Genomic DNA, 72089 nt, shown 5'->3' with positions numbered 1-72089 from the left:
AGTTGTTTACATATATAAAATTGGGATTAATTGCATGAGAATTGCAACTTTTATTTTATATTTAACTTTAGTGAAGGTTTAATTCACATGGTCGTAAATTGAATGAAATAAACTTGTAATGTGATATTTCATTAGTCCTTGGCATGTTCTCTAAAATATGTTAAATTGAGAGCATTTGGTTAAGTTTGAAAATCTAGGGATTTTAATTAAAAGAATTAATTAAAATCTATTTAATGGTCCCCTTAGCTTAATTAAGTTTTTAACTTGATAATTGTATTGATTTTGACTTGTTACTAGCATATATTAATTTGGAACTATTAGAAGTTGTTTTAGAACCTTGGGATTTAAATTAGCATAATTTAATTAAAGTTATACTTTATTGTTCCAACAACCTAATTGAGTTTTAGAATGGATATAGGTGATGACCATGCCATGTCCTTTAACATGTATTAAATTGAGGTTATTTGGAATTGAATCGGAATCTAGAGAATTTAATTGTGTTTATCTATTTAAATTCTATCAATTTGCTCCATGATCTAGTTGTGTTTTAGAAGTGGTTTCTATATTCAAATCATGGACTTGGACTTGTTGTATATTCATTTGGTTATGTTTTGAACATTGGATAACATAGTTGCTATGTTTGTATTCATGAGAATATGTTTTCCTTATTAAATATATTGTTGCCTTGTGTAATGATTTACACACTTCGTGTTTAACATCTTTCATACATAGCGTGTAACGAATCGCACACTGAAGATTCGACATTCATCATATCATATTAGTTGTGGATTTAGAGCATGTATTGTATAGGTTTCCAAATTTGGTTGTGCTTAGTAGATAGTTGATTATCTTGCATATTCCTATTGATATATGCGTTGTTGCACAACTTGTTGATTTTGGAAACTTGGGGATGTCGTTCTTTGACTATGGCTAGGACGTGGTTCTAGTACGGGGGATAGTCCCTCTATATGGTCTAGTGTGTATATAGGGAGGTTACCCATGGGCTAGTAACCATAAAGTAACTATGTTGTCTGTCTGATCCGGCGTAACGTCCGAGTATCCACTTTGTTTGATTTCGCATTTCATTTTCAAGTTGATAACTAGATGATGTTGTAACTTGTTATTTCTTATTTGTCGTTCCATTTTAAGTTACAGGTGTTAACTTTGCGAAATTGTGCTTTATGCGTTGTATTGGAAGTTTCAATGTTGGTTAAATTGAATCGATATTGAAAATCGTGTTTTGACGTTCTAATAAAGCTTAGGATTGATCCTATTGATTCATTTATAACATAGACGTTAGGTGGCATGAACCACTACTGTTATTTTGTGCTTTAGATTCTAAGTTGATGGCTTTGAGAACTTAAACCTTGTAGCATTGTATAACATGCTCTTTCGTTATTGAATTGCATGGATAATGTGATTCTTGTTAACTTGTATTCAAATATGCTTTTGTTATGTTGTATGGATTACTCTAGACCTAGTTCAACTGTATTGAAAATGCAATTCATGTTAATATATGCTCAAGCATTCTTCTTGTCGTGTTCTTTAGATTATCCCAACGATGATTCATTTCATACACGTATGTATATCATGATTCTTGTTGCTTAGACTCTAAGGTAGCTTAGGATGCTCCCCGAGTCTCACTTGGACATAGACGTTAGGTGGCATGAGCCCCTTTAACATGTTTCACCTTAAGGTGATAAATTTGTAAAATGTTAGGTCGATGCATGCTCATCTCCTACGAGTAGCTTTATGTTACTCACCCCTATGATACTGGGGCATATTTCAGGTACGAAGACTTGGTTCGTGAAGCCTAGCATTCCTTGGATGTCGTGTAACTTTCAAGTTTCCATTTCATGCAAATGTTAGCATGAAATGTCCTTTTGTAGACTTATATGTCAAAATATGTATATTTGATTCCATGTATGTAATGTGTACATAAGTGCACTCCTTTCAATGTATTTGATATGTATGAGATGAGGCCGGAGGCCAATGACATGTGTATTGTATTCTATACAACTTTTTAACTTCATGAAATATTATGAAAACCTTGAAAAATCGCAAGTCATTGCTTCACCATGGTTGCATCGGGTTTGGGAATTCCATTTTCATTCTTTCATAGGGTCTTATTAATCATGTTTGAAGTGTGGCCAAGGGCCAAATAGTCATTTGATCCCGTTTTGTATTTTTGGATTCCGAGTTTTAATTCCAAGTTCCATTTTTGCCTTTTTGCCCGTTGGGGGGTTGGATTTTGTATCGGTGGTATTTTTAAGTCGTGGACCATTGTAGCACGTCCAAATAGGTAAGTTATGTTTGAGTGCATGGTCGTTTCCGGGCAAAACCTTATCGTTTGTGTTTTGAGCCTCTTGTGAATTCATTTCGCATTTTTTTTGCATATTCTGATCTAGGGGCATTATGGACCTTTCACATCAGTTTTATTTTCTTCTTTTAACATGGTTGAATAGAAAACATGATTTTAGGGGGGGTTTTTTCTTCGTGTTTTTCCAGAAAATGTCGTCTTAGTACCGGAAATCCCTCGTGAAGTTTCAGCTTCCAGTTTTCATTTAGCAGCTTTATGACCCTCTTGATCAGTTCTGATCTAGGGGCATTTTGGGGATTTCACAATGTGTTTTTTTCGATTCCGTCCGTGATGTCTGGTAGAAAACTCGATTTTAGGGTGGGGTTTCTTCTTCGTGTTTTTTCAGAAAAGCTCGTCTTGACCTTCGTTTCAAGCCTCAGTTCTGGGCAGATCAAGAAAAATGTAGCAGCAGCCAAGGGCTGCCACCAGCCATGTCTTTGGGCGCCGGCATGCACGCCGGTGGGCTCGCGCATGGGCTTCGTGTGCGCTTTGGCCCCTCGTCGGGCCGCCGCGACGTCAATTCTTCTTTTGGGCTTTTCTCCTTTGTCCGGACTCCGATTCAAGTGAATTTTTTTTTTTAAACTTGATTAATTTTTCGCTGTCTTTCCAACGATGTGCTCGGTTGCACCCAGTTCTTCCTGGGATAATTGCCAGTTTACCCTTTTTGCTTTAGGTGCTCGTTTTTCTTCATCATGCCGTTTCTCCTTCGTTCGGACTCCGAATCATGCGATTCTTGAGTCCATCTTGATTAGTTTTTCGTTGTCCTTCCAGCGGTGTGCTCGGTGGTACCCGAATCTATAATTTTTAGAAATGACTATTTTGCCCCTGGGGGCTTATTTGTTATATTTTCGATCTTTTGCTTCCGCATTGGTTTTTGTTGAGTTCCACGACCTCATAGAAGGTCACTTTGACTTCTTAGAGTCTTATTTTCTGCTTTTGCTTCCGCATTCGGATCCGTTATCGGATCATCCCTACGGTTCATCACAGGACACGCTGGCCTAAAAACCAGGGTCGTCACATAACATGCTTTTCTAAGAAAGTAAAAATATACATGGCATGGAATTTAAATATCATGGATGCATGCAAAAGCGGAATCAAATCCGAACACAAAAAGTGAGGTTATGTCAACAAAGTGATAAACGGGAAAAAGACAAAAAGTGAATAGTGTCCAAAAAAATAAAAAATGTGGAAATGACACAATCCTCAAAGGAAGTTGTCAATCCAAGGAAAAGAGTCTCGGAAATCATTTCAGAACACTCGTGACGACATCAAGCAAAGAAAAACCGAACATATAAAAGAAAAGACAACGGAAAAAAAATATCCGTAAAAATCTGAAAAAAGGGAAAAGAAGAAAAAGACCGGGTCATTACAAAAATACTGTTGATCGATGTATATACTAGAAGGTTAGTGGGAGTAAGTTTAAATTTCTGATTCTATATGTTGATGATATTTTGCTTGCTAGTAGTGATCTTGGTTTATTGCATGAAACTAAAAATTATCTCTCTAAGACTTTTGAGATGAAAGATATGGGTGGCCATCCTACGTGATAGGAATAGAAATATTTCGTGACAGGTCACGTGGATTGTTGGATTGTTTTAGAAAACATATATTGAGAGAATTTTAGAGAGATTTGGTATGGAACATTGTTTAGCTAGTATTGTTCTAATACAGAAAGGGGATAAATTTAGTTTGATGCAATGCCCAAAGAATGAATTAGAACATAAAGAAATGCAAAATATTCCTTATGCATTTATTGTGGGAAGTTTGATATATGCACAGGTTTGCACTCGTCCAGATATTAGTTTTGCAGTTAGAATGCTAGGCAAATACCAAAGCAATCCAGGAATGCATCACTGGAAAGCTGCAAAGAAAGTCATGAGATACTTACAAGGAACAAAGAATTATATACTCACATTTAGAAGGACTAGTGATTTAGAGGTTATTAGTTACTCAGACTCAGATTTTGCTGGATGTGTGGATAGTAAAAGATCCACTTTTGGTTATTTGTTTATTTTAGCTGGAGGGGCAATATCATGGAAAAACGTAAAATAGTCTATTATTGCTTCATCTACTATGGAGGCTGAGTTTGTAGCATGCTTTGAGGTTACAAATCATGGTTTGTGGTTGCGGAACTTTATTTCGGAATTTGGTATTATGGATTCAATTTTTAGACCGCGAAAAATTTATTGTGATAACACTGCAACTGTCTTCTTTACTAAAATGATAGGTATTCCAATGGCGTTAAGCATATGTATCTGAAATATGTTACCGTTAAAGAAGAAGTTCAGAAACAACTATTGTCTTTTGAAAATATGAGCACACAACTTATGGTTGCAGATCTATTAACAAAAGGATTACCACCCAAGACATTCATATGGCATGTTGAAAGAATGGGTCTTGAATGTAATTAAAGTTAGTTATTATTTTTGTTGTCGATTGCTTAACAATGATTATATATATTTGACATTTTGAGCTCATTAAAATGTGTTTATGATATTTCCTGTTAATTTATGTATGTACATGCATGTATTACTTTAAATGATGAAAATAGGAATAGTCTTAGAATAGACATTATTGCTAGACCTTTATTAATGCTTCTCACTTGTAGACTATGTTAAATGGGTTACTAGTATTGTGGTACATGGAAGGGACTGGATCATTTAGTGACATACAACCGCCATGACTCACATTGGTAGTTTGTTTACCATGGTATTTATGATGACCAACTCAATACCTTAATTTAATTTATGGTGCACACTAATGACTATTTTACTAAACTACTACAGAAGTTGTCATATGTGCCAAGTGGGAGAATGTAAGATTATTTATTTAATTGTAGCCCACATGATTTGGACATGTGACATATTACTTGGTGGCTAAGTAAATAGATATCAATTAATATTATTTATTCTTGGTTAACTTAAATTACCTTTTTAATAATTACTTATTGGAGAAGTGTTTTCCTTTCTTGTTCCTTACTTTGATAGAAAGTGGAATTAGGTTACTAATAAGGAAAACTGGTCATCTCTCTGCCTTTATAAAAGTGTATATACTCCATCAATTATGTACAATTAATGATACAACACGTAAAAGTTTTATGTGTGCAAAAGGTCAAGAGAGAGAAACCAGTTTCCACCTTTGCCTGTTGATCAGAGTTGCAGCTTCGTTCGTGGTTAAAGAATCTGGACATTGGACTTAATCTCAACAAGGTTTGATATCATGAATCGAGGTATGCATATCTAACTATATATATTTATGCGTTATAAGGATGTGAAATTAATTGAAGTTCTAAGATCTAGGAATTTATGATTATTTGTGATTAATGTCTAATACAAATTAATTAGAGTTTACAATATTCTTATGATTAATGCATATTGGCATTCAGAACATTGGGTTCGCATTCCATGTGTTCATGAATTTGGGTAATGCATATTCCTGGTTCGCTAATGCATATGTGGGTTGCTAATTTTAGCATTAGCTTTGATGATGTATGCATGAAATGTCTTTGGTTCACTGATGCATATGTGGATTGATAATGTGAGCATTAGTTTTTATAATGTATGCATGCATGGAAATATCTTGGTTTGCTAATTAAGTTACTAATATAGCATTGGGCATTACATACATGTCTGGGATTATTCCTAAATAATAGTGTTTTGGTGGTCAAATGCTAAAATGGTGGAGTCAAACTTAAGTTTTCTAAATTAATGAAGTTTTATCAAATGCTGACTTGGACATGGAAATTTACTGTAGATTTTCTTTTGATTTCCAAATTGCCCATCCTATTGTTGTTGTGAAATTATACTACTCCTCCTTACCAACTTTACTAATTGAATTCACAATTATGCATCTGTATCTCGCCATTACATATCACCCTGTCTCTTTGATTTTCATTACTTTTGTTTATATTTTTTTCCCTAAATGTGTGGTTTTTATTCAACAAATAAAACAAATAAAATACGTGAAAAAAACCTTAGAAATAGGACCAAATGAACATAAATAGGAAGAATAAAAAAAGGCAATAAAATTAGTAATACAAACTATAATGAAATGATCAAATAATCAGCACATAGACACACAATAGTAATGGGTTTTCATAATAAAATAGGACTACTGACAATTAAAATTAATAGGGCAGTTTCAAACAAGCAATTAGGCATCCCCAAAATTCTAATTATACAAACAGCTCACCAATGTTGAATCAGCTCATGAATGGTGTGTCAATGAATATTTGTTCCCCTACCAAATTCATACTTTTAGTCAATTTTCACTTATAATATATATATATATATATATATATATATATATATATATATATACTCCTGTCAATTTCTCATTGATATTTAAACCCCTTTTTAGTATATAGTTGCAGTTACTCCATTTTTTTTTTTTTTTTTTCTTCTTCTTCTTTTTCTTATAATATTGTCATACTTTTACCTATTGTTCTGATATATTTGTGATATGTAGAACTTTTCTCCAAAGATTCCTCCTGGGACTCAAGAACCATTTGTAGATGATTCTGCCAATCTAAGAGAGATGGAAGAGAGAGAGAGAGGTCAATCAATTGAATGGGTAGTTGGGTCATTTCACAACAGGCAGTTTAGGAATTAAAAGAAGATCTACATAAATTTTCATGTTCGTGTCAGCATTTCATAAATCTCCATTAATTTGAAAAACTTGATTTTAAATCTACATTTTTGGCATTTGACCACCAAAATACCATTTTTTTAGAATTATCCCTACATGTATTGGCTCTTTGATGTGTCCATGGAGAACTTGGATATCGAACATGTTCCTATGGTGGGTAATGTGTATGGATCCAAGTCCCCACTTTTATTCCTTCACGGACTTGGATCCTCTAAGTTAAAGATTATCTAAGTTATTATAAGTTGAATTCCCTAGAGAATGACAAGTAACATTAAAAACTTATCTACTGCTGGTGTTAAATCACGTCAACTAATTTTAAAAAACTTTGAAAACTGTACTATTTTGAAATAAGAAAAATTTACCAAAATTTAAAAATTGTACCGTTTTGAATTAAGAAAAATTCACCATACTTTAACAACGTTTAACATCGTTATCTCTCCCTCATCTTTTTCAAAAAAAATCTTTCCTCTCTCTCCTCTTTATTCATATCTAAAATAAGTCGCGTCTCTATTTCTCTTTTAAATAGTAACAAATTTTAGATTTTTTTTTCCTAGTTGGTACTCACACAACCCCAGTTCCAAAGGATTTTTTGCATGAAATTTTTAGATTTTAGATTTTTTTTATCATTTTATTTTTTTGATTTTTGTAATACAATAAAAAGGTAATGGATCCGTTAAAACAAAATTTAACTCAACTATATGCATGGTTAATATCACTATAAACAGTATTTTGGAGCATTAACATAGATCAAGATATCATGCATTTGTATTGTTATCATTCTACATATTGTATTAAGATTTTTTTTTTGCTGAAAAAAGATTTAAATCATGTAATGTCCATTTTTTAAAAAAAATTGAGGATTTTTTTGACGTAACAGTCCCTTTTTTTCTTGGATGCCATTTAAATAGAGGAATTTTCTAATTTATATTTCAAAAAAAGAGAGTGAACCAGAGCTTCCAGGTGTCAAAAAAACGTGGCAAAAAACATTCATTTTTGGCGTGAAATATTTCCAGAGCTTCTAAGCGCCAAAAAACGTGGCAAAGAATAAAGAGGAAAGAGAGGGAGGATCTTTTTTTTTTTTGGGAAAAGTAAGGGAGAAATAACGATGTTAAATGTCGCTAGAGTATGGTGAATTTTCCTTAATTCAAAATGGTGCAATTTTTAAACTCTAGTAAATCAGTTTTCAAAGTTTCTTTAAATTAGTTGATGTAGTTTAACACCAGCAGTAGATAGGTTTTTAATATTACGTGTCATGCTGTAACTAATTCAACTTACGATAACTCAGAAAATCTTTAACTTAGAGGATCTAAGCCCTAAAAGTAGTATTCTACACCCAAAATAAAAGTGATACCTGATGCACAAAAAGTAATACCTCGTACACAAAAAGTGGTATTAATGTGCCTAAATATGGTACCTCAATGAGGGTAAACAGTGTTTTTCTATGTTCACATCAGTATTTTGGTCAATTTCATTTTTTCAAAACTCCGAGACTTTGACTTCATTAAATAGTAAATATGAATTATTAGCACTATTTATATGTCCCACCAAATGATGTCAACAATTTAAGTAGAGACTGAAGTGTGTCAAACAAAAAAAAAACGAAAAAAAAAAAAAATATGAGAGGTCTAATTAAAATTACATAAATACGGAGTCTCATTGAAGTATTAACAAATTATAGGAGGTCTAAATGAATCAAAGGTAACATTTTAACATGTCACCCTTGTCGTCGAAAAGCACTCTGACACTTCAGTTTTAAATTGTTAGTTGTGGAATTTCATTTATAAACCAAGTGGTGCCTTGCTTTTGAAGAATGGGAGTAACCCTTCATCAAATAAAAAATACAGTAAATTACTGGTCCTCTTCAAAATGATTTCAAATCCGTATGTCATCAATTATAATATAATTTGAATTTTTTTTATTTTTTTATTTTATTTTATTTTTTTTAAAAGACTTTCAAATCAATTCAACGGAACAATAAAAAAAAAAACAGAAATAGAAAAGGATGAAGTTTCCTGCGGTATTTATGTACTGTGGATGTGGTCCACAAATTGAGAAGGGACAAAACAACGTTGAAAACATGCTACAGATGGACACATATGCTTTTTAGCCCTTTAATAATTCATTCGGTACTAGTAGATGACAGGACATTGAAGTCAATGCCCAACTTTCTAAAAAAATAATAATAATTATTAATAATTAATTAAAAATTCTACAAACATTAAAGTCAAAACAGAGTTGTCAAGGATCAGAATTAAATTTTACCCATACCAACTAGGTGGATTAATTGGGACCTTTGATCTTTCATACCGGACGGTCCGGACCAAAATGTGGGTCTGGCGGCGGAAGCATAAGAATTTTAAGGAGTATTTAACATGTTTTATTTATTTATTGAATTAAAAATATATATATTAATTTAACGTGTCCCACTAAGATCGTCTCGTCAATATATATGTTTAGGATTAGCGAATTTTAAAAAAGAATTTAAAACCTAGAACCTATCCTGATTAATTATTAATATATAAATAAATATTCATTTATTAGCTATAATTTTTCTTTCTCCCTTATTTCTTCTTATAATTTTAAATTATAGTAACATTTTGTTATTAGGATTATTAAATATTTGACTATACTACAAAAAAATTACAAATTTTATTCAAGTTTAAATTATTATTATTTTTAAATGTGTATATTGGGACGCCCCAAACCCGCCCAACTCCGTTGCGGGACACCTGGAACAAGGTTTGAGAAAAGATTTTCATTGATGGGACGGGTTTAGGAAAGGGGTGCCCTGTCCTGAACCCACCTCATTGACATATGTAACGATTCATTCCACCACATAAAAATGATATTGTCCGCTTTAGGATTGAACCCGCACGATTTTGCTCTTACATTTTATCTCAAAAGGTTTCATACCAATTGTGGTAGTCTGCCAGTGCCTCTTTCACCCGCCCACGGCACACCAGTCCATAAGGTCACCACAATCATTTATAACAACCCGTTCCACTACATGATATGATATTGTTCGTTTTGGGGCCTGAGCCCATACGATTTTGCTATTGTGTTTTACCCCCAAAAGGCCTCATACCAATTGGAGATCGCACTACCACATATAAGCACTTCACATTTTCCTTATTTAGGAAATGTGTGATTGTGCACATATAACTCGCCAGTGTAGTAGCCGGCCAATGCCTCTTGCACCTGCCCACGGCACACCCTCACGTCCTTGTTGGCTACACTTCCGGCTTGGGTTAGGCTCTAATACCATTTGTAATGACCAACTCCACCATATGGTATGATATTGTCCGTTTTGGGCCCGAGCCCGCACGGTTTTGCTCTTAAATTTTACCCCCAAAAGGCTTCATACCAATTGGAGTGACACACTACATACATAGCACTAAATAGAAAGTTAGGTAAATGCCTCTAAGAAACAACTTAGATAAGTCCACAACAACTCTCGCCAACATCCAACATTCCCTAGATAAATTATTTTCTCGAATCTCAAGTGTTTCAAATTTTATAAATTTTCTTGTATCTTTTTGGCCAACTGCCATAGAAATTAGATGAGCGAGTAGATCATGAAGAAGAATCCAGAAGGCACACTGATCAAAGATATAATCCTTATCATGTAGTTCTGAAGTCCACGGATTAAGAAGTATAAGATATCCTTCAAATAACCAAGGACCATAATAGATGGTGCCCTTCAAAGTTAAAGCATCAGAAAAGCAAAATTGGAACACATTATCACCAACTCTTGCCACCTGCAAAGGTTTACCACAAGCCCAAGCTTTCTCCATAGCATTCTTTAAACTATGTAAATTGGTATGTTTGTCAATCCAAATTTTTCCCAAGAGATTAGACTTGCAACGAACGATAGCTTCCTTGGAGTATTCTTCATTTCCACTATATTGTTTACATATGCCATAAAAGTGAAATTTAGAAACACGACCACCACTTGTCTTCCGAGATTTTAGTAGCTAGGCCCCAAATGATTGGATAAGCGGTGATCTCATGCTAGGGATAGCTAGCCAGTGTTCCAAATGGTAGACAAGCGGTATACTTATGCTATTTGGAGTTAGAGGCCTCTAGTGTGGATTTGTTTAGTGATATGGATTGGTTGGGAAAGTGCTATTGTGTGTAGGATGAGATCATTAGATTGGTTCGGGATGGATTGATTGCATTATTAGTCTTGTTATGGACTTGTGTGTGTGTATAATGTGATTACGTTGATGTATATACGTTGTTGCTAATGCCATGTATTGTTGACTCCGTTATTTTCCCCCTAATAGCATGGTCCCCTTACCTTGTTCTTCCTTTTCTTTATGTATTTATTTAGAATTTTCAGAATTTTCATTTTTTTGTAAAATAACACCTTGTATCTACACAAATGCACTCAAATACTCCAAAACAAGTCAAAAACAGAACATATACAAAACCCTAAACTAAGAATTAAATTGAATTTAATCTTTAACTTTTGATCACAAAGCCATTTGCAATCCTCGGCAACGGTGCCAAAAATTGAATGTTCAGCCACAGGCGTATCAATAATAAACCACTGACTGTAGCACAAAATTTATGTAGAAAAATGGCTAAGTAAGGGTATTGATCCACGAAGATTACTAGCTTATGACAATTAAAATTCAAAGATTAATTTCGAATTTGTTAAGTGTCACAGATTGGTTTGAAGATTGGTTTGTTTGTCACTTAGTATATAATGAACTTAAAACAGAATTGAAAAACGAATTCAAATGGTTGAACTAACAAAGAAGGGAGACTAGGGAATTGAGCTCACTGAGACCTCATAAACATGCTTCTATGCATTCAACTTGGGGAAAACAATTATATATAACTATAATGTGTAAAAGTATACAACAACTATAACAATTTTTAAAAATTGATACAATTCAAAACTAAGCATAACCCATCTTTGGTTGGCATGTCTCATCCACCTAAACTAGATTGTGGTATGAGCCATCTTCCTTAGGCATGGCCTATCAAGGTTCCAAATTTGTAAGTTTTAACATATGAAAGTAAAACATCTAGCATTAACTATCTTCAATAGGTGTGGACCATCTACCTTACTAAGTTAATTTAAAGGTGTAGCATGGTCATTTTTCCCTTAGCATAATTTATCCAAACTCCTACATGACATGTCTATAAAACCATTTCATGAAATCAATCCTTATTGTCACTATGAGAACATCAAGAGTATAATTATGTAAATATGGTTATAAGACAAGAATTTCATACAAACATATCTCATATTTATGAATTCAACTCAGATAATACACCATTTCAATGTAAATCCTCTTCTTATTCAAGAAATCTGTTACATACAACATAATTTCCCAAATTGAAATACACAAACTACATGATTACTTGGTCAAGGCTACCTCAATCCCCTAGGAGGGGATTTAGCTCATTCTGGTGGTGGTGGAAGCCCCAAGGATTGAAGAGAAAGCCTTCATCTTCAGCTTCATAGCAACCCCCCTCAAGAACAATCTAGAACCCTAACTATTTCTTCACTTTCTCTCTCTAAAATTGATACAAATTTGAATAATGATATGAATATACAATATAGAGATATAGATACAGCCCTCATAGTCAGAATCAGTCAAAATTCCCCTCAAAATTCGTGCATTCAAGTTGGAGAAGAGAGAAAAAAATAACTAAAAATTTAAATCTCCTTATTTACTCGCAGGTTGGCATCCAGATGCCAGGATGGGAGTGTGGACGCAACTTGTCATGCTGTGCCTTGCGCGCACTGGGGTGCATGAGCTACAACTTCTTGGCATGTGGCATCCAGACGTAGAGATAGGCATCCAGACACAAATTCCTTTGGCTACTAGAATTTTTCTTCGTTTGAAATTGCAATTGATTGGCTATGTTTACACAGAGCATCTGGATGCCAAGAATGCTCTTGGAGGCTACATCCGGATGCCAGCCTTGTTCTTCAATGGTGCACTTCATCTTCTTTTCCTAGCTTCTCGGGTCGACTTCCTTCCTCAGGCTGAGCTTGCTCAGGGACTTAGGATCACTTTGGTTGATTCTGTAGCTCGATATGAACCATGTTCATTTAAATCCCGTAAAACCTCGCTTTTATTCCTTTCTAGAGATAAGCCCTGAAAATAGACAAAACACCCAAAAGCCTATAATATACACTTTATTAATAAACTAAATAGACTAAAACATGCAATTAAGGGCGCTTGAATATGAAATATTCGACGCTTATCTCCGGGGATAGACTACTCCATTCTGGAGAGACCCACAGATGCCGATATGATTTTGGGTCTGAGCGGAGATGCAACCATATCTACCACTTATGCTAACCGTCGGGATTTGCCCCTTCGAATGTGGTGCATTGATCATATTCTTCACCGTAATGTCCACATAGTTGGGTATAGGGTGCAAAGGCGAGGAGATTACTTAGCAGCTCTTTATGCCATCCACACGAGCCATTGGTTCTCAGTGCCCATTGTTATTTGGGGGGTCATGTTCAAGCTATATGAGGACTACATCTCTGAGGCCAACCCTAAGCGGTCCACGTATCTGCCATTCTCCTATCTGATCACACAGATCCTTAGATATCAGTGCTACCTCTCAATCTAGATAAGGAGATGGAGGAGGGATCCTGTCACTACAAGTGGAAGGACTGGAACAAGAGCTTCAATATTGTAAAGAAGACAGCCCTAGCTGAGGCTGGTCTAACACATCCAGCTGCTGCCCCAATACATGATCCTGCCCAGCCTGCTGCAACAACACCTCCACCTCTACTTCCAGATGCCCAGCACGAGCAACAGTTTCATGCTGGCTCGCCGATGCTTCCACAGGATGAGCCTGTTATTTTAGACCCAGAGGCTTTATTCATCTTGACACAAGCTCATTATCATTCCCTCCAGGCTGACATAGCTAGCTTGCGGGAGGATATGATTAGTCTTAGGGGAGAGGTATGAGACGTTGCAGCTTTAGGTGCGAAGATATGATCGATGATATTAGATTTGATCCGTCAGTTTTAGAGTTCTCACTCTTCTCAGCCATCATCTTCTTCCCTATAACTAGGACCCCATCATTCTATTTTTGTATCTCTTTATACATCTCTATAGTTGATACATTACTTTATTTATTTTTGTGGCCAATTTGTTGGCCTTATATTTTGTGATGTATCTATGACTGCTATCTTTTTGGTACTTTGGATATTTTTGGGTGTATATATATAAATATTGTTGTTGATCCCAGTACCAGGTACATTGCAGTTGTGACCTATTTAAGAGATCTCTTTCTTTCTTACTCAGGACCTTCTCTATCTCTATCTCATATGCCATTTGTATGCACATTGCACACCTATCCTATACCATTTGTGATTTTACTGAGGCTTGTACCAGTGTGATCTTTTCAGGACTATAGTTGATTCCAAGTTTGGGGGTACTTCTACCCATTTTGGATCCTTGCGTTCTTGTTTCTTCTTCATCATTACTACACTGGTATACTCATTCCCTCTTTTCCATTATTCTCATTGCACATTCAGGATAATGTGCGATTTAACACTACAAGAAAATCATTTTTTACTACTCGTAATTAATGACATGCATAAAAAATAAGTCTTGTTAGACTATCTCCAATCCAATGCCATTTAGGCTGCTATTTTTAAAATATAGCAGGTGTGTGATGGCTCAAGTTTTTTAACCCGGTGCGTCAGTGATGAACCGAAAGATGACCCGATAACGGATCCGAAATGCGAAAGCAAAAGACAAAACAACGGTCTCTAGAGATACAACATGGCTCTAAGACACCATTATGAACCTCAACGAGGTCACAGAACCCAAAGGAATTAAATGCGGAAGCAACGTTTTAAAAAACGAACAAGAATGAACCGAGGGACAAAAATGTCATTTCCACCTTTAAAGTGGGTGCCACTGAGCACACCATTGGAAAGACAACGAAAAATTAATGAATTTAGACTCAAGAATCACTTGATTCGGAGTCTGGATGAAGAAGATATGGCTAATGGAAGAAGAAGGGGCAAAATGGTCAAAAATTGCCAACCCAATAACATCTAACTGGTTAGGAGATATTTCTAACCGGTTAGAAGGCCAAAAACAGTGACAAAAATGCTGCCCACACTCATCTAAATGTTTAAATAACCCCTTTTAACCGGTTGGATGTGAAGAGGGCAGTAAGGTGCAACCCAAAAACTTGGCAGCAGGGGTTTTTTCGGAAAAAATTTGAGGCCCTAGATGATATTTTCTGGAAAAATACAAAGGAGAAACCCCCCTCAAAATTGAGTTTTCTACGTGATACGTGAGAAAAATCGAAAAATACACAATTTGAAATGTCCAAAATGCCCTCCCAAGAAAACTAGTCCAGAGGGTCCAAAAAGCTGCTAAATGGAAAACAGAAAGCTGAACTTCGCGAACGATTTCCAGTACCAAGACGACATTTTCCGGAAAAACACGAAGAAGAAACCCCCCCTAAAATCTCTATTCAACAATGTGAAGGATGGAATTTATTTCTCAAAGAAAATTTCCAAAATACCCTTAGGTCAGATTATGTAACAAAAGTGTAAAATGAGTCCGTAGGAGGCTCATTTCACCAAAGAAGAATCTTTGCCCGGAAACGACCATGCACGCAAACGTAACTTACCTAATAAGATGTGCTACAATGATCCATGGCTCAAAAATATGGTCGATACAAAATATGACCCCCCAACGGCCAAAATGCCAAAAATGAAATTTGGAATGAAAACTTGAAATCCAAAATTTTGAAATGACTTCAAAATACCATTTGGCCTTTGGCCACACCTCATACATGTTAAATGAATTCTAGATAACGAATTTCATACACAATACACTCTCCGATACAAAATAGCATACTAAAACACATAAATTTTCATATAATCTCATTAAAGGTAAAAATTAACATCCAAGACATGAAATGAGAATCAAAAGTGTGCTTAGACACACATTACAAGTTTAGAATTAAATATACACATTTGACAAATAAGACTATAATTGGCATTCCGAGCCAACCTTCACAAAAATGGAAGTCTTCAAGTCTACAAGTCATCCAAGCATAATGGGAGTCTCAACTTTAATTCTTGTACCTGAAATATGCCCTAGTATCGTAGGGGTGAGTAACATAAAGCTACTCGTAGGAAATGAGCATACATCGACCTACGTTTTACAAGTTTGCATGATTTAATTATTGTGGTTCATTCCACCTAACGTCTATGTCAAATGTGAGACTCAAGGAGCATCCTAGCTACCTAAGATCATTTCTAGCATCAATCACCTCATTTATGCAATTTTAGCAACATAGGGTCATGTTTACACAAAGCAACAACATAGGACCATGCTTACACAAAGCAACAACGTATAGATTCTCAAGTTTATCAACTTGAAGTCTAAAATGCAATATCAACTAAATATAACAATTTAGCATAATTAGAATATCTAATACCACACATCAAGACATAGATTCTCTAGGTTATAAACTAGAGTCTAAATGTGTGAAATCAACTAAATATAACAATTTAGTATGGATGTACTTAACAACATCAAATCGCTAATAACCAAAACCACAAGTCACAATTAAACATGATTATCAACTTGGAATTGAATGCGAAAACAATTAGTGGAAGACTTAGACATCACGTCTCGGATTTCCGCCGAGAACAAAATGGTTGTTCTGGGTACTAACTCGCAGGGAAAACCACCCGAAGTGCGCACTATCTCAATTGGGGAGAACTCATACCTCCCGCACTAAAACCGAACTTTAGCCACATCACATATAACAACAATGTCCCAAGACTCCAAAATAAACCAAATAAGTTCATAACTTATACATATTACTACTACATAGTTAAAAGTTAGCAATATAACTCTCAATTGTGTATAATAAGCATTTCATATCCATAATGCTATGAAATCACAAGTCAATAATATATTCATATTAGAAACATACTCTCATGAATATAAATTTAACAACTATGCTCTTCAATGCATATAACACAATCAAGTGAATACATCACAAGTCTAAATTCATGCTTTTACAATAGAACAACTTGTAAAACATGATTAGATCCATGGATAAACAAGATAGAATTTAATTATATCAAAATAATTAAACTCTCTAGATTTCAAATCATTTCCAAATGGCCTCAATTTAATATATGATAAAAGACATATCATGGTCATTACATATATTCACACAAAAGCTTAATTAGGCTCATGAAACCACAAAATAGATTTTAATTAATTCTCTTAATTAAAGTTTCTAAATTTTCAAACTCAACCAAATGCTCTCAAATTAAAGTATGTTAACAAACATGCCAAAACTTAATTTAGAAGCATAATACGACTCAATTTCATACAAAGTACGGCCATGAACTTTAATCTTTCACAAAAGATAAATATTAATTAAAAAATGCAATTCTTATTTAATTAATCCAAATTTCATATATGTTAACCAACACATTAAAACAAGATTTTCTAGCATGCCACAATTCAAATCCAAATTACACATCATCATGAATTTTAGATCTTATACAAAGAAATAAAAATTACTAACTTTCTAAATTTGATACAAGGTATACATATATGTTATATAATCATAGCAAACACACAATACAACACACAAATAATCCTAAAACATTCCCTACCTCCATTTGAGATGAAATCTCAAATCCCCACCAAAATAAATCGGCTCCGAATCCGACGAAACTTCTAGGTTTTGTCAGGGACAACACCACGAACATGAATCTCAAGGAAGCCCCATCAAAAACACAACTTGACTTCAAACCCGAACTAAAGAAATGGCCAAAATGAGATTCCAATCAGTTGGAATCGAATGTCTCGCCAAGGGGAACAATAAACATAAAGGTATTACCACTTTTTAGTGAGGGGAGGAAGCTCAAAAGAAGAGAGAGAAGATAGCAGCCATGGCTGCCACGAGATCCGGCTAAGAGAGGGGAGAGAGAGAGTGAAATCTGATTTTTCACTTAAAGACCTCCTATTTATAGAAAAACTCAAAAAGTGCCCCGAACGGGCCTCGCCGGATCCAAAAAAGTGAAATTCAAACAAACGCGCTCAAACGGCAAAACTCTGTTAACAAAAAAGATTTCAAATGAGAAAATATGAATAACGAAAGAAACGGCGTAAAAAACTGAGTCTTGAGCAGAAAGTTATGCTCAAAACAAGTTTGATGCAAACTAGGGCCAGAAACCCTAAAACTAGAAAACATCGTCTAGGAAGAAATTTTAAGAGTCCACGACTCGTCAAAATGTGAAAATGAATCCCATATGAGAATTCAGGCTCAAAATAAGGCATTGAGCAATAACTTTCATTAATTGCACAATGACCCCTCAAAAAAGTAAAAACTGCGAAACTGCCCCAGAATGAAAATATCTTCCAAAAGATATTTTCTTAGATACCCCTGAAATAAAATATCTTCAAAAGATATTTATGAAAAACACCCCAAGAAAAGAAAAAATTTTCAAAAAACTTTGCATTCATGCCCCTATGGGCACCGGAAGCAACCAGAGTACTTTCTCACGAAAGTAAAGATACGTATCTCATAGAAATCATTGAGAATGAAGATACGTGAAGTCAGAAATCAACTCTGAACACAAGAAGTATGGTTACACAAATAGAGTGACAAACGAGGAAAAGACGAAATAGGAAAAAAGACAAAATGTGAATAGTGTCGAAAAACGAAAAATACGGAATTGACTCGGTACTCAAAAGAAGTTGTTAATCCATAGAAAAGAGTCTTAGAAGTCACTCTAGAGCACTCAAAACGACACTAAATGATGAGGAACTGAACTTAGAAAGGAAAAGATAACGGAAAAAAATTTATCCGAAAAATCCGGGTCATTACAAGGTGGGCTTCAAAATGTGCTCTCCAATGCAATGTCAGTTGGGCTGTCAATTTTTGTCTTTGCCAATTCTTAAGCCAATTTTGGTAGAAGAAATAGCAATTGCTATTTCTCTAGGGCTAGACAAATAGAAGGGGTCGGCTCCTCTTTCGCTAAGGCAACAGAGAGAGAGAAGATAACGGTGGCAAGGGGCAACCAGCAAACTAGAGAAACTACGGTGCCATCTCCCATCTCCCACCTCTATCTCTCTCTCATTTTCTTTTTCCCTTTTCCCACTCTCTCTTCGTTTCTGCCATTCCTCGATTCTAGCTTTCTCCATCTTTCTCCTTCTTTTTCTCTTTGATTTCACATTTCTCCACATATAAGCCTTAATCTTCTCTGGCCTACTCTGCTATTTGTGGGCATGTTTTTAAATTTTTGAGGGTATTTTCTTGTTTGTGCTCAATGATTTTGGTTACTTGAATTTCTTCTTGAAATTTAATTATTACTGTGTTTGCAACTTTTCTACTGGTTTAGGCCTCTGAATACTGTAGTCAAGCAACATAAACCCATTTACTATTTTCTAATTTCTCTTTCATCTCTGCCTTCCCCTATAAAATTGTAGAGTCTCTCTGTAAATGTTACTATGTGGTGATAATTTCAATCAATTAAGTTGTTATTAGTTTATTAATCTATAAAATTGTAATTTGATGGAATTAAATCAATTGTTCTTCTAGCATTCTTATATTAATCTAATTTTTGAATTTTTTGTTTAGATTATGTTATGATTATTAGTATTATTCTTAAAAAAAGAAGAAGGGATTTTTACTTTTGGATATTTTTAACAATCTCTGTTGGCAGAATTCATGTACTCCGTATTGGAATTTTCTAGAATTGGATTTTTCTAGTTGAATTTCATGTACTCCATATTGGAATTTTCTAGAATTCCTTTAATAGATTTTGAATTTTTGATCTGTTGGAAGTTTTGTAGACCAAGGATTGCTGTTCTGGTTGTTATTGTATTGCATAATAGAAATCTGTTATATGTTAATTTACAGATGAGAGGGTTTGCAGGGCCGGCCATATGTTATAACTGTTTTAAAGAGGAAGACAATAATGATCATTTATTTTGCTGTTGCCCATATGCTTATGAGGTATGGCAATTAGTATTAGACAGTTTGAATATTTAGGTTGTGCATTTTCAAGGGTTAAATCAGATGGTGGATTGGGTTTTACAGTTGGTTCAGAATGTGTGTCTTCAATCCAAAATTTTAAAAGGGGTTTTCTGTGTATTTCTTTGGAAGATATGGAGGGTAAGGAACTCTGTGTTGCATGGAGAAGGTCAGGAGTTGGTGTCAGTGGCAGTAAATGGCATTATTTGGGAGGCGCTGAGTTTTTTCTCAATTGGTTTAGATGCTTTCAAGGATGCTTTTTCGGGATGAAGTAAGCTAAAGTTCAATTGCAGGGTGCACTGTGGTTTGACATTCCATTTACAAGATTGCATTGCAGGATTAGAGATTGTTTTACATTGTGCTGTGGTTTGACAGATAAGATTTTTTCACTTTACATCTTCGACACCAATGACTTGTTGTTGGTATACCTTGATTGGTTGCTTGCATCTTCGACATGGTTGCTTGCATCTTCGACACCAATGACTTCTTGTTGGTTTTTCTTGATTGGTTGCTTGCTCAGAGAGCTGCTGCAACTGGAATTTTTTGATGGGTTTCTTGGTTTTTTTTTTTAATGTATCCTAGTTTCAGATTAGGATGGTTGGAAATGGGTTTATTCCATTTTCTTTTATGTATTGGAGAATTTCTCCTGTTGTAATTGAACTACTATTTTGATTTCTTTTATAAAATACCCCATTCAGGGGAAAAAAAAAAAAAAAAAAAATTTAACACATTAATTTTATTTTCTTTTATATCATTTTGTTTTATCTCTCTTGTTTTTTTTTTTTTTTTTTTTTTTTTTTTTTTTTTTTTGTCATGCTTCATTTTAGATTTTTGCTTCTTTTTAATTAGGTTTAATTATAGTTTCCTTCTAATGTCTACAACTTGACTTGGAATGTGCCTAATATTTATATTACTTATGCAAATTTGAATGGTGGGAATGGTAGTTGAAAAGAATGGTGGTTGTGTAAAAAAATAGCATTTTGTATGAAATGTACCATTAGAACATAATTACTAAAATATAATATTTTGACACTGTAGCACCTGTCAAAATATACATTTGGCATTCGAATTTAACTTTTAACGTTAGAGATGCTCTTAAGTGCTATTTTATGGCTCATATACCGAGCATGTCGTTAAATGGTAAAACATAGTTCTATTAACGGCCTACACTTAATTGCCCATTCTATTTTGTTTTAAAGACCTGCATTTTTTATTCTAATGACGTGTTGGTTATATCATCAATGTTGGGCCAAAATTTCCTTTAGGCTATGTTTGGTAGGGTGGGGTTGAATGGGAAGGATAATATTAGTTATGAGGGAGAGGAAAGGGAATGGAAGGATAATTTTAAATTTGTATTTTGTTTGGTTGATTAATAAAGGAAAATAAAGGGAATGATAATAATCATGTTTAGGAAAAGGAAGGGAAAGAAAGGAAAGGGAATTATTTTAATAAATTGACTATTATACCCTTTTATACTTTAAAAGATATATATATATATATATATATATATATATAGTCTCCTATGGCCACAAGAAAAGAAAAAAAAAAAAAAATAGGGCAAATCATTTCAGCCTCATCTCGCCTCCATCTCTATTATAGGGCAAATCATTTCAGCCTCCCCAATCTCGCCTCAAGGCTCCATCTCTATTCTTATTCTCAACTCTGAACTTGCATTCTCTCTTTGCGCTACAAGAATCAGAAGTTCAAAACCCATATCTATCTGCAAGAATCAAAAGTTCAAAACCCAGTTCGGGTTCCATTGCCATTGTTCAGAAAATTTTAGATTGTTCAGAAAATCAAAACCCATATCTTTCAGTTTCCATCGCCACTGTTCTAGTTCGGGTTCGTCGTTCGCAAACTTTAATCACCGGCCCGCCATTTCTCACTCTCTCTGCAACTGCTAACTTGTATGTGTATTGTTTTGCAAACTTGTATAATCTTGAGGGTAAAATTGGTATCACAGCTCCTCCATCAGCCATTGCCTTCACTTTCCTTCCATTTCCTCCCATTTTTGGGAGGATAAGAAAAACACTGTTGAAACTTTGACATAACCTTCCAAACTCTTCCATTTCTTTTCATTTCCTTATAACAATTTTTACCAAACACAAATTTTTAATCCCCCTCCATCACCTTTCCTTTCCTTTCCACCCTATTCCATTACACCAAACTGACCCTTAAATGCGAAATTCCCTCACTTTGAAAAAACAATTCCCGCACATAATCCCATTAATACGCAAACCTAAGGCTATGTTTGGTAGGGTGGGTTTGAAGGGGAATGATAACATTAGTTATGAGGGAAAGAGAAGGTAATGGAAGGGAAGGATAATTTTAATTTGGTATTGTATTTGGTTGATTAATGAATAAAAAGAAAGGAAAAGATAATAATCATGTTTGGGAAAAGAAAGGGAATGATAGGAAGGAGAATTATTTTAATAAATTTACTATTATGCTCTTTTATATTTTAAAATATAAATTTATTTATATATATATATATATTTGTTTCCTTTTTATATTTTAAAAATATAAATAAATATACATATATATATATATATATTTGTCTTGTATGAAATTCTTTTTTAGGGCAAATCATTTCAGCCTCCATTTTTTTAGGGCAAATCAACTCCATCTCTCTTCTCGTTCTCAACTCCATCTCTCTGTTCTTGTTCTCAACGCCGAACTTCTCTCTCTCTCTCTCTCCCTCTGCAACTACAAACTACTACAAGAATCAGAAGTTCAAAACCCATATATTTCAGTTTATATATTTGTCTACAAGAATCAAAACTTCAAAACCCATATTGGCATCATTTCAGATTGTTCAAAAAATCAAAACCCATATCAATCAAAACCCATATCAGATTGTTAAAAAAATCAAAACCCATATCAGTTTCCATCGCTCGCTGTTCCAATTCGGGTTTGCCGTTCGCCGATCGCCGTTCGCCGTTTGCAAGCAAGCTTCGCCGTTCTCAACTCTTAAGCTTGCCCTCCTCTCTCTCTGCAACTGCTAAATCAACTAATCAAGAATAAGATTGGCATCTGAAATCATACACCAAGCCTCTCTTTCCAGTTCCCTTCGTTTCCTCCCATTTTTGGGAGGTTAAGAAATTTACTGTTGAAGGCACAAGTTAACCTTCCAAACCCTTCCCTTCCTTTTCCTTTCCTTCCAACAATTTTTGCCAAATACAAATTTTTAATCCCCTTCCATCACCTTCCCTTCCCTTCCATTCCCTTCCATTTCCACTCTACCAAACTAACCCTAAGACTTCGACTTCTCATCCCTAATCCTACACCATCACAGAATTTTAACAGGCAAAATAGATATTCTCTATCGGTTCTTCTACTTCATCCCTAATTGTGAGTTTAATTTTGAGTTTTTTCTTTCTTTTTAGTTTTGAGATGCAGCTCTTTTGGAGTTGTTGTTTCAGATTATTTTAGATCTAAGAGCGATTATCTTACTTTTTTTAGCCATGTGTCAATCTATAAATTAAATTACCTTCCTTCTTTTGCTAGCGATACAAGGATTACGTTCATTCGAATTGGGGCATATAACTCTAAAACTCTAGAATTTTGAAGGTAGAGGTTCAATTTTACTGGCTTTGTTTGGATTTTCCAGAATCTATGATTTTGATAAAAGTGAGTTAATTTTATGCTTCATATGATTTATTTTTATTTTTATTTTTATTTTTATTTTTATTTATTTATTTTTTTTAACTCAAATATAAATTTTCTTTTGGACTAAATAAATAGGACGTTCCATAACTTGACACACTAAAAGACATTTAAGGGATGTTATTGCTTTGACGCTACTTCATTAGCCTGTCTTGTAACTCCACTCCATTATGATTTTCTACAAGCTCTATATACTAACCGAACCCATTATAGTGAGGCGACGCCTTTGCTACAGGCACAGCGATAGGTAAGTGGCTCTAGATCTTACCGGGTTGAGTTATTTCAGAGAGAACTAAAGATTTTCTCTTCATTATGCCGTGTAATTTCTTGTTGCTTTATTTCTTTACTTTGTAGTCTGAACTATAGTAGACAAGAAATTATTTTCCCCGTACTTTCATTAAATTAGAATTGCATTCCTTTCTTTATCTTCTTCATTTCTTGTGGAATTCTCTTAAAACATTTATGAGTAGGTTAGATGATATTAGAAGCTTGGTAATTGGTTTTCCACAATATAAAGGGCTGCTTGGGAAACCCAAAATTTATTTCAAATGAAGAAAAGGTTGATTGGTTTTATTTTGGCTTAAGGTTTTTGAAGTCACTAATTTCTAGATTAGTTCAAGTCTACAATAGAAATTTGATGTTAAGGGTATATGTTTAGTGTCTGCTTATTTGGGAAATCTTTAGGTATTTGCTTGTCATTTGGTGGTTTCTTTGGGAATTGTATGCTGAATGTTGAGTATATATTTTTAGCTCTTTAATCACTTCAAATAATGGAGGTTGGAGATCGGTTATTGTAGCTATTCTGATTTTTTTTTGATACAATTATAGCTTTCTTAATGACATGTACTTCTTTAATTGTTATTTATTATGAGTAATCTACGGTGATTTGTGGATGGTATGACACTTTGAGAATTTGAAAGAAGTGGGTGATGACTCTTGATATAGAATTTAGCATATATTACAATAGTTTTATTTTATTTTATTTATTTGACTAAACAAAACTGTTTTTCTTTCAAGCTTCTCATTTGCATGCTATTTTTGTTATATGATTCAAATGCCATACGAGTAGTTAATGAACACATATGAAAACGACAGATTCTAGTTAACATTAAACAAACGGAGGTAAGAATTTGTAAGAGCCTAAAATGAGAAATATATTTTACAATAATTAAAATAAAGAAAGTCCCGAGTGCAAATATGGAGCCACTATTTAATATTGTTTGATGGATGACAATTGTGTTATGGGTTTATTAAGAGGGAGGAAATGAAAAGCCAGCAACAGGATTCATTACCCAAGAATGATGATACAATGTTTATGGTGAAGTGAAATCAAGAGAAAAGCAGAGGCATTTAACTAAAGGAGTAGACCACCTTTGTTTAGAGCCCCGTGGGCTCTTGTTTGTAGTTTTTCTTTGGCTGTATTTTTTATTTTTTATTTCAAAAAAAAGCAACAACTAAACTATATAATAAACTTCCAGCTAGCACTCCATATCCTACTTTTCTTTTACTCTCTCATTCTTCACTAGCATTAAAAGTAATCATCAGATTTCAGAATTGAGCAAACATGAACACAGAAGTGAAGCATTAATTTTCTGGTGCCACTCCTATAATGTTGGTGCCAAAATATTGCTTATAGAACCAATACAATTTTCTATTTTCAACATCTCTCCTAATGGAAGCAATATATTACTGATGCATTTTAGTCTCCCAACTCTTTATACACTATATATATATATATATATATATATATATTTTTTTTTTTTGTATAGTAAATCCAAAAAGTACCAAGTTAAAAGCTCAAGGTCTTTTCTATAGGAATCAAAGGAGCTACAGGAGTTAATATATGAAGCATCACTATGACTTTTCATGCTGAAGTAAGTTCTAAATTCGTTCAAATGTTATTTAATTTTTATTTTTGCATCGTGTGTTAGTAATTTTTGAATTTTATTTCATGAACTTAATAACTGCAAGTTTTGGTCTTCTAGATTTTCATGTACATGAAGACATGTAAACAAGTTGGTAAAAGAAAAGAAAAGGACCGTTTACTGATTCATGTTTTGTCCAGAATTTAAGATATGTACTGGTTTCTATGATTCTATATTTATGAAACAAAATCAGGATGTTTCTTGTGTTGTAGTAGTTCATATTCTAAAATTTCGGCTCTAGTTTCATAAATAGATAATCGAATTGTTTTAGGATGCAAAATAGTCCTATAGTTAGCTTGGCTTGTCTAAGTGAGCTTAAAGGGTGGGTTAAAGCTCAGCTCAGCCTCCTTTCTAACACTTAAGTATTACTCACATCAATATATGCAAAGAAATCATATATTGATCAAGGCTTCGATTTTTTAAGCGTAATAGTGCCATGTGCTAATTTTGTATATTTGTACTAGTGCCATGTGCTGAAATCATTAACTGCAAGTTTTGGTCTTCTTGTTTCTCATGTACATGAAGATGTCTAAACAAGTTGGTAAAAAAAAAAAAAAACAAAAGAAATACCGTTTAGCTGCCATTGTTATAGTAGCACGTCAAAGAAATGAGACACTGTTCATATTTGAGGGATTCTAATTCTCCAAATTATATTGTGTGGATATGAATAAAAAGAACAGAATTATTGGCACTACTCTATTCCCTTTCATGAAATCAAGGATTTATAATACAAGATACCTAACATTTGTTTTCTGAACTAATAGGTGCATAATGTTTTAGCCCTAGACTCGGGTACTTTAACATTCTATACTACACATAGATAATATAGTCTCAGTAATGTGATTCATACTTAATCTATCTACTTAGTCTTACTCCTAATTTTTCTTACAAACCTCATTTCAGCTATTGTGAAACTATGAACAAGTTTATTGTTTGCTTAGTATTCTGTTTCATTATATATGGCTGGCCTTATTGTTGGCGTACACATATTTCTTAATTACAATGTACTGTCCATTTAAATAGTTGGTATGGTAGAATTTTTTTTTGCCTTTCATCTCTAATCTTGTGTGACCTAATTGACCAAAAGGAACCTTTTCTAGATTCCTCTCCTCACTTTCTCCTTTCCCCCTACTTCTTTAAGACTAGTTCATATTTTCGTTATGTGACACAATTAAATGTAATAATAAACTTGATTTTTTAAAATATTTTTACAGCATTTTATTAAAGAATCGATTGTTATAGTCAAGATTTTGTACGGATGAGGGGAGCTAATACATGTTCAAAAAAGATGGTCGTGTTCTTATATTGCAAAAGATGATTGTTTCTTTTTGAATTTGGTGGTTTAGTTTTTATTCCTTGTTGACGTTATCATTTTTGATGGATGGAAACTTTTTAAATATTTATAGTGGCTTTAAATATTTTGTAGATATACTTGATGTTTTTGGTTTAATGAAAAGTAATGGATTTTTTATTGTTATTTTTATTTTCATTAATACATGTTATATTGTATATGGTTATATGATATGATGGTTACTTTTTTCACATTAAAGATATTCATCATTTATGATATTGAACACAGGTGTAACACGATTGTTAGTTCCATTAGAAACAAAAGGGATTCTATATAATATTAAAAAAAAAAAAAAAAAAAAACACTTTCACGACATGCAATGCATGCTGTCAAAATATATGGTAAACACAAACACAACATGCTTTATATGCCGTTAATGCATGCATTAACGACTTTCAAAACACATCGTTAAACAAGTACGCAATAACAACACACATGAACAATTGTAAAATGTTTGAAAGCAACAATCATTTAATTGTTTAACGACGTCACATTTTTGCATTAATGACTTATAAAGCACGGCGTGAATAATATAGAATTTTCAAGGCTTTTTCAGTAAGAGCATGCATCTGCATGTCATTAAATGCCTTTTTCGTTGTAGTGTAAGTTTGGGGGTAAGGTGACTTTTGGCATTCATTTCAAATTACTCTAAATATGATGTGTGCATGTGAAATTTGAGACCCATTTTTGGTCCATAGATGGTTATGATTTTGATCTTTTGAAGCATAGTTGCTTTGGAATGGCAAGTTTTAAGAGTTTAATAACTCTTGTATGCTTTTAGATGCCATTTAGGGGTAAATTTTAAAATTTTCGATATCATGTTTGCTTTAGTGGTCCACATCATCTTACTCGTTGAAAATGCTTTGAGGATTGATTTTAGAGTATTACATTTGCACATGCACACACTAGCATTCAATTTGTGGGGTACGTGCTTAGTTAATCATTGCTTTGGTTATATCCTACTTAAGCTAGTAGGCTTTGAAGAGTCATCATTTGTGACAAAATGACCTTGTATGGTAAATAACAAACCCTTTTTTCACCGAGTAACCGGGATTCTTGCCTCATTAAGCATTGAATTCTTGCATCAAAAAGTGAAGGGCCAAATTGAAAGAACAACTTTTTCACTGAGTAACCGGGATTTTTGCCTTATTAAGTATTGAATTCTTGCGTTAAAAAGTAAAAGGTTGGGAAATGAAAAGTGAGAGTTGTTTTGATTTGTAGTCTAGTTGATTTGAGTTTTTAAGTCTTTAGGGGTGTTTTAACACTTAATGCCCTAAAGCTGTCTGGTTTGGGAGCCATTGACCCAACGTTCATTACACAATTCTTCTAGAGAGCTTAAGAGATCTTTACATTGCACCATATTCTTATATTGAAAAAAAAAAAAAATTATGTTCGATTAAATAAAGGGTTCATTGAAAATCTTGATGATTGATATTTGAGATGTGTGCTAGTTTGAAGCCGGTTTGTGATCTTTCCATTGATTTTGCTAAGATCGCAACATATTTTAATGCTGGTTCACTCGAAAATGCTCTAGAATTGATTTCAATTTGCATGATCGACTTGCTTGATGTGTGGGGACTATATTTCCTTGCATGATTGTGATGACCCTGGTTTTTAGGCCGGCGTGTCCTGTGATGAACCGAAGATTGACTCGATAACGGATCTGATATGTAGAAGCGAAAATAGAAAATAATACTCTAAGAAGTCAAAGTGACCTTCCATGAGGTCGTGGAACTCAACAAGAACTGATGCAGAAGCAAAAGATCAAAAATATGACAAATAAGCCCCCAGGGGCAAAATAGTCATTTCTGAAAGTTATAAATTCAGGTGCCACCGAGCACACCGTTGGAAGGACAACGAAAAACTAATCAAGATGGACTCAAGAATTGCATGATTCGGAGTTCGAACGAAGGAGAAACGGCATGACGACGAAAAATGGACACTTAAAGCTTTAAGGGCAAACTGGTAATTATTCAAAAATATCCGAGTGTAACCGAGCACACCGTTGGATAGACGACAAAAAATTAATTAAGTTAAAAAAAAAAATTCATTTGAATCGGAGTCCGGACGAAGGAGAAAAGCCCAAAAGAAGAATTAACGTCGCGGCGGCCAGACGAGGGGCCATGACAGCCCCATGCGCACTCCCATGCGCGTGCCCATGCACGCCACGCACGCACTGAGTGCACCATAGCTGGCAGCAGCCCATAAAGCTGCTGTGTGGTTTTTTTTTCAGAAAATTCCAGAACAGAGGCTGAATTTGGAGGCCTAGATGAATTTTTTTTGTAAAAACACAAAGAAGAAACCCCCCTCAAAATTGAGTTTTCTATGTGACTCGCAAGAGAATTAAAAAAAAAACTCACTGCGAAATAGCCAAAATGCCCTCTCAAGAAATCTGGTCAAAAAAGCTAAAAGGTTGATAAAATGAAACTGGAAGCTGAAACTTCACGAGGGATTTCCGGTACCAAGACGATGTTTTCTGGAAAAACACGAAGAAGAAACTCCCCCTAAAATCACGTTTTCTAAGTGACCATGTCGAAAGAAGAAAATAAAACTGATGTGAAAAGTCTATAATGCTCCTAAAACAGATTCTGCAACAAAATTAAAAAATGGTTCCATAGGAGGCTCAATTAACAAAGGAAAGGGTTTTTTCCCGGAAACGATCATGCACGCAGACGTAAATGGTGATTTTGAGCGTGCGGGAATGGTCCGCGGCTTCTGGAAATGGCCGAGTCAAAATCCGACCTCCCAACGGCCAAAAAGGCGAAAATGAACTTGAAATTGAAAATATGGAAACCAAAATTGACAAATGATTTCAAATTACCGTTTGGCCCTTGGCCACACTTCAAACATGATTAATGAGACCCTACGAAAGAATAAAAATGAAATTCCCACACCCGATGCAAAAGTTATGACATAATGTCTAAGTATTTTTCAACATTTTCATATTAAGCCTTGAAAACGAAAGTGCATAGAAAGCAAGATACGTGTCATTGGCTTCTGGCCTCATCTCATACATGTCAAATACATTGTAAAGAGTGTACTTATGTACACATTACAAAAATAGAATCAAATTTACACATTTTGACATATAAAGCTATAACTGGCATTTCAAGCCAACATTTACAAGAAATGAGAACTTCAAGTCTACAAATCATCCAAGCATGATGTGAATCCTGAATCTTGATAACAGTACTTGAAAAATATCCTCACTACGTGAGTGAGTAACATAAAGCTACTCGTAGGAGATGAACATGCATCGACCTAGCATTTTACAATTCTATCACCTTAAGGTGAAACATGTTAGAGAGGTTCATGCCACCTAACGTCTATGTCAAAGTGAGACTCAGGGATCATCCTAAGCTACTCATGCAATTGAAATGAACTACGGCATACAAGTATACATGCTCAAGTACACTAAACCGTATTAAAACATAATACACGACATTCAAGTACACATGCTTATAAGTATACTAAATCATGTTAAACGGGATAAGCAATATCTAGCATACATACACAAGTATAAGATATATGTATAAAGTACTCATAAATCAAGTATACAAACACAAGTATACTAAGCTAAACACATAGGCACAAGACAAGTATACATGGCACAAGTATACAAAAATGAAATCCGCACACATAAGACAAGCATACTAAGCGTAAATACACTAGATAGAGTTTAGATACACCAATAAGGATACAAGTTCAAGTATACAGTTTCAAGTATACTAAATGAGATCAAAATACATAGGCAAACACCAATTCTCAAGTTACAAGTAATCCATGATTAACAACTTGAAATTGAATGCGAAATCAAAGTAGAAAGACTAGGACATGTGGTCACTAGACAAAGCAAGTGTTTCCGGGTAATTACGACCTACAAGGCACTACCTAGTGCGCACATGCATAAGTTATTCCGGGCAATTACGACCCACAAGGTACTACCTAGTGCGCACTTATGACTTAGAAGACTCTTGTCTCCGCACTAGAGCCAAACCCTAGCCATCACGTGAAATATGTCCTTACAAGCTTTCCAAAATCAATAAGTCCAAAACTTATACAAAAATCAATAAGTTAGACCAAACTTATACCAAATCCACTAATGCATAAAACCATCTTTCATGCACAAATAAGGTTGAATCCACACAAACTATGTCCTATAATTCAAGTCTAGATAGCATATGACATGTCAAGCCTCCAATATACAATTTATACACCAAAACAAGAATATTTTACAACAATTGAACCACATTACCACACCAAGCCACAAGTACTAAATAAGTTCCAATTTAGTAACTAGCTTCTAAGGTAAATAATTGTAATATTCTAACAAGTTATACACCTACACAAGATATATCTAAACAAGTTATGCAAGTCAATGATATTCTATATCATGCTAAGTCCAATTACCATTTCAAGAGGTCTCAAGTACTAATTCTACATCAAATTAGTAACATGCTCACAAGGTGATTAAATAGACTACATTTCAAGGGATTATCAACCTATTACCTTCAATATCAATTTAAGTGACCAACACACTTAAAATAAAATTAATCAAGCTCATTAATTAATTTTTCTCTAGATTTTCAAACATATCCAAATGTCCTCAATTTAATATATATTAAAGAACTCACCAAGTCCTACTTTAATATCACATTACAAGTTGGTTTCATACTTGATACAACTATGTGAATTAATCTTTCACAAAAGATAAATATTAAATAAGTTTTGCAATTCTTACACAAATACTCCAAATTTAATATATGTTACACAACTCACCAAGGCCAAATTTACTAGCATGCCACAATTTAATTCTAAATTATATATCATCATTAGAATTAAATCATAAACAAAGAAAATAAATAAATTAAATTCTAAAAACTTGAACAAGGCATGCTCACAAGTTGTATATGCTTATAAAACAATCAATACAAGAATAATATAAACCTAAGACATCCCCTACCTCAATTTGAGATGAAAATCTCAAAAGCCCACAAAAAAAAAAGTGCTCCGAATCCGACGATACCGAAGGGTTTTGTCGGGGACAACACTATCTACATGAACCTAGAAGAAGCCCCATCAAAATCACAAATTGACTTCAAACCCGAACTCAAAATTTGGCCAAAAACGGGTTCTAATAAGGGTGAAAGAAGCGCGTAGTTAGCACGAACACAAAATGCAAAGGCCGTACTATGTTCTGATAAAGAAATGAAGTTCAAATGAGGAGAGAGAAGGTGGAAGCCTCCCTTAGGCTTCCTTGGAAGCTTTAGGTCGTGCAAGAGAGTGGGGAAGATGAATAAAATAAAATATCTCATCCCCTTTTATAGAAATCTCAAAAAGTGCCCCGAACGGGCCCTGCCGGGTCCGGAAAAGTGAAATTTGAGTAGACGCGCTCAAATGATGAAACTCTGTGAACAAAAAAGATTCAAAATGAGAAAATAAGAATAACAGAAGAAACGGTGTCAAAAACTGAATCCCGAGCAGAAAGCTATGCCCCAAACAAGTTTGGCGCAAACCGGGGCCATAAACCCTGAAACTGGAAAACATCGACCAAAAGGGACTTCTAAGAGTTTACGACTCAACGAAAAGTAAAAATGAATCCTATACGAGAATCCAGGCTCAAAATAAGATAATTTGCAACAACTTTCATTAATTGCATAATGGCCCCCACAAAAAGGGTTAACTGCAAAACTGCCCCAGAATGAAAATATCTTCCAAAAGATATTTTCTTAGATACCCCTGAAATAAAATATCTACAAAAGATATTTACAAAAAGCACCCCAAGAAAAGAAAATAATTTCAAAGAATTATGCATCCATACCCCTATAGACACTGGGAGCAACCAGAATACTTTCCTACAAAAGTAAAGATACGTATTTCGTGAAAACCACTCACGATAAAGATACGTGAAGTCAAAAACCAACTCCGAGCACAAGAAGTGAGGTTTTGCCAACAAGTGACAAATGGGGAAAAGACGAAATAGGGAAAAGGACGAAATAGGAATAAGGACAAAAAAAGTGAATAGTGTCGAAAAACAAAAATTGTGGAAATGACTCGGTTCTCAAAGGAAGTTGTCAATCCACGGAAAATAGTCTTAGAAACCATTTTCGAGCACTCAAGACGACACTAAGTGACGAAAAACAATCCATAGAAAAGAAATGACAATGAAAAAAATTTATCTGCAAAATTTGAGGAAAAAGGAAAAGGAAGAAAATGACCGGCTCATTACAATGATGTTGAGATATCGAGAATAGCTTAGAAATGGCTAAAAATTGCATGCTTGAGGTTAGGGGTGCAACTTGGGTTGGGTAATCAGAACCCAACCCGAGCCCAGCCAGATTTTAGACGGACTTGGACAATTATTTTTACAATTAGGGTTGGGCTTGGGTTGAAAATTTTCAACCCAAATTTAATTAGGGTTGAGGTTGGGTTGAAGTGTTAGCTGATGTGTATTTTTATTTATCAATAATAAAATACCACTCGCAATAGAACGAATCCTTGTAGGATAGGGCTATGTTGAGGGTGTCAAACCTCAAGGACTGTGGTGGTTTACCAAGTCCTCAATTAATACTATTTTAATTTAGAAAGAGGATTTGATTTGTTGTGTTGTGCTGCAATTCAATAACATAAAAGAAAATAAACGGAATAAAATGATTGAGATCAAGAGAAGAAATATTTAGGGATCGACTTCACCACGAATCTCATACTATGGTCAACTGTTCAACATTGTGATTCAATAATTATGTATCATATGGAATTAAACTCAATAACATTTGTTTAATTCAGATTTAAAGAAAAACATTCTATGAATTTTAATTAACTATAACATATTTTCAATTAACAAATTATCTATCTACCTACTTCTAACTAATTTTGCAGTATAACTCGTCTTCCCTAGGCATAGACTATGAAAACATTCATTCATGAAAAACATTTGAACACTATTGCATGATCTTCATTTTTATGTCCGATAGGCCTCCACCAAATACCGTCCAATGAGAATGGGTTGAATATAATTTAAGAACAATTAAATTTAAGACAATATATTAACCATTCAAAAACTATTTAGTAATTAAAATCCAATTGAATTTAGTCAATTGCCCAAAATCATGCAATCAAAATACATAATATATTAAATTCCCAAAGTATAGAACAATCAAACCATAGTATTCAGATGCGGGCTACATCAATGCCCTAAGAGAGAAATTAGCTACTCATGACAACGCAAGATATCATCTGCGTTGTTGTGGTCTTCATCGCCATGGAATGTCAAAACTCCTTTTGGATCTTCTTCTTCAAAACCCTAAAAGCCGCCGTGATAGAGAGATATGAGAGCCCCTTTAATGTGTCTTCTCCTCTTTTTTTATAGTGGAAAACAAGTCTTAATCTCCTTTGGATTGGTTTTACAGCTTTTGGTAACAATTAGGCCCATAAGGAAATAAAGAGGAGTCAAAATATATAATTCCCGTATGTATTTTTAACCTCTAGGGCGTCAGAGCTCGAGCTTTGGAGTCAGGGCTCGAGCTTAACCTATCAACAACTTATTCTAACGTGGTAACGTGATTTTGACATATTTAGGATGCGAATCTCGAGATGGCTATTAGAGAGAAAAACATCGGCTTCGAGTCTTCTTTCCAGAGCCGCTGAGTTTGCTCAATTTGGAGTTTCGAGTCAAAAGTTATGCCTAAAATACTGAAGCAGGTCCAGAGTTTTTAGTAATACTCGAGCCCTGAGTGGTTGTGCTCGAGTTTTCTGTGTTGGGCTTGAGCTTTGAAGCTTGGGCTCGAGCTCTGGGAGCAAAATTTGTCCGAAACATCTTTTTATTATTGATGATGCTTGATCCCTCCTTCATGGTGCTCCATCCCAAGGTGTTGGGCTTGAGCTCTAGGGCTGTGGGCTCGAGCTCTAGGTGTTAGTGCTTGATCCTTGAGACTTGGCACGAGGTCCTGGGAGCTTGGATTAACTTTTCAATTCTGATGCATCATGTGCTCGAGCTCTTAGGCAAAGGCTGCAGCACCCTGTGGTTGGGCTCGAGCTTTGAGGGTCAGGGCTCGAGCTTTCTTGCCTTTGGAATTTCTTGTCTTTTTCTGTTGAGCTCGAGCCATAGAAATGAGGCTCGACCTTCTAAACTTGAAACTCCCCAAAATTCACCATTTTGACTCTCGGTTTGCTTTGAATAACCGGCAACGACTCGATAAACTTTTTTTTATCATTCTTTTTATCATAAAAGCCCGGTTTAACCGTTTCTTCGGGAAAATATCTAAAAACACGAAATAAACATAAATCAGTATAAAACAGGATAAATGTATCACTTTAGGTCTTAACATACGTATATTTAGGGGCTCGAATATGCAATATTCAGCGCTCATCACACCTCTAAACTTATATATTGCTAGTCCCTTAGTAATACAGAATTAAAAAGCCATTTTCGTGAGAATCACAGTTGCATTTAGCTTATGCAACAAGCCTTTAAATCCCTAGGTTACACCTAGTGGACGAGTTGTAGTCTCATGAGGTTTCCAGTGAAGATACTCACAAACTTCTCAGATCAGTGCCTTAATTGCATGGTAAGCTCATTTAAACTTGTTTTCATATCATAATATTCCAATAATGCATCAATCAGTCAATTACAACAAGTATAATAAGTTATATTAATCAGGAAAAATTTCAAACTTTTAATCTCAATTTTTAACTCTGGTCCCCACATGTCAGTTTAATCATCTTTTCAACAATCTCAATCCCCAAAATCCTTTTTATAGTGAACTCACAGTTTTTAAACATGTGGCTTACTATCCATACTTATATTCATTCAATGCTATCTCTCAATTTACAGGTAAACTTTTCAAATTCCAATTCCCAAGGTATTTTTTTTATTTTCTTTAGGTATGCATTTTTCAAAACGGATACTGTGCAATGCTCATGTTTATTAAGCTTTCTAAATCACCCATGTAACGAACTTTCGGCCAATGACTCCTAAACCAGACGGTTTTAAGGCATTGGGTGTCAGAACATACCCCTAAGGACTTAATTGCTCAAGCAATCTAGGTACAATCCTAAACTTGACCCTTTTCTACTTCTTTTCTTCACTTTTTTTTTTCATTTTTTTTTTCCACATTGGTGATGAATATATATACATATATATATATATATATATTTTTTTTTTTTTTTTCATTTATTGCACATATACCAATTCTTTCTTTCTTTTTTATAAATTTTTTTATATATTGGTTATCAAAATTATCAAATTCACCTGCTCATCTCTGATTAACTCAAAACAAAACAAGACTTTCAGTTTATACCCCACAGAATTCATGCAAGTGTGAATATGTGCAAAGTGAAGTATTTTAGAGATCAAAATCATCAACTAGTAATCATCTTGACAAAGTGAACCACAGACCACCAACTGATATAAATTTTTTTCACAAATCCCTATTTAGCATGAATTCAGCATACAAGTCATCTCAAACCAATATCAGACTGCATATGGATATCACAACAATTAATAGACTCAAAATCATGCTTAAATAGTTAAATTGCATCCTCTTGTGCACAATATATCAACAATAAAATTTTAAAAGACATTGCCTTACCCCCAGACTTAATGTGCACATTGTCCTCAATGCGTGAAAACAGATATAGAGATAGGAAGATATTACCAAATACGCAGAACCAACAAAGATCTGGAATTCTAGCACAGAGGAATGGAATTATCACCCCAAAACTTAGTCCTTTGTACCTAACAAAACAATCACACTCGGCAGCATACATCAGAGTATCAAACCTATTGAGTAAAATAGATATATATTATTATGCACAAGTCAATTTTATTTATTTTTTAACAAAACTAACCTAAACTAAAAATAAAAAGAAAAATACACAAATAAACTAACCTAATTCTTTTTTTATTTTTTTTTATTTTATATTTTATCAAAACAAACCTAAACTAACTTAATTTAAAAATAAAAGAAAAATAAACAAAAAAACTAAAAACCTAGAAAAATTGAAAAGAGTAAAAATAAATTATGGTATAAACATACAAATGCTAAGTTTAACGTCGATAGCTCGACAACATGCTAAGTTTAACGTCGTTAGCTCAACAATACACCACTCCCTAGCCTGTATCTAACAACTCAACTGCCTCCCTCATCCCAAAACCAGTCTTGTGGGTGATTATGAAATTCGAAACAGGAGGAATTAGTGTGGTTCCATCAAGGCCCAAGAAAGAATACTCAAGCTTATCCGGTGGTGGCTTAGGTTCAAGTTTGTGAGAAGACTCACAAGAAGAACAAGAAAGATTCGGAATCAAATGAGGAGGATCTTTTGTTGGAAAGAGAGTGACTGAATCCTCATCAATGACATAAAAAAAGAAGCACTCATCTTTTTCTAAGGAATATGGAGTGGCATTGAAGATGTTTAATTTGAGCTTCATGTTTCCAAAAGAAATATCCATAACCCCAGTCCTACAGTTAATGTTGGCATTCACTATAGCCAAGAATGGACGACCAAGGATTACAGGAATATATTAATTGGGATCGTGAATAGGTTCTGTATCTAGGACAAGAAAGTCAACCGAAAAATAAAACTTATCCACTTTAATAAGAACATCTTCAATGATCTTACATGGTTGCTTCATAGATTAATCAGTAAGTTACAACACCATTGACGTGGATATAAGCTCTCCCAAGCCTAATTGCTCATACACCGAGTAAGGAAGAAGATTAACACTCACTTCAAGATCAAGAAGTGCTCGGTTTATCACATTGTTTCCAATGATGCAAGATATGGTAGGAGCATAAGGATCTTTGAACTTATGAGGAGTGCTGTGTTGAATGATTGCATTGACTTGCTCAGTGAAATAGATTTTTTTAGAGACTTGGCTTTTTGATTTTCTCTTTTAAGTGCATAAGTCTTTCTGAAATTTAGCAAAGGCAGGGATTTGATTGATAGCATCTAGGAGAGGAATAATGACTTTTACCTGTTTGAAGACATCCATCATGTCTTGGATTTTCTCTCCGTACTTACCAAAGTAAGAGGTTCCCTTGAGACGTTCAGGAAAAAGGCGTTCTTGGCTCATAAGTTGTCTCAAGGTTGGGAGTAGATGACGAAGTGACTTTATCTTTAACTCCTTTAGAGCTTGATGGAGTATGATGTGAGGGAACATCTGTGGGATGTGGAATTGGAAGAATGGGATTAATGGGAATCCTACACTTCTCTTTTTCTACCTCTTTTTCCTCAACTTGACTATCAATGATCTTTCCACTCCTTAAAGTAGTGATGGCATTAACTTACTCATGACGAGGACTGAAGGATTAGTCTCATCAATCATGTAAGTTTGCCTGTTTGGATTTGCAATTGGTTGACCTGGCATTGTTCTTTCCTCTCTTTAAGTCAACACTTTAACTATTTGCCCAACTTGAGTCTCTATCTTGGCTATAGATTGGGAATGAGAATGTACCAATTGAGCGGTGGAATTAAAGTCATTAATTATAGCCAAAACCTTCTTTTCAAATCCAGATGAGTACTTAGGAGGAGGAGGATCTGGATTAGCTTGGTTTCTAAATTGAGAAGGACTTTAGATGGAAGATTGATTGAAATAATTATTTTGCAGAGGATTGGATGAATTATGGTACTGTCCCTGAGATTGGGGAACAGTATTGCCTTGGCTTTGATTCTGCCATGATATATTGGAATGATCTCTCCAGCCAGGGTTATGAGTATTGGAATTTGGATTGCAACCCAAATTGGAGAATTCAGCATTGGTTTGTACTTGCGGATTTTCAAAAGATTGACCCATGAGAGGACAACTGTTAGCATAATAAGTTGGACTAGCGCAGACATAACACACTTCCTTTGGCAAAGAGGAGTGCTGAGAAGAATTAAGAGTACTGATAGCTGATAAGACTTGGTCAAACTTTGGATTCAACACTTCCATTTGAGTGGCTAGCTCTCTAGTTTTCTTGGCCTCATACCAACTTTCAACCTGATGGATACCAGAAGTGGACCTAGACTTAGAGGAAGAAGCATGTTGAACAGAATTTTCACTTAGGGCCTCAAACAGTTGCCAAGCGTCATCTGGGCTCTTATGAAGGAAACCACCATTACTAGAAGCATCTACTATGTTCCTATGTGGATCAAATAATTCATCATAGAAGATTTGCACCAAATGCCATTTAGCAAAATCATGGTGTGGACACTTTCTCAGAAGATCATTGTATCTCTCCCAAGTATCATGAAGTTGTTCACACGGGATTTGGGAGAATGCTATGATCTCTCTTCTCATTCGTGTGGTTTTACCCACAGTGTAGTATTTTTTCAAGAACTCTTGTTGCAACTTATCCTATGTGCTTATGAAATTATGAGGTAGGGAGTGCAACCAAGTTCTAGCTTTGTCCTTGAGAGAAAATTGAAAGAGTTTCATCTTAAAAGCATCATCATAAAGAGTGGACAACTTGATAGTTGAACACAATTCTAGAAATTCATCTATGTGCATATAGGGATCTTCAGTAGCAAACCTATGGAAAGTTGGAAGCATTTGGATCATAGCTGGCTTGATCTCAAAGTGGGTTGCATCAGATTGAGGAAATTGAAAGCAACAAGGGGATGTATATGAGGTGGGAATCAAGTGATCCCTCAGTTGTGGTTGTGGTGGAAGAACAGGTGCTTGTGGCACATGTGCCCCATTTAGATTATTACCATTATTAGCCATGTCTAATATAGAAAATTCTCTTAATAATTTAGGTTAAGTTCAATAGTATCAAGCAAAAAGAAAAATTTCAAGCAAAGAAATAAATTTAAAAGAACTCACAAAAGGTCCTGAAATAGTAACTTCTTCTCCTTATGCTTTGTCACCCTTTCTCCTTGATTTCTATACTTGAAAAGAAAAAGGAATACGGCGAGATAGTAAAAAGTCCTAAAACTATAAATTAAACTAGAATTAATCTCGAACTCAATAAATCCATAACACAGTCCCTGGCACCGGCACTAAAAATTGATGTGTGTTTTTATTTATCAATAATAAAATACCACTCACAATAGAACGAATCATTGTAAAATAAGGCTATGTTGAGGATGTCGAACCTCAAGGACTGTGGTGGTTTATCAAGTCTTCAATTAATACTATTTTAATTTAGAAAGAGTATTTGATTTGTTGTGTTGTGCTGCAATTCAATAATATAAAAGAAAAAAAATGGAATACAAGGATTGAGATCAAGAGAAGAAATACTTAGGGATTGACTTCACCACGAACCTCATACTATGGTTAACTGTTCAACCTTGGGATTTCCATAATTATGTATCATATGGAATTAAACTCAATAACATTCATTTAATTTAACTTTAAAGAAAGATGTTTCATGAATTTCAATTAACTATAACCTATTTTCGGTTGGCACGAATTATCTACCTACCTACTTCTAACTAATTTTGTAATATAACTCGTCTTTCCTAAGCATAGATTATGAAAACATTCATTTATGAAAAACGTTTGAACACCATTGCATGATCTCCATTCTTATGTCCGATAGGCCTCCACCAAATACCGTCCAATAAGAATGGGTTAAATATAATTGAAGAACAATTAAATCTATGACAAGGTATTAATCATTCAAAAGCTATTTAATAATTAAAATCCAATTGAATTAAGTCAATTACCGAAAATCATGCAATCAAAATATATAATATATTAAATTTTCAAAGTATAGAACAATCAAACCAAAGTATTCAGATTTAGGCTACATCAATGCCCTAAGAGAGGAATTAGTTACTCATGATGACGCAATATATCATCGATGTTGCTGTGGTCTTCATCACCATAGACTGTCAAAGCTCCTTTTGGATCTTCTTCTTCAAAACACTATAAAACCGCCGTGAGAGAGAAATATGAAATCCCCTTTAATGCGTCTTCTCCTTTTCTTTTATAGTGGAGAACAAGTCCCAATCCCCTTTAAATTGGTTTTACAACTTTTGGTAACAATTGGTCCATATGGAAATAAAGAGGAGTCAAAATATATAATTTTCGTATGTATTTATAACCTCCAGGATGTTAGAGCTCGAGCTCTGGAGTCAGGGCTCGAGCTTAACCTATCAGCAAGTTGTTCTGACGTTGTAACACGATTTTGACACATTTAGGGTACGAATCTCGAGATGGCTATTAGAGACAAAAATATAGGGCTTCGAGTTTTCTTTCGACAGCCGCTAAGTTTGTTTAATTTGGAGTTTCGAGTCAAAAGTTATGCCCAAAATACTGAAACTGGTTCACTTAAAAAGGATTCTAGAGTTGTTTTGATTTGCAAGATCATCTTCTTGATGTGTGGAGGACCATATTTGCTTGCTTGTTGTTGAAATTTTAGAGAATTGCTTAGAGATGGTTGAAAAATTGCATACTTGAGGTAGTTTTCTCCCAATACTTGTTTTGTATGTTGGTGCCTTTTTAGTGAGAAAGAGCTTAATGTTTGTGGGTATCATTTCTGAAAACCCTCACGAGACTTCACTCGTCCACTAGGGGTAATCTAGGGGTTTAAAAGATTTGTTGCATATGCTAAATGCAACCGTGTTCCCTATGAAAGTGGCGCTATCCTTTTATTGTTTTTTAGTTTATAGTTGAATAATTGTTTATATCTTTCTTTTCTTTGTGGTTCATTGCTAGGGACTAGCAATATCTAAGTTTGGGGGTGTGATAAGTGTTCAAATGTGATGCATTTTAGCACTTAAGCTTGGTATTTTAGTCCATTCATCTATCTTACTTTTCCGTTTTAGTTCTAATTTGTATTTTTGTCTATTTCAGGTCAATAAGGTTCAAACAGGCTAAAAAGAGCCATTTAACTCCTTTTTAGAGTCAAGAAGAAAATTCAGAAGAAGTCAGAAAAACTGTACTGTTCAAGTTTCGATCGATCAAAAGAAGCCCTGATCGATCGAAGATATCTATAATCGATCGAAAAGAAGGTGGTGCCAGCTCAGTGGATAAGGTTGCCAGTTATCAATAATATATTTGCCACGTCATCTTCAATCAATCAAAGCAAGCTTGGATCGATCAAAGACCCTGCTAGCAGTGAGTTATCTAATTCCCGAGCGCGCCCGAACTCCACCAACTTTTGTAGCTGCGAGTTTGTACCATTCAAATGCCTATTTTCTGACTTGTTGCTTACTCAAAGAGGTATGTATTTAAATGAAATGAACCAATTTGTATAGGGTTCCAAGAATTGTTCCTAGTTGTTACAATATTAGACATAGCTATTAGATATTTTTCTCTTTCTAGAACTAACGTTTTTGGAGCAAAGCAAAAAGGAAGAAGATGGTGCCTACATTGAAGATAGCCTTTGAGGGTTGGATGACACCAACCATAAGTGGCTTAATCCTTCTCTTGGGGCTAGAGATAGCCCCTAGGCTTGCTTCCTAAACTTAGTATTTTGTAGTTTTTGTGGATTTATGTTGTAAATAATGTTTTGACCATGATTATATATAAATCTTGAGTTCTTACATGACTTGTATGGATTAATTCTTCCAATTGATATTTTATTTCTATTAATATGTCTATGTATGTTAGAATGAATGGTCATGTGCTTACACTAGATTTTATGAGTTTGATACATGTCTATGTGTGTTAGAATTATAAATCTAGTGATAGTCAAGGTATGGTACTTAATTGATTACTCTTGTCGTTTATTTGATGGATCATGCTTATTTCTTGATGGATTGTGCTACTTCCTTAGCTTGCTTAGTTTAATTTCCTTGTCATTAGTCTAGTTGTAGTGTAGTTGCTTTAAATTCCAAGATAGGTGGACAATCTATTCTAGTTGTTTGATGATCCATGCTTATGAGTACAAGTAGTACATTTCTCTAGATTTTTGTGTGAGCATTAATTGTGGGTTTCTTGAACGGTCAAAGGCTTAGTTTGATATGTTGTACTACTCACTAGATTGATTAGACAATGTATGCTTAATTTGCCATCTGATGAAAATAATTTGTTACCACTCAAAATTACCGCTTATTATAACACATATATCAATGTAGAATGGAGCTATTATAAGGGTTTGTTGAACCACAAAGATTGCTAGTTTATGGTAACCAAAGTTGTAAAATTACTTTTAGTTTGATATAAAAGAGATGATAGTTTGATTGAGTTGTCACTTTAAGCTACGAATTGAAATTTAACAAAAATAGAAAATAAATGAATTTAAATGGAATTAAACTTATAAAGGTAAAGCTAGGGACTTGAATCTACCACAAATCTCATAAACATCCTTAATTGCAATTTACTTAGGGAACTAGCTATGTATACAACCATGATATGTAGCAATGTATGATTACCATATTCTCTTCATGAATTTCATATAATTAGGAATTAAGTATAACCCATCAAAGGTTGGCATGCTTCCTCTACCTAAACTAGTGTGTAGATTAGAACATGTTTCCTAAGCTATGGATTATCAAACTTCTCAATATATATGGCATATGCACATGAAGGCAAAAACTAAGCCATAATCCATTAAAGGCGTCCCTAAGCTATGGACTATCAAATTCTTCACACAACATGCCATTAAAATCCATTTCATAGTCTTATCTTTATTCTCACTATATACATGCAAGGAATATAAATATGCACAACTAAAATCTAAGACAAGATAAACAATTCCACATATTTATTTATTTGAATGAAACCCAATTTACAAAATGTATAAATCTCTAGACTATGAAATCTGTCATATACATACATTATTCCCCAAATTACTATACAATCAAAGCATATTTACTTGGAAGGGCTTCATCAACCCCCTAAGAAGGAAGTTAGTTCCTCGTGGATATGGCAGTAGCTTCAATGATTGAAGGAGTAGAAGATGAATTCCACTCCAGCCCCATGAATGAAATATAACACATGAACCCTAAGAAAATCCCCTCTCTCTCAATATATCTTTCTCAATAAAATTAATAATCATAATACAAGCCTTTTGCCCCCTCTTAATCTAAAAATGGGTTGCCAAAAAACCCAACCATTCAAATTTCAAATTCCCTAGTAAAAGGGAACAAACTTTGACCAAAGAAAAGTGGGACAGCATTACTATCTGTAGGTTAGCGTCCGGACGCGAAGATTGGTGTCCGGACGCGAGGTGACAGTGCACGGCATCTGGACGCGAGAATTGGCATCTGGACGCGAGGTGCCAAAATGCCTTAGCCCAAATGCGACTGTATTGCATTTCTTCTACTTTGGACCATTGAGTCATTCTTCATCTAAATACGTTGCTGAGAGTTTCCATAAGTCCATTGGAACCTTTTTTTCTTGACTAGCCCTAGATATTGAAACCCGAAATGCATTTGATCTTCAAAAACTCTTAAAGTCTTCTTTTTATTTATTTTTGGAGAGTACACCTGAAAATAGACAAGAACACAAAAAATGAAGATAATCTATATACAAAGACCAAAAAATGAACTTAACTAATGCAATTAAGGGCGCTTGAATATACAATATTCGGCACTTATCACACCCCTAAACTTACAGTTTGCTAGTCCCTTAGCAAAACAAAAATGAAACACACAATAAACTATCCACATTTCTCATCTTTCGTGGGAGTGACGATTACATGTAGCATATGCAATAAGCCTTTTAAACCCCTAGGTATCCTTAGAGGACGAGTGAAGTCTCGTGAGGGTTTACCAGAAATGATACCCACAAACATTAAGCAACAAGGCTCATTCTAATATAAATTGAAACATATGACTTTTGGGAAAGATTTTATCATGAAGACTACAACAAGTATGCATACAATGACATATCAAAACAATATTCAATTCCCAGCATTCATGCATCAACAAATTAGTCCACATACATGATCCTTAACATCTCATTTATAATAGAATTTCATCTCAAGTTCCTTAGAAGTGAACCGGAATTTCATTTTCTTTTAAAATGCACTTTTAATCCTTTTATGGCTCATACAATGTCTTCCACGTCCTTAATTTATCTTTTGAAATCATAATCCAAGGCATTAATTTATTTGAACACATTTTGTGTTTTATTTTTATTTATTATTATTATTATTATGCATGACCATGTACAATGTCTAAGTTCCTTAAGCTCTCTAATCACCCAATGTAACAAGCGTTGAGCCAACGACTCCCAAACCAGATGGTCTTAGGGCGTTAAGTGTAAAGACACTCTTAAGGGCGTGATGATTCGGAATGGTTAGGCTACAAACTCAAACTAATCATACATCTTACATTCTTTCCTTGTCTTCCTTTTTAATTAGTTGACATATTAAAAGAATGCAGTTTTATTCAATTTTTTTTTTTTTCAATGCCAAGGATTATTTCATTCATTCGACTTACTAATTCAGGGAGCTAATTAAATAAAACCACAAAGAAGAGAATGCAATTTTTGGTGTACTTAATGTGCATTGTGAAGTCACTTAGAGATGAAAGACTCCAAAATAAAACATGTAAGTCATGCAATAGAACTTTTTTTTTTTTTTTTTTGAACAAGCATCCTAGTAACTTTCAATCATTCTTTGATATCATATATAAGCATACAAATTATATTAATCACATAGAACCCTCCCCCCCCCAAAAAAACTTAGTTCCAACAACACCAAAAATCATTTACCTAAACATATATATATATATATATATATATATATATATATATATATATATATATATTTAAAATTTTAGATGAACAATAAACAAAAGAACCACATCTGACAATAACAATATGCATATGAATAGTTAACTCTCAACACCCCAAACTTAAATGATACATTGTCCTCAATATAAGAAAATAAGTATAAAAAAGAAGCATGCATAGAAGTGTAAAAAGAGAGAAACTACCGAGTGAGAAACAGTGACTCCATTGCATCCAGTCGCATTGAAAATACCAAAGTTCTTCCCCCAAACTTGTACCTGATAATCTGTCCACATAAACTAGGCACCAAGCATAAAAGCATAGACATATATATGGATATAAATCTAGAATAACAAGTCATGCTTTATTAAAACCGGGAAAGAAATCAAAATCAAAATTCATGCACATCAAAAAGTGCACCCACAATTGTCATACCAAACATGACCCAAAACATAGAAATATTCAAAACACACAAAATAAAAACAAATAGCATGAAATAAAAAGCCAAAAGAGCAACAAAATGCTTAATCCTCCATCATAGTGGATGAAGATGGACCCGGACTTGCACCACCATGGTCAATAAGTGACTCATTCCACTTTTTGAGGTTGTAGACCATCTTCAAGGTTACCCGCTATCTATTGCATGTCATAACAAATCCTTGGTCCTTAATCATCTTTGTGATTAGATAGGGGAAAGGGAAGGACCAAGTCAATGAGCTTTTGGTTTGTCGGACAATTAATTTGTTATAGACCTTCAAGATTTGATTCATAATCAAAGTGGGAACCGAAAACCTCATTTTCCATTGAATAGAGAGAATCCAGGAGTACACTGTTATGTTCTGTAGTTTTGCCAATTGGAAGAACATTCTTAGCCAATACAACCTCGATGAACCAAATTCGGGGTGGCACAAAGGACTTTTTAGTCGAGGTGCTCTCTATGTTTGTGAGATTTCTATGTACTATTTCTTTCAAAATATCCTCTAGGCCATCCAATAATTTAAGTATGTCCGGGAGTGGACCATAGAGAGGCTGACTGTTCACATCAACTGGGGAGTTGATGGACAGCCACATGCATTTGCAAAATCATCCAATGTAAATGTAAGCACAGTGCCATCAATTGTAGTTGAAAGTTTGGTTGGTTCCTCATATTTGTATGAAAGATTCTGGTAGAACTGATGGACTAAGCGAGGATGAACCACATTATAACATGGCTGAAATATAGATGCAAGGCCACATTCCTTGAGATTTTTGACCGCCCATTTTGTGTCGGGACGCCTTCTGAAGACATTCCTAACGGCGAATCTAGTGTCAAATTAAAGGGGCCATTCATTTTAATTGGAACAAACGATGCCGTAGGTGATTTAACACACTTTTCTCCAACCTTTGGTGCCATTTGAGGTGAAAAAGTTGGTTAGGGAAATTTCATAAGTGGTGTGCAACAAGAAGTTACCTCAATAAAGAGAAAAAGCTTTAAACTTTGATGATGTATGATGGCAGGAGAAGAAAAGGGAAATAATAAGGATGTAGAGGGTGAGAGAAAAGATTGAGAAGATGAGGAAGATAAGGTGTGGGGTAGGAAGTGTAGAGAGAAAAGATGGAAGGAATGAAATGAAGAGAAAGTGGGCAAATTATAACTTTAAACATGGGCTCGATTTCCTTGCTGGGCCGTGGCGTCCGAACGCGAAGGATGGCATCCGAACGCGGGATGCCATAGGCTACGTGCGGCATTAGTCAAGCGCGCTGTAATACCCCTAATTTTAAAAGGATAGTCTCGGTATTTAATTAATTATTTTAATTACATTTTTAATTATTTATTTGATTTCTTAACTATTTGTTTAATTGTTTTAATGGTTTATTTGAATTAGTTGATAATGTGTTTATTTGAAATACTTGTTTAATTAAATTGTATGATTGATGATGTGTATTTAGTTACTTAAATGTTAGTTGTTTACTTGTAATTAATTGTTAGAATTAAATAATTGGGTCGCATGGACTACTTGGGTAGGTTTAAATGGGTATGGATACTTCCCATGGATGGTTATACATATATATATGGGTATATATGTATATAGGGATGTTATTATAATTGTAGCTATTATTATTAATTACTGATTAATAGTTATATAATTAATATATCATATATAATATTATCACGTTGAGGCAGACATAGTATATATGCATGTATATAAATGATTATATATATAGTTAATAAATAAAGTAATAATATTAGTTTTATTTTATTTTTTCTCTTACTTATATTTCACGCCGGTTTTAAGAGTTGTAATGGGATTGGGATTAAGGTTTTATTTTATGCCTGTATATATATATATTACAAGTCTGCATAGGGTTGTTACAAACCATTAAGCAGACATTGAGAGAGAACATGAGAAATAGAGAGAGCCGAGAGTCTTGAGAGGAGGAAGGAGATTCGGCCAAGGGAGTGCAAGGCTGAACCTAAGGGAAAGAAAGGAGGGTCTGTGCGTGGGCTAGCACAAAATAGCAGAGAAGTAGGAGTTAAGGTTTTGATCCAAAAACCTTAGAGGCAAGTTCTTCTCTTACTCTCTCCCTTTGATCTGTGCTTCTATACATGCCTAGGATATTCCAGGAGACTTAAACAATTAAAATTGAATAATTATGCATGCTTAATTGGACTAAAATAGAGGGTGTATGATTTTAGTTTCATATTCTTGTTTTGAATGGTTCTAGAATTTTTGATGCATAATTGATGTTTAAGTTTAATCTTTGCCTGTTAAAACATCTAAAATAATTTAGTATGGACGTATGGGACTTAGGTTGAAGCTTAGAGGCCTTAACAATGAAAATTTAGGGTTTACAGAGACTGAACAGACAAAGAAGATGACTTCAGCACCAACCGAGTTGACTAAGTTAGAACTAAGCCAACTAGATTGGTAATCGAGCCGACTCAGTTGGCAACTGAGCCTGCTCAGTTGTAACCGAGCCTGCTCAGTTGGACCGCGACCTGGATTTTTAGTTTTAATTACCCAGAATTATTTTTAAACCTATTTTAATTAATCTAAATGGGTTAAATGGACTTTGGAAGGTTATAGAATGCATAATATACTTCATATGCTTAAGGAATAGGACAATACAGATTTATAAATAATTTCTATAAATTATTTAATGGATGGTTAGTTATTTAATTGTTTTAACAATTGAATTAAATGTTTAAATGACTTTATTCATGATTAGGAGTTTATACAATTCATCTGAGATGTAGGTTAATTACGTGGAATGTAAATTAACTACATGCTATTTAAATTATTGCATTTGCTTAAATAAATGCAAATGGTTATGTGTATGATTTATATCATGCTAGGTATGGATTAATTGGTTTACTATTTTATTTGTGCATCATTTATCATGGATTGTATAGTTTAATGCACCGGTATGGCACGGTGGCATTCTAGGGACGGATTGACCAAAGAAGTTAAGTCCTACCTATTTTATATAAGGGAATAGATTAACTAAAAATGTTAAGTCCTACTTATATTAAAATCAGATCAGCTGAACAAAGTTGAATGACTAACTTGATTGCTTGCTACTGATACTTAAGTCTACTCAGCTGAACAAGCTGGAAGACTTATTGACATTCTTATGGATGGATAGGATAGGATTTATATATATATATATATGTTTATGGTACCTCGATATGAGCTTGAGTCTGAGGATCGACGGTTAGGGAGCATATATGCAGTAGGATGCGTAGCTGGCTATGATGGTAAAGGTATACCCTGTTAGGCTTAGGTACTCATGCCTACTCAGGTGCGTTTTGCATGTTGCCTTCTATATAGGTTAAGACCCCCTTTGTAGTCCAGTGAGAGTCCCTTAGTGCAAATATATCTATGTACGGACTATATAGCTATTGTTGAGTTGAATAGGGAGTATACGTGTATCGGGTCTCTGCTTGGATTGTAGTAGAGTAGAATTTGCTCGTGGGCCTGACCTACTATTATTTTTCAGGTGTTTGACAGTTCCAGACTAGAGCTTGATAGTACCGATCAGAGACAGTCATCATCACTCTACCGCCTGATGTAGGGTTCTATCTATGTTATCTTCTTTTTAGTTTTAGTTTTTTAGTTAGGTTATTATTAGGGTCCACTAGATGGATTCCCGAGTTGTAATGATATCGGAGGTTTTGGATATTATTCATTTGGAGGATTATTTATTATTTAACTTAAGGATTTATTATTTAGTTTCTCTTTTCACTCTTGTATTTATTCTTTGTTATTTTTCTTTTGGATTCAATGCTTGTTTATTACTTAATTGGTTGATATCCCTCGGGTTTGGGTTTGGACCTGATCAACCTGTGTCTCGGATTCAAGGGGTATCACATGCGCTGTTGTGGGAGCAATTTGAACATGGCGTCCGGACGCGGCAGCGCCCAGGTAATGGCTTCTGAACGCATGTATTGGCGTCTGGATGCGGGTGGACTCAGAAATGGGTGTCCGAACGCGAAGATTGGCGTCCGGACGCAGAATTCCCCAAGTATTGGTGTTTGGAAGCGAAGGATGGCGTCCGGACGCAAATGTACCTAGGTTTTATTATGGAGATAAGCCCGAAAATTCCCAAAGATGTTACTGAAATCGTAATATGACTATAGAAACCCACAATGACCACTGGAATGGAAATCTAGACGATTCCTGAAAAATACAAAGTGGAGTCTCTACTTAGTCATTTTTAAAAAAATTTAGTTTACTGTAACAAAGATATAATGAAGCTTGGAATAGAAAGAATTGCTTCTTTGGAGTGCTAAATTTAACGTCGATAGCTAGACGATACGGGAATCTACCTAGTTCTTATAAATTGGATCTGTCAAGATGATAGAATCCATATATCCGACCGGGACTAGGTTGTCAATGTAGGGCTTAAGCCACTGGCCATTGACCTTAAAAAGATTCCCATTCTTTGGATCTTGCAACTTAATTATACTATGAGGGAAGACAGAAATGATAAGGAAATGACCTTCCCACCATGAACGGAGTTTCCCAGGAAAGAGTTGCAAACGGGAATTGAAAAGCCAAACTTTTTGACCCAAAGCAAAAGACTTCTTAATGATATGCTTATCATGGAATGCTTTAGTCTTTGCTTTGTAAATTTTAGCACTTTCATAAGCGTTATTCCAGATTTCCTCTAACTTATTGAGCTGCAATTTTTGGTTAGAGCCGGTTTGATCAAGATTGAAATTGAACCTTTTTATAGCCCAAAAGGCACGATGCTCTAATTTAACCGGGAGGTGACATGCCTTACCGTAAACAAGCCGGTATGAAGACATACTAATTGGCGTCTTAAACGCAGTTCGGTAAGCCTTAATTGTAATGACCAATCTTTGCGGTCCGGTCTAACCGTCTTTTCAAGGATATTTTTGATTTCCTGATTTGAGACTTCCACTTGACCACTCGATAGAGGATGGTAAGGCGTGGCAACCTTATAAGTGACAGAGTACTTAAGGAAGACGGATCAAAGATAGTGATTACAGAAATGAGATCCTCCGTCACTTAAGAGTGTTCTAGGTGTACCAAACCGACTGAATATGTTCATTTGAATGAACTTTACCACTGCAATGTGGTCATTGGTTATGGTTGCCTCAGCTTCTATCCATTTAGATGCATAATCCACCGCCAAGAGAATGTAAATATAGCCATAAGAAGATGGAAATAGTCCCATAAAATCTATTCCCCATACATCAAAGATTTCAATAATTAAAATTGAGTTCAATGGCATCATGTCTCTTTGAGACATGGCCCCAAGCTTTTGGCATCACTCACAAGACTTGCAAAAATTGTAAGCGTCCCTGAATAATAAAGGCTAATAAAATCCACTTTGAAAGACTTTAGATGAAGTCTTTTTAGCACTGAAATGTCCTCCACATTCAAGAGTGTGGCAGAATTTCAAAATATTTTGGACATTATATTCAGGAATGCATCTTCGGATTATTTGATCCGGGCAATACTTAAACAGTTCTGGGTCTTCCCAAAAGAAAATTTTGATTTGAGCGAAGAACCGATCTTTTTCTTGCTTAGACCATTGGGATGGAATTTTTCCAACCACAAGATAGTTGACAATGTTAACAAACCAAGAAGGCAACATATGAGAAATCTGGAACAGTTGCTCATCTGGAAAGGAATTATGAACTGGAGAAAAATCAGAAGTGTTCTTAATAAGTAGTTAAAAGAGATGGTCTGCTACAACATTGTCAGTGCCTTTCCTGTCTTTAATCTCAAGGTTGAACTCTTTGAGTAAGAGTATCCATCAAATGAGTTGAGGTTTGGTCTTTTTCTTTGCAAGCAGATGCCTTAACGCGGCATGATCCGTGAAGACAATGACCTTAGATCCAAGAAAATATGAATGAAATTTGTCTAAGGCATAGACAACAGCTAGCAACTCTTTCTCAGTTGTTATATAATTCCATTGAGCATCTGAGAGGGTCTTGCTAGCATAGTAAATGGCATGAGGAGCTTTATTCACACGCTGACCCAGAACAACACCTAATGCATAGTCGGATGCATCGCACATGATGTGACGGCCCAAGTTTTGTAAACCCGGTACGTCAGTGATGACCTAAAGTTAACCCGAAGACGAATCCGAAATACAGAAGTGAAAGAAGTAAAATGGCCTCTAGAGATGTACCCCATCCCTAAGGCACCAAAATGACTCCCCATGAAGCCACAGAATTCAAATGAGTTAAGTACCGAAGCAAGGATTTCAAACCCAAAAAGAAATGAACCAAGGGTAAAATGGTTATTTCAACTAAAATGGGTGCCACCGTGTATACCATTGGAAAGACAGCAAAAAATGAATGAAGTTGGACTCAAGAATCGCCTAATTCGGAGTCCGGACGAAAAAGATATGAAAATAGAACAAATTGACATTCACCGTTTAAGAGAAACCACGAACCTATTTCATTAAAATAATAAAAACTCATACTACGGTTAGAGTTTTGGTGTGTGGTTGGTACCATTGGAAATCTAACTTCAAGCTCTTGAATTTAAACTTAAGAACGACCTGATTTGGATTAAAAACGAGGGAGATATGATCCTCTGAAGTTAGTGCAAGAAAGCTGTTTAAGGAAAACTGAAAAGGAAAAACTCGAGGGAGGATCGGTCGATCGACGGCAAGGACCAGCCGGCCGAAACTCCATCATCAGCTGACCGAAGCTCAATCATTAGCTGGCCAAAATGACATTTTTCACTAGCAAACCTACTGGAATTGGTCTCGAGGGTTTGTCAGCCGACTGATGGCTCTTGTTAGCCGACCGACACAGCAAACAGCAGCAATAGTTGCTGCTGCAATGTGTGGGGAAGGTACTCGGTCCAACCTTAAAGCTATACATGCGTCCCATATGATCTGAAACAAGTTTAAAAACATTCCCTAGCCTCATACAAGCATACATAACATGCTAAATCCAAAGGAAAGCTTGAAACTTACTCCAATGCATGAATTTTGCATAAAAATTCATAAATCTTCCAAAAATAGTTCAAAAGTCGAAACTTAAGAGTTTTGTGAGATGTGAACATGCACGCAAATGTAAAATGATATAGTAGATGCACTATAATGGCTTACGACCTCATTATAATCCATTTTCAAATTTTGACATACCAAACCTCCAATTCTCACAAAATAGGCTATTATGGCAATACTTGAGCTTTAAAACATACTTGTGAACTTTGAATTTAAAGGCCTTTGGCCTCATGTCATACATACAAAATAAGCATCGCCAAGTGTGCTTAGATATACATTATACATCAAAGAAGCCACCTTAGCTTACAAAATACCATACATTCATGGTATACAAAAATATAACATAAAAAATAAAGCATGCTAAACATTTGCATGGTAATATACAAAAATGTTCCAAATTGCTCATAAGCCCCTAAGGATAATGAGCATCCGCGAATATAGTCTCCTTACCTGTAATTTAACCCAAACAACTAGGGTGAGTAATCAAGTTACTCGTAGGAAGAAGCATATGCGTATACCATAAAGTCTCAATATTATTGCAAGATTAATATAGACGAATACAAGGGATCATTCCACTTAACGTCTATGTTCAAGGTGTTCTAAAGGATTATCTGAAGCTAACTTAAATGATTTTATTACAATACAATATCAATATCAATGTACTTAACAACATTAATTCGCCAAGAACTAAAATTACAACTCACAATTAAGCATTGATTGTCAACTCAATTAGTGGAAAACTTGGACATCAAATCCCGAAGTAAACCAAGACCTAAACGGTTATTCTAGGCACTAACCCGCTGGGAATACTACCCTAGTGCGCACGAAAAATGGGGAGAACTCGTACTTCCCGCACTAGAGCCAAACTCTAGCCATGTCATTTGTAACAATGTCCCAAGAGAATCCAAAATCATTATCAAGTTCAAAACTTATATATAATATTTAAGGCATGTAAACCACCTTCCATACACAAGTATTTTGAAACCACACAAATCATGTCTTAGGGTTCCAAGTCTAAAATGGCATACCAAATGACAAGTCCTCATCATGATATAATGTACAATACAATACCAACAACTTTTCAATTTAAATCATGCCTCCACAATAAGCTTTATATACTAAATCTTAATATTATAGTAATAAGTTTCTAAAATAATTACAAATAGTAATCAACAAGAATATAGAATTATCACCACAATAAATATAGCAATTTGAATCAACAAGAATTGTATATACCATTAAAAATTCTACACAAGATAAATATATATCATACATGTTTAAATCAACAAACCCTAAGTCAAATGTGATGATTTCCTATAATATGCAATACTACAATTCTAAATGCATGTACACAATATATATTAAACCCCAAAGGAATATAAAACACTTAAAGTATAAACATACTACCACCCCTATCTCAATAGAGAATTGAATCTCTAAACTCCAAAGCAACCAAGCTTAAAATGGGAAACTTCACTAGGGTTTTGTAAAGGAGAGTGAGAGGAAACTTTTACTTCCCAAGGTTAAAGGTCTTAGGTGAGTGGAAGGAGGCCAAAATGAAGTAATAAGCTCTAAGCCAAGATTTTCTTCAATGGTGGCTAGGTTAGGGTTTTGAGAACAAAGGAAATGAAGAAGATAAAATGAAATGTGGTGAGTGGAGGATTTAGTATTCTTCCACTCACTATGTGCTCTTATACTACCTTTCACACACACACTAATGCACGACTAAATTGGGAATCTACACTTGTCACCAATCCATGGCTTCTTCCTAGGCTTAACCTAAGCCTACACTTGTCAACCATCCAAGCCAAAAAGTGCACCAATCCTAGGCCAACAAGTGGGTGAATCTCCACCCTCCACATGTCACAAGATCATGCTTCCAAGTCTCTCCACCTTAATGCCAACAAGTGGCTCCAAGAGAGTGTGACACTTGTCACACTTTCTAAAAATTACAAAAAGGTCCTTTTCCAAAATATCTTCCAAATTAAATTACGAAATAGTCCCTAAGACGAAAAATAATTACTTTACATAATTACACTAAAACCCTATAAATCAAGAATGTTTCCAAGAAAGTATGCATCCATGCCCTTTATGAAAAAAGTAAGCAACTAGAATATTTTTCTACAAAAGTAAAAATACAATTATCATGGAAATCAAATATTATGGATGCATGCAAAGCCGAAATCAAATTCGAGCACAAAAAGTGAGGTTATGTAAGGAAAAATAATAAACAGGAGAAAGACAAAATAGGGAAAAGGTAAAAAGAAGAAATTACCAAAAAAAAGAAAGGAAGGAAAATGACTGGGTCATTACACATAATCTCAAAGGGAAGAGACCAAACATGCTTCATCAAAACTGAAAGTAGTATCCTTGTCAAGAAGATGGCACAAAGGCCGGGATATCTTGTTGAAGTATTTGATGAAGCGACGATAAAAGCCAGCATGACTAAGAAATGATTGAATCTGTTTCACCGAAGAGGGAGGAGGAAGGCTGTGAATTAATTCAACTTTTGCCTTATCGACCTCAATCCCTCTTTTAGAGATAATGTGTCCCAAGACAATCCTTTCTTATACTATGAAGTGACTCTTTTCCCAACTTAAGATCAGATTTGTCTCCTTACATCTTTGAAGCACAAATGATAGATTATGGAGACATGAGTCAAAGGAAGATCTAAAGACAGAAAATTCATCAATGAATACTTCAATAAATTTTTCGACCATATCAGAAAATATGGACATCATGCACCTCTGAAAAATGGCTGGTGCATTACATAACCCAAAGGGCATGTGACGATAAGCGAAAGTTCCAAAAGGACAAGTGAAGGTGGTCTTCTCTTGATCTTGAGGATCTATAGCCACTTGGTTATAGCCAAAATAACCATCAAGAAAACAATAGTAACTTTAGCCGGTAACCTTTTTAGGATTTGATCAATGCATGGAAGTGGAAAATGAATTTTCCTAGTTGCAGAGTTGAGTTTCTGGTAATCTATGCACACACGCCAACCAGTGGTGGTGCATTGTGGCACAAGTTCTCCTGCGGTGAGGCCGAATTTCTTTGGAATAACTTGAGTGGGGCTTACCCACTCGCTATCTAAGATGGGGTAGATGATCCCCACATCTAATAACTTGATTACTTCTTTCATGACAACCTCCTTCATGTTAGGATTCAACCGACACTGCACGTCTCGGGAAGGTGTTGTGTCTTCGTCCAAAAGAATGCGGTGCATGCAAATAAAGGGATCAATTCCTTTTAAATCAGCCACCGACCAACCAATAGCTTCTTTGTGCTCTTGGAGCACCACTAAAAGGTTGTTTTCTTAGTCTTTGGAAAGATCCGATGCAATAATGACCGGAAGAGTTTTGTTCGTACCAAGAAATACATACTTGAGATTAGCCGGAAGTGGCTTTAGCTCAAGTTGAGGTGGATAATTCAACAAAAGAACATGAGGAGTGCTAGAAATTAGCAGAAGAGGTTCTTTTGACAATTTCCAAGAAGAAAAAACTGAGATTGCATTGACCTTAAGTAAAGAATTGATTTCACAAATAGATTGATCAATGTTATAATCTTTAGAATCAAAGTGAGCCAAGCAAGTTTTAAGAGGATCTTGATTAAATGGGAGAGATTCTTCAACCACTTCATCTATGATGTCAAGAAGGAAACATCCATCTTCATCCGGAGGATGTTGAAAAACATTGAAAATATTGAGCTGTACCTTCATATTTCCAAAAAATATATCCATCACCCCGGTTCGGTAATTAATTAAAGCATTAGCCATGGCTAAGAAAGGCCAACCAAAGATCACAGGAATGTGCCTTTTGGGATTGTGAACTGGTTCAGTATCTAGAACCAGGAAGTCTACTAGAAAGTAGAACTTGTCTACCTTGATGATTACATCCTCAATGATACCACGAGGTTGTTTAACAGATTTATCCGCAAGTTGTAAGACAACCATGGTTAGTTTGAGTTCTCCTAAGCCAAGTTGCAAGTATACTGAGTAAGGAATCAGATTTACACTGAATCCTAAGTCAATGAGGGCCTTTTCTATTTCATTGTCTCCAATGACACATGAGATTGTCGGGGCACCCAGATCCTTAAACTTTGGAGGTGTATTATGCTGAATGATTGCACTTGCTTGCTCAGTTAACCTCACCTTCTTAAGAGTATTACTCTTAAAAATGTGTTTTTAAGTAGATAAATCTTTGAGAAATTTAGCATAAGGTGGAGTTTGCTTAATGGCATCAAGGAAAGGAGTGTTGATCTTTACTTGCTTAAAGATTTCAAATATTTCCTGAATTTTATTCCCCTTTTTCCCAAAATGTGTGGACTCTTTAAGGTGTTGAGGAAAAGGAGCCTTGGGCTCATAAGATGTCTCAACATTTGGGATTGGCGGATTTAGAATTTCTGGACTAACTTTCAGATTTTTAGATGAAAAACTTGAACTCTTGGGAGCAAGAGTTTCAGTTTTTTCATCAACCTTATTATCCACAATTCTTCTACTTCGAAGTATGGTGATTGCTTGGACTTGCTCAAGATTTGATCTACTCGGAGGAGGGATTTCATTAATCATATATTACCCTTTCGGGTTCACCACAAGTTGAGCTGGAAGTTTTCCCCTGTCCCTCTTGTGAATCTGATTCACAGAAGTAGCCAATTGTCCCCGTTGGGTTTCAATGTTGGCTATTATTTGGGAATGAGTATTAACTAATTGCATAGTTGATTGCATACCACTAATGGCAGCCATTATCTGTTTATTGGAATTTAATATCTCATCCAATTAAGACGGGTGAATAGGAATAGGATTTTGATTAGAAGAGCTCGCATTATAGGATGGAGGACGATAGCTTGAAGAAGCTTGAAATGGCCGGTTCATAGGTTGAGAATTAGATTGATTTGATTGCCCATGACCTTGAAATGACGAATTTTGTGTGGCTTGTTGCCTCCACGAGAAATTTGGATGGTCTCTCCAACCCGGATTGTATGTATTAGAATAAGGATTATTTCCAAGGCGAAAGAACATGACATTGACCTATTCTAGCATACCTCCAGAAAATTGCTCCGGTGTGGGGCAATCTTCTGCATTATGAAAAGTGCTTGTGCAATGTGCATATATAGTACTGGATGAAGAATTTTGAGAAGATGAGGGATGTGGTGCCATAAACTGAAAAATTGTGCGGGCTATGGCATCCATTTGAGAGAATTCTTCCCTAAGAGTTCGTGGTTGGCACGGATTTGAGGGTTTCCCAACATTAGAAGTAGAAACTCTACGAGAACTATGTTGCATAGAATTTTTGCTTATATTCTCAAGTAGAGTCCATGCATCATCTGGATTTTTGGACATAAACTTGCCCCCACACGAAGAATCAATTAATTGTCTATGTGGTTCAGTTAAACCATCATAGAAGGCTTGCACCAATTGTCACTTTGGAGTTTGGTGGTGCAGAAACTTCCTCAGAAAATCTTGAAGTCTTTCCTATGTCTCATTAAATTATTCCCCATCGATTTGGAAAAAAGTAAGAATGGATCGACGCATTTGGTTGGTCTTACTCACAGGATAGTACTTTTTAAGGAATTCTTGTTACAATTGGACCTATGAAGTGATGGAATTTGCAATAAGAGAGTTCAACCAATAGTTTGCTCTATCTTTCAAAGAGAATGGGAAGAGAAGCATATGAAGTGCATCTTGGGGGAAGTCCCTCATCTTGATGGTGGAGCAGATTTCGAAGAACTCATCAAGATGTTTATAAAGGTTCTCATTATCAAACCCATGATAAATTGGAAGCATTTGGTAGATTTGATCTCATAATGATGAGCTTCAACATTGGGCATGACAATGCATAATGGAGATGTATATGTTGAGGGTACAAAGTGATCCCTAAGAGTCATTGGGGCTACATTTTCATTCTCAGCTCTAGGATTTTCAAGATTAGCATTTTCGAGATTAGCTTGTCGATTAAAGCAATATCAATTGGTTCCTCAAGATGTGGTAAAGACGATGACCTACAACTTACCATCAACTAACAAACACAACAACCCTTCACCAATACATCCACATACATTGATCCTTTTATCCTTGATTCAACAATAATGAAAAACAGATTGAAATGGCCACGACAAGGACCTATGCTCTAAACAAAACAAAAAATTACAATAGCCTCGACAAGGGCCAAACAACGAATAAACTAGAAACTTCAAAAACTTACCCAGTCCTTAAGACTTCAAATTTTGCAATCAGATCACATGAAAAGTCTTTAGTTTCTAGTAACACAAAAACACTAAAAACATAAAACACACCAAAATAAAAAATATATGTATACAATCAAACACAAAGTAATTTTTAAACTTTGATTACAAAACCGTATGCAATCCTTGGCAACGGCGCCAAAAGTTGATGGCAATAATTTGTTAGCACTTAAAATTACCACTTGCAATAGCACATATATCAATGTAGAATAGGGCTATTATAAGGGTTTGTCGAACCATAAGGATTGCTAGTTTATGACAACTAAAGTTGTAAAATTACTTTTAGTTTGATATAAAAGAGATGATAGTTTGATTGAGTTGTCACTTTAAGTTACGAATTGAAATTTAACAAAAATAGAAAATAAATGAATTTAAGTGGATTTAAACTTATAAAGGTAAAGCTAGGGACTTGAATGCACCATAAACCTCATAAACATGTTCAATTACAATTTACTTGGGGAACTACCTATGTATACAACCATGATATGTAGCAATGTATGATTACCACATTCTCTTCAAGAATGTCATATAATTAGGAATTAAGTATAACCCATCAAAGGTTGGCATGCTTCCTCTACCTAAACTAGTGTGTAGATTAGAACATGTTTCCTAAGGTATGGATTATTAAACTTCTCAACATATATAGTATATGCACATGAAGGTAAAAACTAAGCCATAATCCATCAAAGACATCCCTAAGTTATGGACTATCAAATTCTTCACACAACATGCCATTAAAAACCATTTCATAGTCTCATCTTTATTCTCACTATAAAGATGCAAGGAATATAAATATATATAACTGAAATCTAAGACAAGATAAACAATTCCACATATTTATTTATTTGAATGAAACCCAATTTACAAAATGTGTAAATCTCTAGACTATGAAATCTATCATATACATACATTATTCCCCAAATTACTATACAATCAAAGCATGTTTACTTGGAAGGGCTTCATCAACCCCCTAAGAAGTAAGTTAGTTTCTCATGGACATAGCAACAGCTTCAATGATTGAAGGAGTAGAAGATGAATTCCACCCTAGCCTTATGAATGAAATATAACATATAAACCCTAAGAAAATCCCCTCTCTCTCAATATATCTTTCTCAATAAAATTAATAATCATAATATAAGCTTTTTGCTCCCTCTTAATCCCAAAATGAGCTGCCAAACGACCCGAACCCATCAAATTTCAAATTACCTAGTAAAAAGGAACAAACTTTGACCAAAGAAAAGTGGGGAAACATTGCTATCCATAGGTTGGCGTCCGGACGCAAGGACTGGCGTCTAGACGAGAGGTAAGAATGCACGGCGTCCGGACTCGAGAATTGGCGTCCGGACGCGAGGTGCCAAAATGCCTTGGCCTAAATGCAACAGTATTGCATTTCTTCAACTTTGGACCATTAAGTCCTTCTTCATCCAAATGCGTCGCTGAGAGTTTCCATAGGTCCATTGGAACCTCTTTTCTAGACTAGCCCTAGATGTTGAATCCCGAAATGCATTTAATCTTCAAAAACTCTTAAAGTCTTCTTTTTATTTCTTTTTGGAGAGTACACCTGAAAATAGACAAGAACACAAAAAATGAAGATAGTCTATATACAAAGACCAAAAAATGGACTTAACTAATGCAATTAAGGGCGCTTGAATATAAAATATTTGACGCTTATCACCATCCATGCTTAGTATTTTAATTAATGGCACACATTTGTTTTACAATATGGAATCCCCTTAAATTGACAAATGCTAATGTTTAATAAATTGAAGCTTAGTGGTGAACTCTTTGTCCCAAGACTTCTCTCTCATTCTCTATCCCTTAATCTCTAGATTGTTCTTAATTTGCATGTTTTTAATTGAATCATTAGCTTAATTCAACCAATCAAACCCATCTTTGATCATTCGACTTACTAACCCAAATTCAATTCCGTAATACCTTGCAAATCCCTTGGGATGATCCCTTTTCACTCATAGTACATAGTATAGTGTTAAGTGGTTTTTATAAATTCTAAATATGGTGGCCATTTCTCACACTCACACTTTTTACATCATTTTTAGGTATAGATCGAGCCTCACACCAGGAGGCAGTCATATCCTTTTAAGGGACATTTTTATGGATGTAGAGAGCTTGAGCACACAGCCAGAAGGTGTCTAAAAGCTAATCAGGGATAGCATGGGCAGTACGGGCAGAGACATCCATTACGTTTACCTGCTCTATAGTTCCACGTGTTTAGGCTTAGACTTTTCCAACTTTACTAGCACCACTACCGCCTCTGGGGCAACCCGCAAAGCAGTTGCATTATGGCAGAGTATATAGTGTCATGCCTTATGATGTGCAGACTCCTCAATCCATTGAGGGTATGTGTCCTATACATGGTAAACTTTGTTGTGTTTTATTTGATATAGGAGCATCATATTTTTTTTTGTCTATATCTTTTGTTACTTTATCTAAGATGGTAGCTCAACCGTGTGACCAATCCCTTAACATTTCTACCTCTTTGGGAGTTGGTACGGTTTTACGTAAGAGTTGAAAGAATATCACCATAAATATTTGTAGACTCAAATTTCTAGCCAATGTATTGGTTTTGGATATACATTCTTATAATGTGATACTTAGGATGGATTGGTTATCTCAATACTATACTCAAGTTAATTGCCATAACAAGTCTATTGTATTCACTATACCAAGACAGGAGATGTATCTTATTGCTATGCCACGACCCAATGGTGGTTTTAGCACCCAGTTATTTTATACAGATGAGGATTCCATAGAGGAAACCACTCTGTCTCTTGATAGTATTCTAGTAGTACAGGAGTTTCATGATGTTTTTCAGAAAATCCCAGGGTTGCCACTGAGTCGAAAGATAGACTTTATTATTAACTTAGTTGCAGGCACTACGCTTATTTCTAAGGCACCGTACAAAATGGAACCAATGGAGACGCGAGAGCTGAAAGATCAGATTCAACAACTCCTCAGCCAGGGATTTTGTAGCGCCCCAAATCCCATTATCCGGTGCATTAATTAAGAAGACCAAAACCTGACCCAATATCGAGTCTGAATGCGAAAGCGAATACAAGGAATATGTCACTAGAGATGAATACTATCTCCAAGACAACAATGGAATCACAAACAAATTCAATAAGACTCAAACATAAGAGTAACTGTGAAAGCTAAGGATAAAAGGTTCAAAAACGGTCACAAATGCGGAAGCGATGACCCATATTAGCCTACATGGCTAATGTGACCCCAAAGATGAATCAAATGAATTACAAAGACCAAATCAATCGTATAATAACATTACATGAGGTCCCAGCATCAAAGGAATGGATTTGCCGTAAAAGGCATCCTAAAAAAAAAAAAGAGTTTCATGAGCATATCTCACAAGAGGATCATAACTCACTCAATGGTTGGAATTTTGGAGTGAGACTGGTACCATTGGAAATCTTGTTTCGATACAGTCAATTTGGACTTAAGAATGACCTAATTTGGATTTAAGATAAGCAATATATGGTTGTTTGAAAATCAGTGCACAAACATTGCTGAGAAAAATCTGGGATCGATCCCACTGAACCTAGGATCGATCTTAACAAAATAGAATGAAAAACACACTTGGAGACACAATTTGGGATCGATCCCAAGGAACTAAGAATTGATCCTAACCAAAATAAAATGGAAAAATGACCCTGTAGAAAGGTCGGTGGCCACCCTAAATCATTCATATGCCTATATATAATCCCAAAATGTATCTCAGACCTCCCATGTGATGCACATAGTTATCATGTGCACCACACAACTAAAAATACCAAAATGCCCCTTTGAAGGACACTTGTCAAATATAATTGAAAACTGTGTTGCAACCTGTGTACACACTATTAAAGTGTATTTCTAAACTCTGTAATATAATGTAGCATCCAAGATAAGTATAATATGGAAATGAAAATACTTAAAATGACAGAACTACCCCTAACAGTGACAAATACCATAAACACACAGTGTACTAATAAAATGGCTGTGTTTGGTTTGTAAACATGGTATGTGACACAATATACCTTCATTAATCAATTTAAATCGAGCTCTCACATATTAGAAATGACTACGCCTGTATATATCATAATCAACTTGAGCACTTTAAAATTGATGGAATACCATAATAATGGACATATGAGCATACATTTGACATTTAAAGGGCAAACCCTAGATAAAGGCTGGGACCAACAAACATGTCCCTCACGACCAATATGGAAATTATCAGAGCGCCCAGTGGGAGCTACAAGGTAAAGCAATTGGCTTTCTCAGGAGCAGATAGGTTGGCACGCTGAATACGATTATAGGCCTCACTAACTAAGGGTGGATTCAGAAATTGTCAATGAGGTGGGCTAATATTTGGGTGGGCTAGTACTAGTAATAGTTTTTTTTTTTGGGCTGGGCTAAAATTGGCTACAGTAATAGAAATTTTTTTGGGGTGGGCTTAAGTCCACCAAAGCCCACCCTTGCTCACTAATAGATGTAAAATTGTACCAGTGAGAATCTATAAACTAATAGGAGAATTTTTGAGCCGAAGTCTTGAAAGAAATTTTGCCAAACCGTTTCCGAGTCTCCAAATTAGTAGTCAATGGCTGATACACATTTAATTCCTCCCACATACCTTTCAAGGTGGAGTATCTTCAATAGAGCAATCTCCTTGTGTAGTGGAAAAAAGATCCTCATATATATAGCTGAAGAATCCGAAATATGTTTGGCTCATATGAATACATCCCCTTCAGGGCATCCCAAATCTCTTAAGAGTTTTCAAGAAAAGAGACATTGTTAAAGACCTCCGGCTCCATACTATTCCATAACCAAGTCATAATTTGGGCATCTTCTTGTTCCCAAGCATCAACCAATTTGGCATCAGTAGGTTTGGTTGAGTTAAGATAAGAGAACTTTCCTTAAGCTTTCAAATCAATTTGGACAACTCAAGTCCATTGAAGGTAATTTGGACCCATAAGTTTGATATTCATCATGAAACCAAAGAAGAAAGAATCTTTGCTATCTGCTTTGTCACCCATGGAGACCTAGCAAGAACAAGATCTGAGCAAGAAGATCAACATGAGGATTCTTTCCAAGCAAGGCTATGTCATGCCATTGAGTCGATGAAGCTGTAACTTTTTTCTTTTTCTTTTTTTTTTCTATTTTTTTATTTACATAATAAAACAAATTAGAGATAAAAACTAGTTACATAAGAAAACGTAAACCTGAATAGAACTATGGCAGTAAGGGGGGAGAAATCAGATGTAAAAGATACTCGACAACAACAGAGATGCGGGGCAGAGGTAGGCTAGTGATGTGGAGGAGATGATGGTGGGGACTGGGTTAGGAAAGAGGAAGACATGATATGGGTCTCGGGAGCATTCTGCTCTGATACCATGTTGGAAAAAAATAAAAGCTAGAAAGTAAAATCGAAGAATTCTTGTATATTCCATAGTGTGAGTACATGTGGGTTTTTACAGGAACCCAAGACGGGAATCAGTACAATCATTTAGCCAATTACCAAAAATTAAGCTAATCAAAAATCAATTCCTATAATTAAGCTAGCAGCATCAGAATATTCCTATGAACAAGCTAGCAGATTATATGGATCTTGTAAACAACCTATATTCACGACAATATGTAATTTACCACCCTTTCTGTTCTAACCAGTTTTTATTTCTACAACCCTTTCCTGTCCTAGCCTTTTTCATGAATGTAACTTCCCTTATATCTTAACTTAATTTTCAAAGATTACAAGTCCGTAACCTTTCATCTTTGTGGTCACCATACAAAATATCCAAATCCATATTCTATTAACTCCTTATTTATGATTTTAATACCAGGAATTTCTAAAAAGAAAATGAATGCAAAAGGGTGGAATGTTAGTACATCGGGACATGTTTGAGTATCCAAAAAAGGTCATGCTTATATTACTTTGTGTGTATTTATATTTAAACATTTATATGTGTGTTGGTACTTCTTATGTTTGGATGCTTATTCGTGTATATAATATGTTATAGGTGCATTTGATATGTGTGTATTCATATGTGACTGTATTTGTATTGTTTGGAGACATGGGACCTTAGTGCTTTTTAGGAAAATTTCATGGTACATGGGGACAGGTTTGAGAATCCAAATATTTCTGTAGAAATATTTCATGAATGGAGAAAGGTACTTATTTTGCAACAAAGCAGATCTGCTTAAATTTTTTTCTATTTATTGTTATACAGGATATTATGGCTTATGAAAGATTGAGATGAACATCAGTTAAGGATGTGTAGCTAATCTAGAGTAGCTATAGTTTATTTTTTTTATAAGTTTGGTATCAACAAAAACTTTATGTTGAGATGATTCCAATCAGTTATCACCTAGTAGTTTGCCAGACAACTTAGTACTTTGTCACCTCTCGTAGGTGTGTATTAGAATTTAGTAACTTACACTCTAATAAATAGGAGATTACTCAGTTTTTTAAGAAGGAACAAAAAATTTTGTTAGTTGGAATCATTTAATTCCAATTATGTCATTAATCAGTGTATAAATTTTGTTATAATATAAAGATGGAGTATATTTATATCAATTGAAATCTCGGAATATACTATTTGCTGGATCTTCATTCTTCAATATGGGAACCCTTTCACTTTGATACATATGGTTGTTTATTAATTTCTTGCATGTTGGAATTTGGTTTGTTAGTTTTGCATTTTTACAAAACCAGTAACAAATTTCTTTTATAGGAGCTCATTCATACATGGTCGTCTGCTTTACCATAGGATTTCTAAGGGGATGCATGGATTCAAGAATCATTAATTTGTTTGAGTTCATTATATTGCTTTTATTAATTTTGATCCATATGGAGTTATATATGTATATCTATATATATATTTTGCAAGTGGGTCTGCATTGTTAAACTTCTTAATTTATAGTACATGAATATGGACCTCTGATAGCCTGTTAGGTTGGTTATGATTATGCAATTTCAGTGATCATGGTGACGGAAAATTGTTCAACCAGAGATATGCCGTCTATTAGATCCCTGATAACAGGAGCAAGGTTCACATAACGAATTTGAAATTTGAATTTTGGTACAATCATTCACTTATTAATCCAAATGGAGACCAGTATCAATGAAAGTTCTTCTTCGAGCCAACTCAAATGGAGAAAAGTGGCATATGGAAGGATGCAACTTGGTTTTGGTTGTTATAGTGATTCTCAATTTCATTATAATGCTTTATTTGAGGTGGAGAAATCATCAATTGAGGTGGAGCTATGAAGAGTTTGAGGTGGAGTTATAAAGAGATCCTTGTACAAGTTGGAGCTATGATGGAGCACATGAAGACGTACATGTTTAATCACGTGTTGATTATATGAAAATTTTGGGAGGTTGAAATTTGTAGGTGTCTACATTGGCCACTGGCATAGTTCAACCAGTTCCGTAGGGTGGAACTGGTTCTGCGTGTGACGTTGTAGATTTAGGTTTGGCTACTGCAACACTGCTACTGGTTCCATGGGACGGAACGGGTTCCACTTGGGCAGTGAGTTATTGGGAATCTGTGAGAAACAGTTTCTTAATCAGTTTTAGAAGCTAAAATACTTGGAAAAAAGGCTGGAGATTGGGAAAGAAGTTGTACCTGCTATTTTAGAGTTGAAGACTGATATAGTAACTCCTTTTAGGCAAGTTGGGGAATACTTGTCCAACAAGGAATTGGGTTTTGAAGACTCTATTTAAATAGAGATGGGTTTGGGAAGAGAGAGAGAATAAAGAAAAGATGTAAGTCGATTAAGGATGAGTGTTGTGAGAAGAGGGGAGAGTATATGCAATTCCCGTGTGTATAGATGTAGCTTCAAAAGAGATAATGAGTAAGGTACGTTTTGACATCTAGTTATATGTTCTCTTCCTTGATTCATAATAGTGAAATCTCTCTTTCTATAAATGTAGTTCTAGAGTTGGGTAAAATATGTAAAATATTGTGTTGTGCGTGAATGTATATGATTGTTATCTCCATAAATACTTGTGTTGATGTAATTTGATGATACTTTCGTTGTGTGTGATGAATAAAAACTTTAACGCTTAACAACAACCGATTGTTTAATGGTTCGGAAGGAATTAATTATCTCAAATATTGATGACAACCATACAGATGAATCTTTTCTAAAGAATTGGTCACGAATGCCAACGTTGTTAAACCTGATATACTTGAGGTGATGCTAGACTCGGTTTCCATCTCTCAATACTTTTGCATTGTCACGCTCGTGGTCTTGGTTTGGGCCTACACTCTTGCATCAACTATTAATGAAAATTCTCTCTTGCTTCTAGATGTAAACCTTCTTGGATCAGGTTTCTTCTTCTGAATTACGCTCTTAAAATCTCTTTCTTTATAACTGGAACGTATGTTTTGGCTACTATCTACCACACACTTACCTGGTCAATAAGCTCGGAATCCATATGGGCACTAACAGTTTCTCTTATCATACTCCATCTTTTTCTGCGTGACTACTCAGGATCCACAGTAAGAGCTCCAGAAAACCTGACCTTTACAAATGCTTCTATTGTGGCTTCACTTCTTATCTCTTCTCGCCTCCCATCTAGGCTTCATGTTTTTGCTACTGTGCTATTCTCCTTGCAAGTGTTCCTCTTTGCACATCGGGTTGTCGTTTGGGTTGATGGTCGTGACATTGGCTTTTGTCTATAGGTTTCACGTACAGGGTACTTTTTCGTGCTGCTGTTGGGTGTCTTGGTTTTTGTTACCACGGTGTGTCCTCACTGGCTTATAAGGATCCAGGAATACAAGTTTGAGAGCAATGGTCCTTGACATAACACAGTGAAATTAATCTATCTCCCAGGATACATTTAGGTTGGCAATATAAAAGAGAGAGATTCGTTGTACCCATGTTTGAAAGCTATGGAAGCTTTTGGAAAGTTAATGGTAGATTAATTTGCATTCAAAATTATGCACCTTTTCTTTTTAAGGGCTCCCCAAGAATCTGCTCAAATATCTGTAATGCAGTTTGCTAAGAATTGGTTTTCTTTTATTTCAGTCCTTCATTCTTTAGCAAAGATCCAGATGCACACTGTGGACGTGTAAATGCAAAATAGTTGTCAACCAATGCCTACAAGATAGTCGATTAGTTGTCAATGTCTTGATTAATGTGCATTTGAATCTGTCGCGTTTTTTTTTTCAAATTTCTGGTAAACCTTTCAAAAATTAAGTCTAATTAGATGTATAACTTTTTTGAACACTATTGTATTGGTCGTCGATGGTTATTTTCTGCATGTGCAACCTAATTTTATAATAATAATTTGATTTCAAATAGTAAGCTATTATCCAATTCTTATATATAATATTCAATCAATTAGATATCACAAAAAGTGTCTTTTTCACTAATATTGTTGTCGTTGATCACTTATCAAAAAAATATTGTAATTATATATATATATATATATATATATATATATAGTTGAATTTGTCTTTCAAAAAAAATAAAAAAAAAACTAAATTTTTATTGTTATTTAATTATATTAAAGTTATCATCATTATTATATTTAGAATTAAAAGATTAATTTTTTTATTGTTATTTATAGATTAATTTATAATTGTTCATTTTCGAGCATTTTGAGCTTCATGGAATAGTTTTGCCCATGACATATTTGTTCCATCATTCTAAATCCGATTGTAAGAGAGGAAAAGGAAGAATCTGCATATGAGAATTTTGCTGATATGTATTTTACTTAATCTAATTGTTTTTTTCAAATAATTAGTTATAATTATTTATTATGTGTAATGATAATTCCCCTTCTGAGTTCTGAGTCCATATTTGCAATTCTAAATTTTGGGTTTCCGGGAGCTAAACCAAGAAAGGTTAACCGGAAGAACCGAATAGCCTGCCCTAAGTGATTATCTTCTTTCCACTGAATAGCCTACCCTAAGTGATTATCTTTCATGGAAAGAAGATTCCAAACACAAAACATCAACAAATCTAAAGGAATCCAGACCAACCATATACAGCAGCAACAAATTATCTAAGTGATGATTGCCAGTGACAGAACACAGTTGAAGCCCCAAATTCTACTTCTACCACACATACTATGTCGCACACAGCAACCACTACGGTGTTGATGCTAGTCAAAAGTACAAAATTTCACTTACCACAGTTACTGTCCTTGAATTCATTAGTCCAGCTTTAGCAACCTTCCAGGTCCCAACACTTGGGCTGCTGCTGCCACTTCACTGAGTCTTCATATCTATGCTACTAGTTGGTTTGGACTTTAGGAGGCCTCCCCCAGCCTCAACGCTTTGGCTGCGCCTGCTGCTTCTGTTCCTCCTGCTGCTTTCTAGGCCTCCCACGGCCTCAACGCTCTGGTTGCTCCAGCTGCTCCCGTTGTTTCTTAGGCCTCCCCAGGCCTCAACGCTCTGGTTGCTCCACTTGCTCCAGCTGCTCCTATTGACGGCAACGATTCAGTCATACTTGCAGCTGCCAGTGATCCAGCTTTAGGAGGTCGAGACCGTAATTGCCTACGTTGTGGCTTCTCCTGTGTCCGCTGCTCCTCATGCTGATGTTGTGAGGGAAAGGATTCGGTCATACTTGTATCTGTCAGTGATCCAGCTTTGGGAGGTCGAGGCCGTAATTGCCTACGTTGTGGCTTCTCCTGTGTCCGCTGCTCCTCATGCTGATGTTGTGAGGGCAAGGATTCGGTCATACTTGTATCTGTCAGTGATCCAGCTTTGGGAGGTCGAGGCCGTAATTGCCTACGTTGTGGCTTCTCCTGTGTCCGCTGCTCCTCATGCTGATGTTGTGAGGGCAAGGATTCGGTCATACTTATATCTGTCAGTGATCCAGCTTTGGGAGGTCGAGGCCGTAATTGCCTACGTTGTGGCTTCTCCTGTGTCCGCTGCTCCAGCTGATCCGGTGTGTAACTCAATTCTGTTGATTTTAGCTCTGAAAAATTTTCAGGAAGTGGAAGATCTAATTGCTGTTCCGGCTGCAAAACAGCGATATCAGAACTTTCCTCTCCAGGACTCTTCACCGGCTGCTCTTCCTCCTCTGAAGATTCTTTTTTCTCTTCTTCCATAATAAGCTCAAGGGATTCAACAGACAACTTTAAACTTTCATCATTCTTCTCATCTTCTAATGCTTGATTTTGTTCTTCAATCCCTTCCATCGGTTCTTTCAACTGATATTCTGCTTCAATTTCTTCTTCCATAATGGGCCCAAGAGACTCAACAGGCAGCACTTTTAATTTCCTACCATCATCCTTCTCACCATCATCACAGGAGTGCAACATCTCACCAATTGGAGCATGATTTTGATTTTGATTTTGTTTGTCAACCACGTCGGTAGGATCTTCTAATGCTTGATTTAGTTCTTCAATCACTTCCATTTGTCCTTTCAAGTGATATTCTGCTTCAATTTCTTGTTTGTTACATGGACAACCCAGTTCCCTTCGCCACTTCTTGCTTCGCTTTCTCTTCAGTTCCTTCCTCTTAGAACGAGGTCTAGAGCTAGGTTTTTGTTTCATGATTGCACCAGCAAGCAAATAAGAATTGCGACGAGTCAAAACAATCTCACTACTCACATAAAGTTTCCCCAGATGATGATTCAAGAATATAGAATGTGCCCATGGCAATTCTTTATACTCCTTTCTAATAAAATTTGATATTGACTCTCCACTAGAACCACCTTCCTCGTTCAACTCTTGAAGTGCCCTATGTATCATCTGCACAACATGACACCACCCAAAAGATTTTATCCATCAACATGCAATGTACACACGACTAACATCTACACAGACAAAGAAACAAACACAGAGACACACGTATGTAAAATAAATACTAACAGACAAAAGCAGAGCAATTAAACCACCCCCTCTATAAACCTTTCATTTTCCAACCACCAAACCTAGATTGTCCATATTTGAACATTTAAAAAATAAGAAAGTTACTCTATTGTAGTTCAAAGTCCCCAATTCAGTTAATGACTGGGCCTTTTTTTTTTTTTTTTTCACCTCAAAACAAATACAATCATGCATTCATGTCTCTGGGTCTTCACACACAAACCCTAATTTAAAAAACAACCTCAAAGTAACAATTTTATCATTCGCAGCTCAAAGTCATAATTTTATCATTCATGTATGATATCTACGAAAAAATATATGTATATATAGTCGTTGAATTTAAAAATTGAGAAATAATTACCGCCGAGTAAGGGGGATGTGTTGGGAAACGTGTAAGTTTTTAAAACTTTTTGAGGGATTTGTAATCATGGATCTTGATTTATCACATAGAGACAAGTTTTATGCAAAGATAAATAAAAGATGATGTATAATTCAATAAACAGATTAAATACTTATATCAAAGGTTTGAGTAAGCTTTTTGAACTTTCCTCTAAAGTGAATGTTCTCACTTATTGTAGATCCCTTTAGCAAGATCCTTTCCCCTTCTTCTTGATTATTATCTTCCCTTTAGGAATCACCAATATGTCTTAATGAATGACCTTGGAATCTAGACCTGTGGTAGTCTCCTTTAGAAGAGAAAACTAAACCCTAAAATGTAGAAAGAGAAAGTGTATTCATTTTTCTTGTTCTAAAAGTCACACCTAAAATATACATGAACTCATGTATATATAGGCAAAATAAAAATAAGAATAAGGAAACAATAAATCATTCTCCATCTCTAATTCAACTTTCTCAATTCTAACATGACTCTAATATCAACTTAGGCTATTGGTGAGAATCCTTTTGAGCTTACTATTTTCTTGGCTCCTATAAAGTAATAATTGGTAAATAAC

At 35.1% G+C, this 72089-nt stretch overlaps 1 protein-coding gene and 1 pseudogene across 1 annotated transcript; one reads left to right on the top strand and one right to left on the bottom strand.

Moving 5' to 3' along the window:
• Window positions 1-56373: 56373 nt before the first annotated feature.
• On the bottom strand, window positions 56374-57624 carry LOC132313797 (uncharacterized). Its single transcript, XM_059812744.1, has 3 exons — window positions 57322-57624; window positions 56860-57207; window positions 56374-56769 (listed from the first exon to the last, which is right to left on the bottom strand). Exons 1-3 carry the CDS (start codon window positions 57622-57624, stop codon window positions 56374-56376), a joined length of 1047 nt encoding a protein of 348 aa, XP_059668727.1.
• An 8790-nt stretch (window positions 57625-66414) lies between these two features.
• On the top strand, window positions 66415-68116 carry LOC132314789 (phosphatidylinositol N-acetylglucosaminyltransferase subunit C-like; annotated as a pseudogene).
• The last annotated feature ends 3973 nt before the right edge of the window (window positions 68117-72089 follow it).

This window comes from Cornus florida, unplaced genomic scaffold (assembly GCF_030987335.1).
Source record: "Cornus florida cultivar Cherokee Brave unplaced genomic scaffold, ASM3098733v1 CherokeeBrave_3.0.0_Hap2_Chr06, whole genome shotgun sequence".
Lineage (NCBI taxonomy): Eukaryota > Viridiplantae > Streptophyta > Magnoliopsida > Cornales > Cornaceae > Cornus > Cornus florida.
The sequence above is the reverse complement of the archived record's forward strand: the minus strand, read 5'-3'. Positions and strand labels throughout refer to the sequence as shown.

What these genes read in the sequence shown, in the direction of transcription:
- LOC132313797 (XM_059812744.1), bottom strand. Translation starts at nt 57,624, where the DNA reads ATGATTAATGAAATCCCTCCTCCGAGTAGATCAAATCTTGAGCAAGTC. An exon ending in TATTTGAAATCTTTAAGCAA is followed by an intron (nt 57,208 to 57,321) that starts GTAAAGATCAAC and finishes ACTCTTAAGAAG; the next exon opens with GTGAGGTTAACTGAGCAAGC. An exon ending in ATCCCAAAAGGCACATTCCT is followed by an intron (nt 56,770 to 56,859) that starts GTGATCTTTGGT and finishes GGAAATATGAAG; the next exon opens with GTACAGCTCAATATTTTCAA.